General features: G+C 32.1%; 2 protein-coding genes, 1 long non-coding RNA gene and 1 pseudogene across 5 annotated transcripts in view; 1 reads left to right on the top strand and 3 right to left on the bottom strand.

Annotated features, from left to right (window-relative positions):
• Positions 1 to 15,460: 15,460 nt before the first annotated feature.
• Positions 15,461 to 33,920, bottom strand: LOC129317053 (G-type lectin S-receptor-like serine/threonine-protein kinase At2g19130; annotated as a pseudogene).
• A 133-nt stretch (positions 33,921 to 34,053) lies between these two features.
• LOC129313048 (polypyrimidine tract-binding protein homolog 3-like) lies at positions 34,054 to 41,516 on the bottom strand. 2 transcript variants are annotated; one of them, XM_054955877.1, is made up of 15 exons: positions 41,432 to 41,516; positions 40,889 to 40,956; positions 38,206 to 38,277; positions 38,029 to 38,105; positions 37,807 to 37,885; positions 37,362 to 37,485; positions 36,907 to 36,971; positions 36,766 to 36,815; positions 36,554 to 36,595; positions 36,402 to 36,453; positions 36,246 to 36,303; positions 36,143 to 36,156; positions 35,561 to 35,668; positions 35,338 to 35,481; positions 34,054 to 34,883 (listed from the first exon to the last, which is right to left on the bottom strand). In XM_054955877.1, exons 2-15 carry the CDS (start codon positions 40,943 to 40,945, stop codon positions 34,494 to 34,496), a joined length of 1,332 nt encoding a protein of 443 aa, XP_054811852.1. In that variant the 5' UTR covers positions 40,946 to 40,956; positions 41,432 to 41,516; the 3' UTR covers positions 34,054 to 34,493. The 2 variants fall into 2 exon arrangements, with proteins under 2 accessions (XP_054811852.1, XP_054811858.1); XM_054955883.1 differs by having other exon boundaries at positions 41,392 to 41,495.
• Positions 41,517 to 45,394: 3,878 nt separating this feature from the next.
• Positions 45,395 to 48,522, bottom strand: LOC129318184 (60S ribosomal protein L3-like). The gene is made up of 6 exons (XM_054962816.1): positions 48,460 to 48,522; positions 48,020 to 48,116; positions 47,728 to 47,838; positions 46,809 to 47,113; positions 45,998 to 46,407; positions 45,395 to 45,837 (listed from the first exon to the last, which is right to left on the bottom strand). Exons 2-6 carry the CDS (start codon positions 48,102 to 48,104, stop codon positions 45,579 to 45,581), a joined length of 1,170 nt encoding a protein of 389 aa, XP_054818791.1. The 5' UTR covers positions 48,105 to 48,116; positions 48,460 to 48,522; the 3' UTR covers positions 45,395 to 45,578.
• Positions 48,523 to 71,272: 22,750 nt separating this feature from the next.
• The window catches only part of LOC129318200 (uncharacterized), a 3,048-nt gene continuing 2,231 nt past the window's right edge, over positions 71,273 to 72,089 (top strand). Inside the window, exons 1-2 of one of the 2 annotated variants that reach the window (XR_008595194.1) lie at positions 71,273 to 71,412; positions 72,064 to 72,089. The exon at positions 72,064 to 72,089 is cut by the window's right edge and continues 207 nt beyond it. This is a non-coding gene — a long non-coding RNA (uncharacterized LOC129318200). Of the gene's footprint in view, positions 71,485 to 72,063 lie in introns of both variants that reach the window. The other variant, XR_008595193.1, reaches the window with a different exon arrangement.

Here is a 72,089-nt window from a genome sequence, read left to right on the forward strand (position 1 = left end):
ATACCTAACATATTTATTTTATTTTGTAGTCAGGATTTGAAATATACAAGAGCAAGAAGGATTTTGTCTTTCAAAAGACTAGGAAGGCACTACGGTCTTTTAGACATTTCATCACATTAAAATATTTAAAAGACCTTGATGCTGAATTTTAGGGCTGCACAAAGGACTGGATGGGACTGGACTTCAGCCTAATCCGGAGTTTGGTCCTTTTCATGAAAAGGACAAGGTTAGGCAACCCGTAGTCCAATCTAGTCCTGTGAAAACTCAAAGATTAACAGGACTAAACTTGGTCCATAGGATTAGGAGACTGGTCCTCTTAGTCCAATACTTACTTGGCCTTTTTTTTATTTTTTTCTCTATGATAAGCAATAATGCATTTCAACTTAATAAACTCAATTGAGATAATAAAAATATTTATAATCATAATAAATCCATAATGATTTTTAACATCAAAAAAATAATATTTCAATTACAGTCCAAACTCCAAATGATTTAAATATATAATTTTAACAAAAACACTCAACAAAGTTCAACAATACATTACATCTATCAGGTAATTATCTCCTTAGCTTCAATAGAAATAAACTCAACAAATCTTCAAATAATTATCTCTTTAACATCAATAACACTTGAAGCATCTGCAAAAAATCATATATACATATATAAAGTGATTAGTAAGTGTAAAAATGCAATATATAAATTAAATTAAGAGACATAAAATTGAATATATTACCTGTAACATTAACCACATCGTCAGTCTCTTAAAAATTGTCAACCTCATGAAACATAGAGACAAACTCTAAGAGAGATTGCCCTGCAAATAGCCAATTCTGGGCACAAATGAGTACTTCAGTCAACTTAAGAGATAAAGAACTCCTATAATTATCAACACACATCCTCCAGTGCTAAAAGCTGATTCAGAAGCAACTGTAGATACTGGTATAGCTAATACATCTTGTGCTATCAAGGAAAGCACTCTGTACTTGGTAGAATTAACCTTCCACCATGTCAAGATATCAAAATCATCATTATCTTCATCAATAGTAGTGTCCTCAGATGTATTAGCAGAAAAGTATCTATCCAACTCTGATTGGGTATCAACTGATGAGCTTTTTTGCTTTTGGGATGCTAACCATCTATGACCAGGGTCATTTTTACCTTTACTTGCATTTGAAGTATTGGTGTGAAGAGCACTTGAAGAGTTGACTCTACCAGAACTACTTGTATCAGGACCAACTGTCGCAGAGTATTCCTCAAACAAGCGATACAAAGTGTCTCTTGCCTTGTTCTTTATGGACATGCAAAGGTCAGGGGCAGGAAAAAGCTGATCAAATACATGATTGATATAGGCAAGCTTGTATCAAGGATTGAGAATCACAGCAATAATCAACAAAGGGTTCAAATTATCTGCTGCCCCCAATACTTATCATACTTACTCTTCATGCTTAAAGGCATCTCCCTAAGAAGAGGGTTATCACTTTCAATATTCTCATCTAACAACTCTTGAATTAAAGCAATTTGATGGAAGCATGTATGTGTAGTAACTTTCAATGTGCTAGAAAATTGCAAAGTGACATCATAAAACACCTTCAAGAACTTAAGGAAGAACCGTGCTTTATTCCAAGCTTGTTTATTTGGAGGGCCATTACGCTTAGGAGGAGCTTGCCTAGAGTAAGCGAAAACATTAATGTTGTCATCGGGTCTAACACTTTGCCTATAAATATAGGCATCTATGCTACCATTTAAACAAGAAATGTCACTTTGAGCATGATGCTTTGAACCTTTGTTGAAGTAGCTAATAAAATCTTCATCCTCATCCTCTAATCTTTCAAATGCCTTTTAAAATTTTAAAGCCACATCTAACATTAAATATGTAGAATTCCATCTAGTACTGACATCTAGGCAAACAATGCTTTTTGTGTCCAACATTTCTAATTCATAAACATCTTTAAATCTTTACAAACGAGTAGGAGATGAACAAACATATCTAATAGCATTTCAAATGGACTCAAAAGTATCTTTCAACTCCTTCAAATCATCATTAACAACTAGTTAAGAATATGTGCAGAGCATTATAGTTGAAGATAATCACCACCACAAACAAGACCCCTCCAATTCTTTAAATGCCTTTTTAAGTAGGACAATGCTATATCATTGGAAGTTGCATTATCCATGGTTATGGTAAACACATTTTGTATGCCCCAGTTTGATAAGCACCTTTCAATTGTCTTGCCTATTGTATCACCCTTATGATTCTCAACCATGCAAAAATTGAGAATCCTCTTATGCAAGTTCCAATCATTATCAATGAAATGGGCTGTCAAACATAAATAATTGAAGTTTTGAACTGATGTCCAGCAATCTGTAGTGAGACAAAGACAATTAGTACACTTCTTTAATAAATTTTTCAATATTCTAATTTCACTAAAATACAATTGCCAGGCATCTCTAGCCACTATTGTTCTTAAAGGGATTTGAAATCATGGTTCTAACTCCTTCATAAACTTTTTAAAGCCTTCCTTCTCAACAAGCCTAAATGGCATCTCATCATATATGATGAACTCAACTAAAGCCTTGCAACATCGTTTTTAATTGACCATGTGAGGTACTGAGCTTCCCTCTTGCCTACTTGGTGTCACATATTCAACATAGATTGCTTTGTCATTTGTGTAGCTTTATGCAGATTCTTGGGACACTGTGGTACATGCCTCTTCAAGGATGTTAAACTATACTTGCCTGGATCACAAGCATAATCTAAATTATAGTACTTGCATGCAGCTCTAACTTCTCCATTTGTCTCCTCTAATGATAACTTGGTAAAGTGTTCCCATACTTTTGATACCTTTCTTGTAGAATTTTTCCTCTTTCTACTACCTTATATAGCTTCATTTTCGGTTACAGTTGTAAGAGGAGGAGGACATTCCATAGTAGTTGGGGGTTGAGGAGGAGGAGTAGGTGTCAAGGATGGTCTAGAAGGAGTTGAACTCACATTTTCACCAGTAAAAGGAGATGATTGAGGTTGATCAATACTGGATGTTTGCTCAATATCCATCACTTCACAATGATAAAATATAATTGAGACCATATAATTAATGAGTTATAACAGCACAATGATAAAGAGGAAGCAAAATGGAAAAAAATCAGCAAGAACAGAGGTAATAAAAATCAGCCCACAGACATGTTAAAATTGTATATGTTCTAAATAATATATAATTTAGGGATTGAAAATAAAATTTAGTGCTTGCTTTTATCTGTTACAGATAAAATTGCCGTGAAATCACCATATATGCATTATTGCTCAGATCATTACTCAAATCATTGCAAAAGAAATTACTCAGATAAAAGCATCTGATATGCATTATTGCTTTATAGTGCGTGAAGCCGTGAAATCAATGAACATAAGGCAAATAAGTAACTAGCAACTTAGATCATTGCAAATGAAAATTAAAAGGAAGATATAAACTAAAAAAAAGAAATTGAATTTCTGATGGTTAAAACTGAAACTGCTGAAACGCACCAAATCTTAGGAGTAAGGATGACGAGGAGAACGACGAAGGCAGCACCAAATCGGAGGAGTGAGGACGACGAGGAGAACGATGAAGGAAATACTAGATCTGGTTAAGGCAAAGCTGAGAATGGAAATGGAAATCTAAGGCAAAGCTAGGCAAAGCAAGTATCTTCCTTCTTCCAGTCGCGTCGCGTCAAGGCATGAAGGTGGAGGATGAGATATAAGTTGAGTTGCAGTTGCAGTTGTGTTGAGGTGTGGAGGTAAAGGGCAGAGGCTGTCGACTGGTCTGAGCACTGAGATCTGTGTGGCTTACTAGAGGAGAGCAAGGAGGATCAAAGGTAGAAAGCAAGGGCGGGCGATGGTGCAACGTCACTAATGTGAATGACGGTGGTGGCCAGTGGGCTTCAATGCACTGGAGCAGGGTTGAGTCACATGTGAATGGCTGAGAGTTGAGAGTTAAGCAGGGTCTAAGTACTAAGATCTATGTAGCTGATGCTGTGACTGAGTGTGCTGTAGTGTTCAGGATTTTTTTTTTGTCAGAGTGTGTGGCGTGCAAGGCTGGACGGCTGGACTTGACTAAAGACTATTTTTTAAGACTTATTAATTAATAATTTATCAATTAACTTTAATTATATTAAAATAATTATATAGGACCAGACCGGACCACTTAGTCTAGATGCTTGGTCTCTAGTCTGGCCTTACCCGAGAATTCAGTCCTGTCTTTTTGGTCCTATAAGACTAACATTTTATAGGACTGGACAAGATCATGTTTTCACAGGTCGAACCAGACTATGAGACTTTTGCACAGCCTTACTGAATTTATAGCTCGAATTCCTCCCCTATTACGATATTTGGTAAAACAGGAAGATTGTGATGCTTTTGTTGCCTGTTAGCGTGATAAGGAATTCAAGGTATTTATGTTTCTAAAATTTAAATTTTGGTGCCTTTTATTGAATGTATATATATATACTAGTAGGATATCTTTGTTATTAATTAAAAGAATTGAATGCCCAGAATAAGGAGAGAATGGCTAAGAATAAATATCCTTACAAAGCAGGGAAGTTGGGGTATGCAGGTGTGGAGCAGAAACAAGTGGAGGCGAAGGATTAGATCTTACCATATCCTGCCAAAGATTATGGGCATTAACACGAACAAATAAAGATGGAGTTATTGACAACCCTTATATGAAGGAGGTTACTGAAAAAACTATAAGTATTATTATTATCTATTAATTAATAAATGATTATGAAAATGCATACTAATAATATCTACTTTGAATAAGATTTCTTCTTTAAAGAAGTCTCATATGGAAAGCTTCCTAAGCACAAGGATATCTTAGCCAGAGCACTGGTACCCCTAACTAAATTGGTCATGTCTGGGGTTTTAGCTTCGATGTCACGAAGAAGCAATACTTTGGCAAGATTAAGAAGTGAACATTGGACACTATATTTTTGAGCATTAGAAATGTGATCTTCAATATTACAAAGAATAGCTCAAGAGGATCGAACAGAGAAAAATAGCTAGAGGCATAAGAATATGATCCTATAAGTAGGCATTTATATTTTTAAGCATTTATGTGTATATGATGATTGAAATTGTCAACTAAGAATTATTCATTTTGTGTCTTATTTGCATTATGTGTTTTATGAGTTGTAAATGTATTTTTAGCCTTAGGGAGTGTGTTATGAAATGTGAAATCATTACAGAGCCAAAATACTAGTACAAGGAAGAATCAAGTATGCTATGTGAATATTATAGACTATTTGATGAAATGGGTGATTTTAGCTCTCCCTTCTATTTTTGAGAATTAAAGGGTTGAGTGTCAAAAATGTGATTTGTAAGTATTGCATGATGTGGTGCATTGCATAGGTTAGTTTTGGTCTATTATATGTGGTTTAAGTGGTGTCTATGGCTCTTGGCTTTTGGTGCATGATTTGGACACTTAGTTTTGTGGAAAATGTTGAAAAAGTACAAGTTTTGAAAATAGTGTCTAAATTTTGAATGTGTAATAATTTGGTTATGAAACCCAAGCCATTAGCTAGGACTTTGAAAGAGTTTCCCGTAGACACCTAGTTTGCATCAATTAGACATCGAATGGAGGGTTAGCGCTCATTGAAAATTTCCTCGAAAGCTGTCAATTTGACAACAAAAATCTGCTGTCATGGAACGTGTAATGCATTGCAGCGCATGGTGTCATGAGCAATGACACAAGTTCGACAGGCTGCAACGCACACCCCCAAAAATTATAGAATTGCATTGTTTTATGATTCCTAAGCAAATGCATTACTCATTGAGGTAATCCCATGCTTTTAAATAGTTATAAACTCTAATTTGGAAATTTCAAAATCTTTTAAAATAGATTATTGTTTTGAAAACTTGGGATACTACCTTTATAGCTTATTTGCAAACTTGGTATTATGTTATTTAGCTTAAACCTATTTCTTTAACTATTGAGATTTGCATTAATCATAGATTATAGAAGGAGGATATTACACCATGTACCATGGCGCATTGCACGATATTTGACAGCAAATTTTTGTTATCAAGTGATAACATAAGGATAAAATTTTGATTCGTTCTAAATCTTCATTTGATGTTTGATTGAGGTGATTTCAGTGTCCACAAAGAGCTTTCTTCTAACTCTAGCTAATGACATAAGTTTTACAACCAAATTCATTTTCTACAAAGAGTTGGACATCCAAACTCATTTTCACTCCTTTTTCATAAAAAGTCACAACATAGGTTTTAAACTCACACACAAGTGCCAAAATTCTATACTAACCATTTGACCATACTCAATAGACCCTATAGGATACATGCAACACACCACAATCATACATATGCATATATAACATATTTTTATCACTCAACCCTAAATTTTACCAAAACACAAAAAGGAGGAAAAATCAAACAGAATCATCAATATCTATTAAAAACGTCTCAAAATACATCATTCCCTATTTGTACACAATATTTTGGCCCTACATAAGGTTTATAATCACAACTCACTAATTCAAGGCATAAAATACACACGATTTTCTTAATATTAATGCAAATAGATCAAAACAATGATATATGACCTAGTTGGCAATTTAGTAACATTAAATACAAATAAACAAAATAAAGAGGCATATGGTAGGATTTGTACTATAATCCTACGCCTCAACTTGTCTTCCTTGATCTTGGTCCGATGAGTTAGGCCCTAAAAATATTGAAGAATGAGGGGTGAGTACAACCACTCAATAACCAAGGTCCATATAATCTATATAGTTGCATATCAATTAAAAACAATAAAATTAGCAATAAATTTATACATAATGCATGTATGGAAATTAAAGCCTTAGCCATAACAATAACAATCATGTGACTAGGCTTATAATATATATAATCATGTATGGTAATAATGCACATCATGGGGTGGCAATAATACCAATCATGTGCCCTTGAAACAAGCTAGATCATAATAATAACAACCACGTGGCCAAAGCTAAATATATGATCAATGCCAGCCTTATACCCTCCTGTTACCTTTGACATGAAACCAATGGCTATTAAGTAGCTACTTTTATAACATGGACTAACCCAGCTTTTTACTTATGAGGAGCTACTGGCCAGGGTTAACTCACTCATTTATGTAACATGGTTTTTTCCCAATACTAATAATCATAGAGTGTTATACCCTTAAGCTAGCCCCTTCATGAACTGGTAAAGACTTGATTAGGTATGAATCTCTCATAGAACAATTGGAACAATTCTAAATAAAGCATAGGACAATAACTACCTCCTAATTCCAATGGTTGATGTTAAGGCAAGTTTTTGATTCTAATGATAAGCCGTTAATATCATATGGGTTTACCAATCTACTCCTCTCCCTAAGCAAACTTTCGCCAATGATTGTGTTATGCACATATTAAACATATTATGTAGTTATGATAAAATTCATAATCCTATATCATATTTACATCAATTTCTCACTCCCAACAACTCCACATCTTATATATCACATATAGTACATTTTCACAATATCAAATTGTCAAATATCATCATTAAACACATATATGCCCCATGCATAAAGTTCTTTATTCAATGAAGTAATTTCACACATAACACATCACATTGTCAAAATTGCATTAATAACTTTCTAAATATCAAATAAGTTTCAAATTATAATTCTCAACAACTATCTAATTAACATACAACTATACAATTTATATTTTCCCTAATTACCTCAAACTTTTAAGAGGTCAAAGATTTTACCCCTCACAATAACCACTTTCAAAGGTCCTTCTTAAACTCAAATGGTGCCAAAAAAATGGTCCACAATCATAACACAAGGATAATATTATTATCCCATCTTTGGTAACTTTCCTTACTATAACTCCACATTCTTCATTCTTACCAAAATCATAAACTCATTTCTACCATACCCAATGGGTTTACTAAGTTTCTTTAACCCATATTATCATTTATGAGTCAAAAATATCATTAATGAGCATCAAACACTCTTAAGAACTCATTTATTACTAAATTTGAATATTAATGACTTCCCTCAACTAACTAGTCACAAAATCATTAATATAGGGTTTAAATACCTTAAACCACTCCTATCGTATCCATTTTAATCAATAGGTTTAGACCCATAGTTCATATGGACTGAAAATCACTCTTCTAACTTAAACCCTAACTTAACTCCTTACAAAAATGAAAGTAGAGGGAAGATATGGGATTAGTAATCTTACCTTAGGTATTAGGAAGCTTTAAAGTATCACTAATAGTCTCAAAGAATGTGCCGTAGTAGAGCAATATGCGTGGCTTTCATTTTCCAACTATCTTCTCTTATAAATTTTTGAATAGAGAAGCACTGATTTAGCTAGGATTTTGGCCATGCGCCGCGGCGCATACAACCTCCTGCTACGGCATATGATACAGAGAGGTCCAGTTCATGATGGTTGCCTCTATGCACTGCAGTGGACGTTCCTCACACTGTGGCATGTGGTATAAAAGACTTTTCTTCACTTTTTCCTCTACTTTTAATGCCTAAATGGTCTGACTTTACTTTAGACCCTCTTTTAAACTTAATTAATTAAACTTAGATTTTCTAGGATGTTATAGAAAGGCCTACTTGGAAAGGGGAGCTAAGATGTAGAGATTTAAAGACAGCTAACTTAGCTGTTACAAATAGTGGTGCCATCCTATCTCCTTTTTCTTCACTCGACACTCTCATCTCCAACTTTAAATCCCATGGCCTCTTTGCCAAGGACATGGTTGACTTATCTGGTATATTCCTACTTGTCCATTAATTCCATTTCTTTCAAATCAAGCTTTTAATTTATCATTTTTACTATTGGTTAGTCATAGTGTGTGCATAATTTTTTTATATGTATTGAGGTTTGTTCTCCATGTTATTGTTCCTCTTCTAAATGTAGAAGGAAGGTGGTTGATTCTTGAATCCCACACGTCCAAGGTATGATTTTCTCTTCTAGTAAAGCATTATTTTGGTTTAGGTTGGATGGCTTATTATGTTAGTGTAAACCTTTAGAATGCCCTTTTTTGTTGAAGTTATGATTAAGTGTATCCTTTGGTGCTTGTATGTATGATATTTATATTATGTAACCTGACATGTTTTAATATAAAGTTAACCTATTTACAATTGCAATTCCTTTTAATAGGCCTTAAAGTTTGGTGATGTTGATATAATGACCATTGTAAGAGGGACACCTTGTTTTTCTAGTATAAAGATTGCTAACTTGGTGAACACTGCTATTGTCAAGGTTGCAATGAATGGTGCTAAATCTTTGAGCATGATTGATTTTGAGCATGCGAAAGACAAAATTTTGATAGGAAGTGAGTGCAAGTCAACTATTATAGCTAAGAAAATCAAGAAAATTGATTGCTTTTCATGGGGGCGATCATGCTCTTGTGACTATTCATACTGATGAACAAGTTTATATTTTGAACTTTGTGTACTCCTTCATATTTTATTCAACTCTTTATGGGTGAACTAGTTTGAGCTTCATAGTATTGAATTTTTGTTATATAATTGTGATTATGGATTGTGATTAGAAATTTGAATGGCGATCAATTGTGTGGCTATACAAATCAAAATACCAAAAAAAATTATAAATTGGCAAGGGATTAATTGCATTTTATCCCTCACTGAATTCGTAGCTAAAAAATAGCTTACTAAATTCAATAAGAAACTAGATAGCGAGGGATTTAGTGAGGGAAATAGTTCATCACTATTTTTAATGAGGGATAAATCCCTTGCTATTTTCCTTACTACATGTAACCCTTTTTGGTACAATTTGCAAGGGATTAGCAAGGGATTCATCTCTTACTAAAAATAGTAAGGGACTATAGCCCTCACTAAATCCTTAACTAAATAGTAAGGGAATACTAGTCTCTTACTAAATCTGGTGAGCCATTTTTTAGCTGCAAATTTAGTAAGGAACATAATCCCTCACTAAACTGCAACTAGTTAAGGATCAGAATTCCTTGCTAAATGTGATTTTTCTAGTAGTGAAAATGCCCTCACTCTTACATCAGTCTTGTGTAAGGTAGAGGCAGGGGGACCAATAGGGGCCATGACCTCCCCTAACTTTTAAATTTTTTCTCAGTAAAATGTGAGAGTTATATATTTTCGACCCCTTAAGTTGGTACATTATAAAAACTTTGGGATATTAGATGAAATTCTCATTTCAATTCTATATATAACATTTTACATATATATTATGTATAGTCCAATTGTTTTAGTAGCTTAAAGATATAATTGTTATAGGATATATTTATTTTCAACAAGATAATGTTACACTTTCTCTTAAAGCATTGACGCTATTTATTTTTCTTTCATTTTATTGATGAAAGAAATTGTAAAAATTATTACTAACAAACTTTGCCAAGTATAACAACAAAAATTTTAAGATATATTGAATGATATATACTTGATATCTACCACAAAATCATTTATCCAAAAGTTAAGAGGGTATGATTAAGCTATGTTCTTCTAAAAAAAATCAATTTTTTTATGCTATAACCAAGCTATTGAAACTTAGTATATTAGTAGTTTTATCATAACATAATTAGATCTCATCAATATAAAGAAGAGAAAATATATCTGTAAGTGTTTATAGTATCACTCAATTTTGAATTAGGTCCTACAGTTTATTTTGTTTTAATTGAACCTTTATAGTTTAACCAATTAAAATTTTTAATCCCTAAAAATTAAAATCCTTACATTTTTCCTTTAAAAAAATTAAGAATTTTTATATTTCTATTAAATGATGATATGACTTTAGAATTAATTACATAATTTTTATAACTCAAAATTTATATAATTAGGTTGTCTTCTAAATATTTTTTATACATGTAGAATTTTCATTTAAAAATATAATAAAAAATATAAGTAGTGGATTAAATCAAACTTTCTTTCTTTGATTTTGGCTGAAGTATTAAATTAAATTGTCTAGAGTTTTGTTTCGTAAAATTTAATAATTCCTTAGTAATTTTAACATTCAGAAGTCAATATATATAATAAATAAAACTATATATAAGGGTTTAATTAAAATAAAATAAATTACATAAACCTAATTCAAAATTGAGTGAAACTATAAAGACCTGCAAGTATATTTTCTTTATAAAGAATTAGTGACAATTAAGTATCATTACTGTGTCAATATATTTATTTACTATAATTATCAATTAAATAAATTAAATAGTAAATTTAATAAATAAGTAATAGAATTTTATAGATTGAACACAATTTTAGATCTCAATAATATATTTAAATTATTCAATGCTCATGAGGAACATGAAATTTTCACCAATTTAATGATAGTGCTAATATTGAGAAGGAAATCAATGAAAGTTTCTCGTAGACATAATAATTAATTATTCTTATTTCATGAAAAATTAATGAGTAAAACTTAAAAATAAAAGTATATATTTATTTTTGTTATATATTTGTAAAATTGAATATAAAGATATACTTTGAAATGTTTATGTTATGTTAGTGATATATATGGATTTAACTTTTGTTCGATTAACATGTATGCTTTGTCATCTCGGCCTTCTTAATAAATTTTTTTGCCTCCACCCCTCGTCCTGTGGCATTTTAATCATTGATGAGATGCCATTTGATGCCTATTATAACATTGAATCTTATAACGTTTTATAAAAGTCACAAAACTAAAATTTTAAATGCCACCAAAGCCCATTTCTATAATTGTGATATGTTAAAGATTTATCTAGCTTGTTTTTCTCATCCTCTCTCTCGTTCCTATTATAAGACAAGTTCCTATGGAATAAGGAATTTAATTAAAATTAGTTGATTTTTTAAATTTTTCATAAACTTTAAAAATTTATCAAAATTACGTCAATGAAGATCACATTAAACGTGAAAAGTTGATGCTTTAGAAAATTAATTTAGGTAGTATATATCAAACTAAATTAAAGAGCATTTAGTAGAAAATAATTAATAATTTAGTCAATGTGTACAGGTATAATAAGGGTCAACAAAAAAAGCATTATATTAGTGAAGATTAGATGAAGTATTCTTTAATGTTATTATTTCGCTTAAGACATGCAGAGAATGATTATTCATGACCTGAATAAAAATTTAATGTTAATTAAAAGCTTTGCAGAATCATATTCTCGTTTGACAAATATTACCTAGCCAGATTCTGTAAATTGTCATTGTCCCTATCCATTATTCCATAATTTCTGTCCTCATCAGAGACTGCGGTCCCTTTGTATCAAGGGAGGTTGAAAAAGAGGTTTCAACATGAATTTAAGTTAGATTTTAAGTACGAAACTTTAAAAATTTATAAGTCCATCTCTCAATTTTACAATTATATTGTAATGAATTTACAACTTGTTTTCTCAATTTTAACATAGTTGAAAAATAAAAAAATTATCACAATGAAGTTGCAAAATTGAGAGATTAAGTTATAAATTTTTAAAATTTTGCAAGTGAAACCTAACTTAAATTAATTAGTCCTTTTAGAACTTCTCTATCATTTTTCCTTGTATTAATTATCTAGAACCCAAATTTGACACAAGAATTTAAAAATGGAGTTTCTATTCTATAGTGTCTTAAAAAAAGAAGGTATAATTAAGAAGCATAATATGTGATGATAGAGACCGCAAAAACATATCTTATTTTGTATGATTTTTTTTTTTTGCATGAATTATCTTGGAATGATTCTTACGCTATATCCACATCAAATTAGACAACCACAATCGGAGTTTGGAATCAAAAGAACATTATCGAAGCTAGTGTAATCACCACCAAACAATATGTCAAGTCTTTTAGTGTTTTCTACTCTTATTCCATTATTTGCAACCATGAAAAAATGAATTTGCAAGTGAGATTAGACTGCAAAAAGAAAACTTTGTCAACCTTGATTTGCAACTTTCAAAGTACGAATTCGCAAGTGAGATTCATTAACTTGGTTAAAAAAAAAAAAAGGACAACTTGTCAAACATATCTCTACTTCTAGTGATTTGCTGCTATCATATCATGATTTGCAACACTCAAAACATGAATTTTCATGCAAGTAATAGATTTTAAAATTTGTAAAGGAAAAGTGAGGATATAACTTGTCAAACATAACAATACTCCTGGTAGTTTGCCACTCTTGTTCCCTGATTTATAATTCGTTCACAAATAATTTACATTGTGTGAGGTGTATGTGTTTGAAAATGCAACCATGAGTCAACTAATTTTTGCAGAATCCACATCCTCAATACTACACTTTGAATAAATTATAATATAATTTTTCATCTATACTCTGTTTTAAGTAAATAGAATATTTTTAAAAATATAATGGAGTCAATCTTCAAGTAAAATAAGCCTTTTTTGCAAATGTTGATATATTATTTCAAAACATTTTCAAACCTTTGATATATTATACGGTTAGTGACAACTATAATTTCAGAAAACTATATATATCTCATTGTTTCTTTTAAAGCTGAATCTTTGCAAATACTCTATAGATAATAAACGTATATCTAAATCAAAGTGCTAGACATAAAGATTTCTAACATAATATTACACCTAAGAAGTACTCCAAGACTTTGATGTAACCTAGCTTGTAAATATTTTTTTAAAGCTCTTATTGAATCATTCTTTCTTTATTTTTATGCCGTTTTTCATTCTTAAGTGATGCATGATAATTATGTCTTCAGTTCTTCCATTTGATGTTAACTTTTATTTTTAATTTGGACAACTTCTAATGATACGTTATACAATATGTAAATTAAGCAATAAGTAGATAGCCTAAGTATTCTTAAGAATATGCATTGCAAATTAATATGTAATACTATCTAAGACAATAGAACATGCTTATGAAGACTTTAAGAGAAAATATGATTTAGTAATGTATAAAATAAATTTTACTTATACAAATCATTTCTTTAAAAATATGGAATAATATATGAGCCCATTTTAAAAGCAATTGTTTCGTAGCTTTAGTTAACTATGAGTGTGTGAGAAAATATTGAAGTTTAATTATAGTTAACATCTCTAAAATTTGTTACCATCAAGACTTAGATTAAACACTGTCATAGATTATTATGTATAACAAGAACAGACTTTTTTTTTTGTTTTATGATATAAAGTTTAGGTGAGTTGGATTCCAAGGACTTACCAGCGTCAAAACATATTTTCAAATTCAAAGAGCATTTATAGATGTACTTACATATTACTTGCTAATAAAGTCCTTATATCAATAGTGAGATTTGAACCCATGACTTTATGGATTATGAGTGAGTCAAATTTTTATTAGCTGAATCAACACACGCATATATATCATTCAATGAATCCTCCCCCATTCCATCACTTAGCTAAGGGAATCATCATTCACGCATCACAAGGAAGAGCCTTTCACCCAATCCCACTTGAATGAATGGCCATATTCAGATTTCAACCAAATCTATCAAAGAATAGAATCACGATCCCCATTCCTTTTCTATTGTACATTTTCCAACCAACCAAAGCATCACAGAATAAGGGGAGCTAGAAGCTCCAATCCATGGAAATAAATATACTTGTTAATATTTTTATATGATCGATCGCAATTTTTTATTTTGATTTTAAGCTATATAACTTTATAAGTATAATATATATATATATATATATATTTCCTACTATTTTAAATAGTTTAAGGCAAGTTAATCAAAGAGATATAATAATTGGATGTTATATCAACTAAATACATAGGAGAGTTTACTGTAGTGAATTTAAAATAAGCATCTCAATATTCTACCAAATAAGAAAAGGATCATTAAATTATAGTGATGAAGTGAACTTATAAGCTGGGGGAATCAATGATTTTTATAGTATACTCTGGTCTGAATTATATTATAAGGTAAAGTTATAACCAACTTTACTGTTTTTAAGAAATGATAGTTAATATCCTTAAACTTATAAAAAATATTCAACTTTCTAATTTTACCCTTCACTAAAATTAATGACCATAATAAAGTATGTCTATGAATTATAACTTGGTGCAGTTAAGAAAGGACAATATTAAAAAGAAAAAAATAACTATCAAATTTTGCCATGTATTTATAGGATCAAATAGGACTTTAAAAATTTACTCCATAATAGGACAGAAGGAACTACATATGTAATATAACATGGTGTTATATGTTTCAATTTCCTCAAACCAAAATGTGGTATTAAAACTCACATAATAACTTAGGTTTGCTTGAGAGGAGGCTGTTGACACATTCAATGACAAATCTAAGGGGGCCTACAGGGGCAGTGGCCCCCCATATTTCAAAATTTTCTTTAAAAATTAAGTTTTTCTTAATGACAAATGCTGTAATCACTTTTAGCCCCCACTTTTAAATAAATTTCAAACATGACCGCAGATAAGGATTCTCGGATTCGTACCCAGACACATTGCTCATTAGATGGGAGCTTAAATTTGAGTCGGTACGCTCTTCTATCTAGTCTTCAACAAACACTTCAAGGGACCTTGGAATTGGAGGTAAATCCACATCCAATATCCAATCAAGCATTTGAACAACTTGACCCATGGATGGCCTGTGAGTTCCTTCATCTTGAACACACCATGCTGCTACTTCCCTATTCTAGCCATTTCGTCTGTGTCTGCATTTCCTCCAGCCTTGGGTCTAAGAGCTAAGCACATCACCTCCTTGGATTACTACATTTGTGGCCCAAGTGGGAAAGAACTTAACCTGTCCATCTTCAAACTGCTTAGTGTTTCTCCCACCTGATACCAATTCAAAAAACATCGCCCCATAACTGTAGACATCAGCTTTAGATGTGATAGTCACCCCCAAAAATTCACTCTAGAGCAATGTAACCTCTCGTTACTCTCATGGTTGCTAGAACCCTACTAAAATCTCACCCAACTAGCTTCATGAGGCCAAATCTGTAACTTTTGGGCAAAAATCATTCGGGTGGTTTGGTTTATTGATTAAACCAGTCACCTTGTGACCCAATTTTAATCCTAGTTGAACCGATCCCAACCCAAGATGTAACATTCCAAAATCTTAAACTAATACATCAAAATAAATTAGGAATTAATCAACATTAATGCAGGGTTAGATTTTGAGGACTTTATTCTAAGTTGTATTTTTTTTAAAAAAAAAGGGAGAAATAAATGAGATTAGGAAGAATTAAATTAAATTATTTAAGATATTGTTTCAACTTATCTTATTATAAATATTTTAATATTATAAAAATTTTATTTGAACAAGAATGTACAAATTTGGTTTAACCCTTTGAATTTGAGGGAGAAATAATAAAAATACAAATCAATAAGAAAACATATTAAAAAATAAGAAATAAAGGAATAATAAAATAAATAATATTACATATATACACACGCACATCCCCACAGGCTGCATGGTATAGAGTTATTTAGAAAAAAGAAACGAATGGTGGGGAGTGATGTGGGACACACACCACTTCTTTTAAAATTCACAAAAGCAAGATTTCACTTTTGCCTTTTATTCCTTTGTCTTTTCTGGTGTGCGTTGCAGCAGAGCGAGAGGCTACCACCTGTAAGTGATCTTTTTGAAGTTGGACTTTATTATCAGATATTTTTAATATGATTTGATATTTTTTTTAAAATTAGATAAATTTTTTAAATATTTTTTGAGTTTATTTCTCAACTTTATTTTTAAATTTTTAACAGTGAAAGATTTGAGATTTTCTATATATTTGAATTTTTGGTTGTTTTGACTAAAAGGAAAGTTTTGACTGTCATAGATAGATGAAATGAAGTTATTTATGGTACATTATTGTTGCTAGAACAGTGGATATGATTTATTTGGATATTTTATCCAAATTTTTATTTATTTAAGAAAGCCCTAGGTTGGAAATGGGTACTGTGAGGGTTACATTAGTGGCTGATGGGTTTAGTTAGACTCATTAGGATCTAATAAAGCTAATAGAACTATTAGATAACAAGATTACCAGATAAATTGAATCTTGAGATCTTGAATAAAAATGTGTAGTTAGGATGTTTTTGGCTATAAATTGAAAATTTTAAGTTGTCTAATTATAGACTATTTTCTCTTGGACCTTAGGAACATCTTGGAGTTTGAAATTGGATTTAATTCATGGGTGACTCTTTTAAGTGACTCAAGAGGTAAAAGTAACCAGAAGCCTAAAATTTCTCATATGCATGTTGTAAGTATTTTTGATATTATAAAAATTATGAAATGTATGTTATATGTGTTGATGCAATTTTGATTTTTTTTTTAAATGTGTAAAGTGGGTATAAGTTAATTTGTTGAATAATGTTGGTGAAACAAGTAAGATATACTTTAGTATACATTATGAGAATGGTTGAGAACTCTTTGAGTATAAATTGTGAAATATGTATATGTGGAAGAAATTGAGCATGTGGATTAAAATTGTGATTTCTTGGTATGTGGAATTGCACTATGATGGACGGTTAAAATTGTGATACATTATGGCATAATTGAGAATTAAAATGGGTGAGAGTTCATCTTAGTTAGGAGATTATTACATTATAAGTTCACATGGCATGAACAACACTTGGTTAGCTCCTAGTGATGGATAGCTGGGGCACCAACTTTGATAGGAGCTTGGCGTGGTTTGTCGATGTGCTACTGGTAAAATTTATGACACCTTGTGGGAATTCCAGTAGCGAGGAAGTCCATGGTCCAAGTTAGGGAGTGGTGACCTTTTGCTAGGTTACCCCTCTAATATTAGAGACCTTAGGTCAGTCCAATCATATGGATTAGTCCTGTTATGAATTGTAGCCTATGGACTTAGTCAGAAAAAATAAAGAGGAGATAAGGAGGAAACTTAATTGATTATATGCATATTTAAATGTTTTATTTTGATATAATATTATTAGTTGTTGCTTTACATGCCCTTAATGCTTATGCCTATATATGTTAAAAGTTAGGATTCCTTGCTTACTTATATGTTTATCTCACCTCATGTGTCACGCCCTAAAAATTTAAGACATGACCAGCACGGAAGATGTTTATCTCCCTTAAGCCTTAAACAAATATACTTTCATCCATAAAAAACTATAGGCATACATTTTTTTTATATTTTGTTTCTTATAAAATTTTTTAATGGAACTTTTATGCAAATAAGACTTCCTGAAATGTATGACAAAGAACAATAATAATCAAATAAAAGGATCTCACTCCCTACTAACATATATACAATCTTTAAAGTAAGACGAGAATCCTACCTACATTATACGTGGAGCAATTAGGACCAGGCCATGAAATTTATACAAGGTTCAAATTTTCATCAAGCAAAACTTGTTTGAAATAATTCTTCCACTCCACTTTAGCGATAAAATGCCTCAAGTAACACCATGATATACAAGTTCAACTTATACTACCTGAGGCCAAAAATATAGTTTCCAGTGAACAATGACCAAACAATAAATAATAGAACATAAATAAAATGAAAAGTTCAAAATAGATATGTAAGTTGAAGAAACAAAAATTTTCATAAAAATTCAATAAGCTTCATAATAAAATGTCTTTATAAAAATTCAAAGAAAATCTCAAATTATTGAACTGTCATAGAAAATGATAATATCACTTGATTTCAAGAAAGCACATAAATGAAATAAATATTTATAAATGAATTACTGAATAAAAATCAATGGAATATAAAATCATCAAATAATTAGATTCATAATTACAGGAACTTATCAGAACAACTAACAAACGTGGACACACAATCCACTAGGGTAACTAACCAAATGCGGCTTATGCCACAAAAACAAACATGGACACACAATCCACAAGGGTAAGTAACCAAATGCAGTTAAAGCCACAAAACAAACGTGGATATATAGTCCACGAGGTTAATGCTAATTAAATGCGGCTTGAAGCCACAAAACAAATGTGAGTACAATGCTCATGAATAACCATCCCTCTGTTCTACATGCATTGGCCATCGCACGGGGCTAACACCTCCTATAAACACCCTGCTAGTGAGGTGTACCATGGCGCATTAAGAGCTAATGGAACTGCCATTAGCAACCAGTGTTATGTATAAAGTTCCTTTTTAAAACAATTTTCAAACATGAGAGAAAATCCTCACTTTCAAGATACAGTTCTCATTCTCAAAATCAAACTCACATGAATACTTTTAAGCATTAAAACTTACCAGAATCACATTTCATATCCAATGCTCATACTTGCATTTATTGAATAATCAAAAATTGCCAATGTTAATGAAAAGGAATTTTATTAATCCTGAAAGGATATCTCATTAAGGGTAAAACATTCATATGCTATGATGAATCATTTTTCACCACCATCTTAAAACTTAAAAATAAAAAAATTTAATTAACAAAGTATCCACTAATCAACATAATTATTATTAAAATAATCAATGTAACAAAATAAATTTTAATAAGAAAAGTTAATTGATAAACTAGTTGAGACGCTATCCACTCACCTGTGATATTCTCAAATGTTAGAAGTCACCCTTTATAGCTTTAAACGAATCTTCTTTGCCACTTCAACAATGATTTTCCTTCATCAAATCTCCTATTTAACATATAATAAGGTCTTACTGGACTCTCGACAAACCTAATAAAATTTTCTTTCATATTAACAAAAGAAAAATATAACTATAATAAATTTGAAACTCTTAAATCAAGATCTATACATAAGAATTTCTCTATAGTCATTAAATTCTTAAACCAATCTAATTTATACTTTAAATCCTTCGATCCTTATAGTACTTTATATATATATATATACACACACACACACACTTTCCCATCTGAGACTTTATTTATATTATACTTATCCATCTAATTCGCCTCAGGCACAAATAGCTAAATTTTAATCACGGTATATACATGCATGCACACCCAAATTTTTATCATCCTAATATTTTGAAAATACTACAATCCCCCATTTAATCAAACCTCTTATGGCATCCCAAAATGAGTCATAAAAGCAACATCATGATTTATAAATCATCAACAATACAACTCCATGAATTTCATTTGTCCCACAATAATTTCTTAATAAATCTTTACTTGCAAATTTTCAAGTTAAATTCAACCAAACAGCACCCCAAAACAATTGTACTTCTCACTATTTTTAATAAAAAAATAAAAGAAATACATAATGAAGCAAACCCTCATAACGAGCATTTTATCAAACATTTTGCAAGCATGAATATTTTTCTTTCTTTCTCTTCTCTTCTATGCAAATATCATCCCAACAATTCCTTTCTAATAATTCTAGGATGCTAGTATATACTTGAATAAATTCAACTTGCTTAGATTTCTACCACACATAACTTCATATAGTTCATGAAATTAAAGAGGAAAACTCAAAATTCAAAATCATCATAGTTCACCCACACTCATAAATCCAATAAAGAGGGACACTTTTTATAACTACAACTACTAAAATGCGCACACATGGAATTAGCAAGAAGCAAAGTTTGAAACATCAAACCTGAGCTGGAAAAGGAAAAAGAAGCTCACACACCCCTGGTAGCACCTACAGCAACCCACCAAAAGAGAAGGAATAAGAAGGAAGTTTTTCTTTTTCCCAATCACTCACAGCCTCAGACAACTCAATACCTCAAACACACCAATAGCAAAGAGATGACGCGGGAGACAGAGCAATGACAAGGAGGATGATGGTGATGCGTGGGAATAGAAGAACCATGTCAGCAAGGAATAACGGAGGAGGTGAGAATTTCTTTTTTGGTGTATCCACATCACCGGCCATGATAGTAAATGGCAGAAGAAACAGAGAAAAGTCGAGTACGGGAAGATCTAAGCTCGCTCGCTCTCTCTCTCTCTCTCTCTCTCTCGGCTAGTCTTAGAATTACTGACAACAGAAATGGGAAAGATCAATAGGAATTGGGGAAAAGAAAATCACAAACCATGACAGTACACACATAACAACACACAAACAGAGGGGGATCAAGGAGGAAGTTTCTTGCCACTCACGGTTTCTGATGGCAACAAGCAAAATGGAAGAAGCTATGAGTTTAACAAAACCCCCCCATGGTAGCGATCGGCAAGGAAAAATTATAGGGAAGAAAGAAAATGGAATTAAATCAATGATAGAGAAGGATTTGGAGGCTGATAGGGTGATCGACCAAGGATTAGATACTGAACCACAGTACTCGCTCGTATGACAGGCAATTTGAACAGCGGCAAACAATGGATGGAGGAAGCAAGTAAAGGATAATCTCTTTCTCACTTAGTCTAGAAATTTCCAAAAACAGAGGTAAAGAGGAAACCTGATTTATATATGCCATTTTCATCTTTTTTTAAGGGGCAAAAATGGTAATTTCAAGCAACAGAGGAAAAATAAAAATAAAAATAAAAATCTCAAATGAAAAACTTTAATGATAAGAACCAATAAAAATTCCACTACACTACACCACCAATGCATGTTGTTATTATATTTTTTTCCAACAATTTATAAAAATACAATAAAATTATCTTATTATTTAATCTAGCTTTATTATTATAATATGGGTTATTGCACCATGATTAATAGTTATAGGTAATGCTTTGAGCAATAGCAAAAGGAAGGATCATGAGGCTTAGAGCTAGATTGCATCTTGTGTAGTAAGATATATACATATACACTGCCAACTTAGAGACATGTTATGCATCTATGATTGTAATTGATTTGTTGACTATGGTTGATATCTGCCTAACCTTTTTGTGAAACAAACTCATCAGAGTTTGTATTTGGGCTGGTAAAATTATTGTAGATTGATTATTGTATTGCAATATTGTTGAATGTGGTTGTCTAGCCATTTTTGTTAATTCAAGTCTTATTGACTTGTGATATGGCTAGTAAAATTGTAATTTACTTTTATGTATGATTTTGATGGTGATGTTCATGATTAAACTGTGGTTTGAAATATGCCATTTGACTCCCAGGAATTGCTTAGTTGAATTGTTGAGTTGGAAAGTCAATTGTAGTATGAATGCTTGGTTTTATGAAAGAACCAATTTGTCTCTATATTATGGCGTAATCCCTAGTAATAGGTTATATCTTGCTTCGATTTGCTGAGAACTCTGATATGTGCATTTAACAATAGTTATCATTCTACCATCTATATGGCTTCATATGAAGCATTGTATGATTGAAAGTGTGTAGACCCCTACTTTGTTGAATTGAACTCAATGAGAGGAGTATTTTGGGTCCAGATTTAGTGGACTAAATTACTCAAAAAATTGAGATAATTAAGTAGAAGCTACTAATGGCTCAGAGTAGATAAAAGAGTTATGTGGATAGATGGAGGAGACCATTAGAATTCATGGTAGGAAACCATGTCTTTTTTAAGGTAACACTGATCATGGGGATTGGAAGGTCAATTGGAGCTAAAAAATTGACTCCCAGATTCATTAGCCTATTCGAAGTTTTAAGGAAAATTGGGCTGATTACCTATAGGATTGCCCTACTACTACACTTGGCTTGTGTGCACAATGTGTTCCATATATCTCAATTGAAGAAATACCAATCAGATTCGACTCACATCATTAAAGTTGAGGATGTTGAGCTAAGAGAAACTTTAACTTATCAAATTAAACAGGAGTGAATTATGGATATTAAGGATAAATAACTAAGGAACATGACCATCTGACAAATTAAGTTAGTTTGGAAGGTTACGACCCCTGAGGATGCCACGTAGGAGACCAAGGACAAAATGAAGCAACAATGTCTACACCTATTTCAATAGGTAGGTTTTATTAGTTTTCTTTATGGGATAATTGAATTTTAAGGGCAAAATTTCTATTATGAAGGAAGAGTTGATCCCCTACCCATCCCTCTAGCCAAACATAACCTTAGTCTTCTCCAGTGTGCGTCGTAGCAAAGCGAGAGGCTAATACCAATAAGTGATTTTTTCTAAGGTTGGACTTCATTATTAGATATTTTTAGTATGATTTAAAATTTTTTAAGACTAAATAAATTTTTTAAATATTTTTTGAGTTTATTTCTCCACTTTATTTTCAAATTTTTAATAGTAGAAGATTTGAGGTTTTCTATAGATTCAAATTTCTAGTTGTTTTGACTATGAGAAAAGTTTTAGCTATCATAAAGAGATGAAATGGAGATATTTGGGGTATATTATTGTTGCTAGTATAGTAGGTATAATTTATTTGGGTATTTTATCTAAATTTTATTGATTTAAGAAAATCCTAGGTTAGAAATGGGTAATGTGAGGATTATGTGTTAGTGGCTAATGGGTTTAGTTAGACTCATTAGGGTCTAATAAAGCTAACAGAACAATTAGATAACAATATCATCTAATAAATTGAATTTTGAGATCTTGAATAAAAATGGGTAATTAGGAAAATTGTGTTTTTTGCTATAAATGTAACCAGGAACCTAAATTCCCTCATATGTATGTTTTTAAGTATTTTTAGTATTATAAAAATTATGAAATGTATGTTATATGTGTAGATGCAATTTTAATTTTTTTTTTAAGAAAACGTGTAAAGTGGGTATAAGTTAATTTGTTGAATAATATGAGTAAAACAAGCAAGATATGTTTTATTATAAATTATGAGAATGGTTGAGAACTCTTTGAATATAAATTGTGAAGCATGCATATGTGGATAAAATTGAGCTTGCTCATTAGAAATTGGAATTTCTTGGCATGTGGAATTGTATTATGGTGCATGATTGAAATTATGATACATTATAGCATAATTGAGAATTGAAATGTGTAGGAGTTCACTTTAGTTGGGAGATTATTATATTATAAGTCCACAAAGCATGGACAATACTTGGGTAACTCCTAGCATTGGATAGTTATCGCACCAGCTCCGACGGGATCTTAATGTGATTCTAGCTTAGCTAATGATACTCACTTTAAGAATGGGTATGTGCTACCAGTAATAATTATGACACCCTACGGGAATTTAATTAGTGAGGAAGTTCATGGACCAAGTTAGGGAGTGGTGATCTTTGGTCGGGTTACCCTTCTAACATTGAAGAGCTTGGGCTAATCTAATCACACAGATTGGTCCTCTTATGAATTATAGCCTATGGACTCAATTAAAAGAAGTAAGGAGGAGATAAGGAGGAAAATTAATTAATCATGCATATTTAAATGTTTTATTTTGATCTAACATTATTTGTTACTATTTTACATCCCTTTAATGCTTATGCTTGTGTATGTTAAAAGTTAGGATTCCTTAGTTACTAAGATATTTTTCTCACCCTGTGATTATTGTTTAGGGTAACGCTTCACGTAGTGGCAAAAGGAAGGATTCAGAGGCTTAAACCTAGATTGCATCTTGTATAACCTCTTTTATCTTTATGTAGTAGGATATATATATATATATATATTGCCAACTTAGGGATATGTTATACATCTATTATTGTAATTGATTTTATGAATATTGTTGTTATTTCCCTAGCCTTTTTGTGAAGTAAACTCATGAGAGTTTGTATTTAGGCTAGTGAAATTATTGTAGATTGATTATTATACTATGATATTTTTAAATGTGTGTTGTCTAGCCATTTTTGTTAATCCAAGTCTTATGGACTTGTGATATGGCTAGTAAATTTGTGATTAACTTTTATGTATGATTTTGATAATGATATTCATGATTAAATTGTGGTTTGAAATGTGCTATTTGACTTCGAGGAATTGCTTGATTGAATTGTTAAGTTGGGAAATCAATTGTAGTATGAATGCTTGGTTCTATGAAAGAACCAATTTGTCCCTATACTGTGGCACAATCCCCAATAGTGGATTATATGTTGCTTTTGTTTGTTGATAACTCTGATAAAGTGCATTTTTTGAGCTCAGTAATTTTCAAAATTATCTTTTATTGGCATCTTGTTTTCAATTAGTTTTCTTTTGTCCTTATTTTTAACAACCTTGTGATGTGCACTAGTCACTTAATCACCCAACTTAAACTAAGAAATATCCTAATGTGTATAGGAAGCAATCTAGGTTGAATCTCTCATGGAGTTGATTAAAAATTAAAACCTTAGTTATTTAAATCTACCAAGAACAACAACAATTTGATTGGGTTTGATTAGAAATTCAAGAAGGAAAGATTAAATGAAAATTATTTTTTAAAAAACTTTCAAGATTTTGGACAAATTTGAAAAATAGTTGAAATGTGTGATTAAAATGTAAATTGATCATCTTCCTAGGCACATAAATATCATCTTTTATCTTTTCTCTATCAATTAATTTTATCATAACCCTAATTAGTTTTAAAGTCATCTTAATAACCATTAGGAATTTAGCACTCTTAAGTTCTTCAGATTAATTAGGACCTTAAATTAACCCTTGAAACTAATTATACTTAAAAATAATCAATTGATTATAAAGTTAATTACCAATTCCAGCCCTTGCCTTAACCAAATGAGACCTCAAATTGATTATGAAAAGGATTAGCCAACCCCAAGTGTGCTTAATGCACAACCATGACTCACAAGCTCACAAAAGGCAACTAAAAATTAAATGAAATAAGAGATTGAATAAAATAAGGATTTGGATAGAACCAAAATCACTATGACAGCACCTCAATTGGAAAATAAACAACATGATAACCTCATATAATACTCAACTAGTATCACAAAATTTAATTCTAACAACCATTGTCATTACAATATCATAAGTATCAAAATTCAAGGAATTAAACAAGAGGTAAGAGATCAGAAAAACTCCTAAAATCCAAGAGCTCAAAGAGAGTCATCCATGCATCCTAGAAAGAGAAGATAAGCATAGCCATGCCATATTACCATCCCCATAGTTTCTCTTTATTGACTAACTTTAAAAACCACCATGGATGAAGACCTTGAGATTTGACCAAGATAGAAATGGAGTAAACGATGGATTTTTTTAATAGGTTTTAGTGAGGACTATTAGGGGAGTTAAATGTGGGTTTGGATGGTGAAATGGATAGTTTTAAGGTGAAGTAGTGGGATGGAGGCTAGGGTTCATAGGTGTTCTTGAGAGAAAAGATTAAGATGAATGAAGGTACAAGATGAGTGAAAAATGTGAATGAGGGGGCTGTTGATGTTGAGCCTAAAATTTTGATGTTTTAAGGGTGTTTGAGGCTCTAAATGATTGAGCCAGGGGCTAGGATTCATGCCCACCAAGTGCCTTAAAGTGATATGAGCCTTGTGTGTATCTAAGGGTCCTTTCACATGGCATTTCATGTATGGCCATGAATTTTGGGAATAAGTTTTTTAAATAATAATAAATAGAAATGAAAGGCATCTAATAATCAGAAAATGGATGGAGAACTTCAAAAATAACATGATATAGATGAAGGAAAAATACATAGCAAAAATAAGGAAAAAGGGAATTAATTTTGGAAGATGAAATTGTCGTGACTATCTTTGTGCTTTCTTAAGATTTTATCAATTGAAATAACCTTCACTACTAAACATTATTAACTAATCAAATCATGGGAATCAAAAGTTTAACTTACCAAGAATTACCAAGATTCAAATTTTGAAATCAAGGGATCTCAAGTTTTCACAATCAAAATGAGTTTAAACCATTTATAAAATCTTATATTAGAGTAAAAATAAGTTATGGAAGCATGGAATATTTCAGAGGAGTGAAAGAAATTGAAAATAGTTAAAAAATAGCTTATTTGCTATAGAATAGGGTAATGTGCTGCAGTTTGTGCACATTTTCTTAACAACAGGTTCTGCTATCATTTGATAACAGAATCGGGAAACTTTCGATGCATCCCGATTCTCCGTCCGACGTCTGAATAAAATGATCTAAGTATTTACAAAAAAAACTCTTCTCATAAACTAGCTAATGGCATAAGTTTCACTTCCAAAATAAGTCACACCAGGAAGTTGGACACCCAAACCTATTTTTACCACTTTTCACAACTTTTCACAAGAAAAAGGTGTCCAACAACTAAAACAAGTGCCAAAAGCCTTTCCTAATACCCGAACCATATTCATTAAACCTAGAACTATCAATATAGCACGTCATACTCACTCAATTACCAATATAACATAAAATCCCTTCTCAACCCCTTTTTCACCAAAATAAAAAGGGGGAGGTAATTTGTCTTGCATCAAAACCAATCATAACATGTTTGAGATATCATTTCTACACTTGTACTAGTATTTTGACCCTATTAACATATACATATCTCTTATCATACATAGTTACTCAGGACTCAAAATACAATTCAGAGATTTGCAACAACAAAATAGTGCAAGTGCAAGAATATGCAACCTATAATTGACAATAATATTCTATTATACAAAATAAACATAATCTAGAGGCATATAATAGGAATGAACTAATTCCTAGCCTCTTAAGCCTTCTTCCTCTCTACACCAGAGCTAGAGCTTGTAAAGTGTTAAATAAAATGGGTGAGTTAGTCAATCAATAACTAAGGTAAAACCTACCATATGCAGTCATATATTAATTGAAATCAAACACATGCATATGAAATCAAGTTCTTAAAACATGTTTGAGCACATATCATAACTTATTAATCCAATTAACATGTTTTCATCTCACACATGCTAAGTACATAGTCACAAGACACTCAAACATGTGACCATGACTCGATATATCACACAGCTTGCCATAACTCAAAACGTGTGACACCTCATACACTTACGTAGGCAATGATCAACCAATCTTATACCCTTCTTGTTTTCTCGGACTAAAACCGTGGGCTCTAACATTGAATAAGGCTTCATCCATGTGATTAGACTACTTAAACTCACCAATCGTGAGATGTGACCTAGCCAAAAATCATATGACTTACTCTCGAACCACGGCTTCCCCCACTTTCAAATCTTTGTGGTGTCATATTCCCTAAGCTATTCTTCTTGATAAACTGATAGAGAAAACTAGGTTCTAATCCCTTAACAAACTATAGGACAATATTGATAAACTATGGGATAAGGCTATACCCCTGTGCATCGAAAGACAACCTAAATACCATATGGATTTTAACTACTCACAATCCCTAGGTGAACTCTCACCAACTAATTATACCATATACGATGTTTACTTATTTTCACAAATCTCATTTTCTCAACATTATTTTCACTTTCAAGCGTAACATTTCACTATACCCTCCAGGGTCTTTTGCCCCACTTAGGCTCACCACTGCCTTACGAGTCTATTGATGCTACAGCTTGACACAACATTATATTATCCATTTTCATATACAGTCACTAATTTATTCACATTTATCACAACATTTCATTTCTTCATTAACCCACATTTACCTCAACACAATATCACATTCATCTTTCTAAAAATATATGTATGCTCATAGTTTGAAAACTATCTTGATTTCACATTTGCAAAGCAAGCCAAATATAACATCATGCACATTCATATTTTCAAAATATAGATCAAAATTATTAACATGCTTTCACATTGAAAATCAACTCATGCATATGACAATCCACATTATCCACAATTTACAAGCAATTGACATATAACTACCTAGAATAGGGTTCTCCGATTACTTTAAACCTTTAAGAGATCAAAGGTTTATCCCTGAAAATTGTAGCTTTCAAGCTTAAATTTCCAATCTAAATTGGTGATCAAGAGCTCAATCTACAATTATCAATTCTTTAACTCATCAACATTGCCAAAACACACATTTCAACTCTCATCTTCTACTTCTAGATTTCCCAATGCCTACTTTGTATAAGTTTGGGCCTACCATTGGATTTATTAACTCTCTTTAGTCTCCAATAACATTAATGAACCATTAAACTCTCATTAATGGCATCACACTTTTCCAACAACCCACATTAATGTTATTTTCACATAATAATGAGACCCAACTACCAAATGTGACAAAACCTAATATATCTAGATTTAGATACTCTAATTTACTCCCATTAACTCCATTTGAGTCAATAGATTTGAACCCATAGCTATATAGATCAAAAATCATCTCCCACTATCAAACCTTAACCATAAAGTCATAAACATGGAAGAAGATGGGAGATTAATGAGTATAATACTTATTTTTGGTGTTTGTAGCTTCCAAAACATTCCTAATGTCCTCCAAAAACAAACCCTAGTAGAGCTCAGGTTGCTAGTTCTTAGTTTATCCTTCTTTCTTTCTAATTTTTGCCTCAGTTCATGACTGATAAGTTGCAAAAATAGGCTATACACCATGACGTATGACACACAGAGGTCCCCTTCTTGCATCAATTGTGTCTATGTGCCGTAGTGAATATGATTCACACCGTGGCGTATGGCATAGCAATACTAAATCTTTATTTTCTTCTCCTTTCGATGCCCAGGTCGCCCGACTTTATACCGAACTCACAACTAGGGCTAAAACACGATCAAAACTAGTCATCAAACCTCCCTAGCCATACGCCACTACAATTTACTTAATTACTATAATTAAGCTTGGTAAATTAGGGGATTGAAAATTTGGGATGTTACGTCAACCTTTTGTGACCTTTTGATCATCAAAATAGCTCATCCAAGGTCTCCAATTTCATGCAAGGGGCTTTCATCATCATCATATAGCTTCCCATGGCTTAAAACAGAAAATGAACTTATTAAATAATAAGTTGTGCACAAATAATTCTACGTGACTTATGAATTTATCCAACTTAGTTATGAAAATGTGAAGTGAATTAAAGTGATTAAATAGAAGATTAGGAGATGAATTTAGTTATGAGAATTTTTCTAGGAGTTATAAAAACTAAACCTAGTATACTTCCAAAGTTAATGCAGAGTACAATTAAAGTACAAAAAATGTGTACTTTAAAAGATATTTTAGTAAATAACTCACAATCTAAGTTGAATTAAGTCAAATTAAACTCATGGAATTAATGAAGAACTAAAAATTAGCAAATAATGATTTTTTTCTTTTTTCAGAAATTATTTTTAAAAATTACAGATGCCCCTAAACTTTTAAAAATTTGCACTTTTTTCCCAAAAGTTGTGGAAATTACAAAAGTAGTCTAAATTATCTTAAATGCAAATAATATGCACAAAATACCCCTAAAAAGTGTCAAAATCTAGGAAAAATAATATAAAAATGATATGAACAAATGATAGTTATCACATTGGTTAAACATACTCTACTAAGGTAATAGTAACGTAGGGACATTAGCCTTATTTACCATGGTAGTAAGGTTTATTTAGTGGGTTAATTGTTGTAGGTATTATAAAAGAAAACCTAGTCAATCCAATGGGTGAATGGGTTGACCTAAGTTAGATTTTAGTTTTTTCTTTTTCTTTTTTCTTTTTTCCCTAAATCAAATTTAAACTCATAATTAATATATATTTGTACAAGATATGTATAAGATTTTGTGGGTGAATATTCTATTTCACTTGAGAAATAATGACTTTTAATTTAAACATTTTTATATGGTGAATATGGATTTTTTAATATTTTAATTAAATTATATTATTTTACTCATACCTCTAGCTTCAAGTTGGCTCCAAGTAAGTCACTAACTCTTGAGTCACTATCTCAACCTATTCAATAACAAATTCAGTTTTCAGTAACTTGGAAATTAACATTTAGAAAAATGTTTTCTGGCTTGATGTTATCGTATGATACACTCTTCGTGGAGATAACTTAATCGCTTAGCGATTTCTAAAGCAATTTGGTACCCCATTTTCTATTCCAAAATCTCACGGTTCTTTTCCTTGAATATATGAGAGTCCAAAGAGCCGTTTGGCATGTAATCATATTGTTTTCTGGCTCCTTTAGAACAGAACCCTCTAAGCCAAATAAGATTAACATGCATGTTGGATGTTCCCAATTGTTCTAACTTCTGTTAGGAATTGCTTCTCACCTCGGCTAATGCTTTCAAGCTTCTTCACTGCAATGGCACTAGAATCTGGTAAAGTTCCTTTGAACACAGAACCAAAACCTCCTCCACCTAATTTCTCCGAGAAATTCTTTGTTGCATTTTCTAAATCTTTGTACCCAAATGCAATCAATGAACCCTCCACATTGTTTCCTATTTGAATAAATTCCTTTCTTCTTCTCGTTATCACAAAGAAAAATGGCTAGGAGAACCCCAATAACAACAATTCCAGGAATCATTCTCTTAATGTTGGGTTAAAGGCATTTTTATCTTTCAATTATTTGTATAGGAACATTTGTTATCTTAAACTTGCCTGTGGATTGATATAATGAGTATCATATCATTAAAAAAGTTAACTTTAATGATTATTTAACTTAAAAATTGAAGCAAAAGAACGTAAAAAATTTTATAAAATGACTCATAAAATTACACATATGTACCCTATAAAAAAATGAAGGAAAAGCATAATATCGGTCCCTATAATTTTATCAAATTTTACTTTTAATTTTTATATTTTTTCAATATTTTTAGTCCTTATAGTTTTAGCAAGATTTGGTGACGTTTGTTCCTCAAATCCCTGTAGTGTCAATGTTTTCAATCTCTATAAGGACTAAAAACACTAAAAAAAAATTACAGGGACTAAAAGTAAAATACGATAAAACTATAAGAATCAATGATTATGTTTTTTCAAAAATTAATATCAACAAAGTCCTATAAATTTGCATGTAAATAACAAAATACGAATGTTATTTTTTACCTATTTAAACGGCAAAAAAAGAAAAATATTTTGATCAATCATTATTTTAGGGGCTTAATTGATGTCAATTTTCTTATAAGGTATTTATATATAATTTTATGGGTCCTTTTTTATAATGTTTTAGGTCTTTTTTTGTAACATTTTAATCAACTGACGATCAATATTAACTTTATTGACGACAAGGTATTCAATGCACCATTTTTAAATGTTGAAAAGAAATATTGCATCACAAATAAGTTTAAGATATCATATGTTTCTAGGCAAATAGTTGAAGGGCAGAAATGATCTTCAATCCATGTTTATAAAATCAGAAAACTCAAGATGCAAGGTCCTTTCATTGCTATCAACTTGGGAATATTGTTGTAGACTTAAACGATCATCATGCCAAATTAAAAACTCCTTATTATCATGTACATAAGCTACACGAGCAAATGCTCAAGCAGGTTGATTTGCATTCCCCTTCATCTCTTGATTTGACAGATCGAGCAACCTTAGGTAATGCCATATAGGACATTGCTAAGAACTTGTCCTTCTTCCCTTTGGAAGAATTAGAGTCCTCCCATTGTAAGTTTGTCTTCCTCGCACACCCACCTGAGTAATCGTTTAGATTCCAAGCACTCTGAAACTTGGACTTGAAGCCAGGCAAACAACTACACAATGTCATCGAATTCGCAGAGCATTTTGCAAACGCACCACAAAATGCATAAACTGCACTTCGTTGTCTTGCCTCTGACCAAAACAAGTTCCTTTGCTGGCTGGGTTCCAACCATGAGTATTGTAGAATTTGACTTGAGATATCCACCAAAATTGGAGAGATATTAGTGCTATTAAACAAAGTATAAGTCAAACAGCTCTCATCCTCATTTGGCACAAAAGTCAGAGTGTAGTCATGATTTAACCTCATTTCAAAAAGGAAGCTGAAAATATCTCTAGGGTCCAGACCAAGGACCACAAGTCCAATACTTTACAGACTTGTTCCAAAGAATCCGACGAGAAGTGGATCCATTGGGATCTAGCTCTGGAGAGAAAAGGCCTTCTCTAAGGTCCTCACTCTTCTTCCATGAAGTGAGATATTGGGGCTGTTTTGTTTTTTCGGGTTAAATGAAAATTTCATCCCTAACCTATAGATCCAATATTAATCTTAAATTCACTTTTGGACTTTTGATACAAGGTTTCCCTTCAATTCTTAAAAATGGTGTAATGTAATTAATTTTGACCATTAATTGATGAAAAAATTACAAAACATGACATCAAAAATCATAAAAAATGACTCATAATTAAAGACAATGACCTAAAAAATCACAAAAAATGATTGAGAAACTTTTCTGCACCTTATGCGGTCCTTTTATGTAATTTTTCAGTCATTTAATGGTTAAAATTAACATTTATTAATGTAACAAAAATATTGCACCATTTTTAAAAATTTAAAAAAAAATCACACTGAAAAAAAGTTGAGTCTCTCAAACGACATTTAGGGGCAAATTTTCCATTTAATTCCTTTTTTTTTTTTGTGTCTAATCTATTTTTTCCTCCTCAAAGCCATGTACCAGTTGGATAATCAAAGCTCTGCCATAGGAGCTCTATTTCATTAAACCCGTTTCTCACAACAAGATTCCCACTATCCTCAAGAATAGCTTCTTCGAAACTTGATGTAAGAGAAATCAAGCTTGTTGACCAAACCATCGTTTGAGATTGGTCAAAAGAACTAAATTAGCACCTGATGTTGCTAACTTGGCTGAATATTTCTCAGAGACGGCTTATCTCTTCTACCCACCAAAACATAGGTCTTTTGAGAGATCCTTTTGTATCAGATGCCTCCGCAGCATTTAGAGTTATTACCTGGACTGAAGAATCCCAATTCAAAGACCCCATCTCAAGAGATAAGAGTTTGATCGCCAGTGAGAGATTGGTTTGCAGAGATGGCTTCTCTTTAACCTTCTTGTTCATGGCGGCTTGTTGCCAAACGTTCGGTTGCTGTAATTAATGTATAATCTATAATTAAATAGAAAATCCTGCACGGACCTGAATAATTATATTTTACTTACCAGCATAAGATACTAGGAAACTTTTAAATAAAGTTGTCCATTTATACAAGGAAAACCACTTGAATTTCCTGCAAAAACCATGAAAAAATGTTTTCTAAAAAAAAATGAGAAATATACCTGGAAAGAAAATAAGGTTGAAAATTGGTACATTTCTCATTTCCTTTCTAAAAATAAAATAAAAACATTTTTCTACCTACCAAATACCAAAGAGAGGCCAAAATCCTTCCAATTCCAATAAGCTCAAAAAAGGACGCTGCTGTGTGGGGAAATTCTGCCAAAAGACCAAATTGCCCCGATACAGAAATTGCCACATGAAACAACGAATTGTTAGGGTCAAAGCTACACTAATAACAAGAGAGAGAGAGAGTGGTGTCGCTCGAGCAGGAGAGATGAGAAACCAGAAGATAGAGCGAGAGGGTAAACGCCAGAGCTTTGCTCAGTTGGACTTAAAAATTAAAATAAATGTTATGGATTGAGAATACAAACAGAATGGCCCGATTATCCAGAATTATAGGAACATATACAGCACAGATTTCAACCGAGAAAAAAAAAAACAAAACAAAATTGAAAATCCAATCCTTCAACTTGAAGGACGTAATGATTTCCCATTTCTACTTGCAACCACAAATCTAACCCCTACACTATGATGTTAGCAAGCAACCTATAAGAACTAGTAGAGGCATTAATGAAGAGAAGGCAAATAAATAGGAGAAAAAAGGAGAAAAAATCGAAGTGCAGGTCTTACAAGTTGAAAAGAAAGCAAAGCGACCATACAGGAAAAAGATGACCATCATCTGCATATAAATTATCTTCCCCAAATTCCAAGTCTTTGTTTTCTCCCTACACTATGGCAAACAACACTTGCCCTTGATTTGCATGAAATTGGTCATATGTTCTGTAGCTGTGAAAAGGAAATCCGAATTATCGAGCCAGAAAGTGAGGTTGCATGCTTGCAGACAAGTGCTTCAGTAGCCTGTTCTTCAGTCTCAAACTGAACCAGAGCCTGCTTTTTCCCATTCATCTCAAAGACTTTGCTGTTCACAATAGTCCCATGCTCCTCCACCAAGTTCACAATCTCCTCTTCTGTGACGTCTTGAGGGAGAGTGGACAAGTGGATCATCCTTGTTGGGGAGCAGCAATACCGGTAGTTTTTTGCAGCATTACGATTGAAACGATTGAGATTTGAATTTACGTACTCGTGTGTGTCAGGACCTTGGGTTATGATTGGATGCTTTGAAAAGTTGACCTCTAATTGCTTCCCGAATAGCATGGCACCCTACAATATCAATGTTCAAAAATGCATTAGTGACCAGCTCAACCTGCAGCATTCTTCTGTAGATTAAATACAAGATAAATTTGCAGGCCGCATTAACAGGTGATAAGGAATAGCTGTATCAAAGGTAATAAAAATCCAGTTAAGATGGATCCTTACATCATTTCGACAGGAATTTTATAACAAGCAAGTATATAATACATCTTCAACAATTGCAAAGCAGCATAAATTAAGCATTCATCAACAGCAAACATCCCAAGAATCGACAGAAAATTAAAGCTTAAGTAATACTTTCTCAAAGTTTTTCTTCTCTACTTCCTTCAATAATACTTCATTTTCAGTATGAAGAAAAAATACTTGCGCAGCTACAAGGAACCTAACAATAACATCTCCGTTTGGTATATAAAACAGAAATGCATGAAGATATATAAATCTGTCATTTGCAAATGATACAGACCTTCAGGAAGTGTACTGCCAATTCAGCCTGGAATCCATCCCCCATCTGGATAAGTGCATGATCTGGTTTATTTCGCAAAAGTTTAATTCTCACAATGTTGCCATAAAGGGAGAACAAGTTGAAGAGTTTATCCTCATCTATTCTCTGAAATAAGCATCTTTCAAGTTAAATTTAATTTAAAAAAAAAACACAAACAAGAGCACAAAAATCAAGTAGCTCTTACATCAGGATTAAGATTTGAGACCAGAATTGTACACCTCTCATTTGTCCCAGTAATTCCAGGAGGCAAACCGTTCCCAAAGGCAGCTGCAATGGCTGCAGCATTAGCCATCTAGATATTGAAACAAATGAATAAAAACGTTAATGAAAAGAATTGCCTAAACAAGAGATCAAGGAACAAACAGAGATCATTTGTATACGTTTCTGAAGCCAATATTCCCCATTTTTTCATTACATCAAATCATTCATCACAGAATGGAAGAAAATCTAGTGATACTCAAGAAGCAAGAAGTTTGAACAGTATCCTCCCTCACCAATCAACCACAATAAATATTAAATTGAAAAGAAAGTCCTTTCTAAAGGTCATCTCTGGAGATCAGTTGTGCTCAATTACACTGGTTAGCCACAAGCAATGAAATGCGGTGTCAAAAGCATTCATGCTCTAAAAGGATGAGCTATAGAAGAACAACAGTAGTTAGGAAATTCCCGTGCTTCATCATAAGATGCAATGCTATGATAACTTCCTCACAGCTAGAAATATGATCAGTCTGAATCAAGACTTCAATTAAGCTTGAATGATACACACCTGGGAAAACCCAACTGTGAAAGAAACAAATAAAACATTAGCAAAGAATAAAAACAGCATAGAATGACAAACAAACAAAATCATCAATTTCAAGATTTAGCACCTGCCCTTGCTCCAGAACCTTGAACAGCATACATGCCTCCTGCATCACCATACCCAGGCTGTTTCACCAAAGAACAAGAAAATGATAAAAAATGTTAGAACTGGTAAGAGCAGAATTTATTTGTAACAATGTATAAAGAGAGACACAAGAACATACTTGTGAAGATCTTCCTTTCTGCTCAGAAGGAAGGTTTGGGTTTGTGAAGTCCCTGTAAAGTTTTAGGAATAAACTCATCAACAGTAGGATAAGATGTCTAAATAGTAGTATAATATTTGAACAAACATCAAGTCAGTAAATGACTAAATCACCTTGAACGATCATTGTTGTAGTTCACTTGTAATTCATCAAGGCTGTAGTTGAAAAGAATTAAAAGTTCACAGCAGAAAATGACAGCAAATAAAACAGCAGAGAATGAAAACAAAGGGGGATAAAATCCCATAGACTAGCATACAAAAATAAAATAAGTCTTTCAACAAACAAGCCAGTATAAGATGAAATTGTATCGATAGATGTAACATACTTTGAGAACTGAATGTCCAGCTGACAGCAACCATCATAAATATTACGCCCCTAGTTATTCCCAAAAGTAAAACCATCATTTCAGAAGCAATTTCAGGACCAGCATGCTTAGAGCTACAAGCACAAATTTAATGTAAGCAACCTGAAGTGTGCTTCTAGCTACCACAGCACTCTGACGTGTTTGATACTGAACCAGAGCCTGAAAGCCTGCAAAGTTTGCAAGTACAGGATAAAACAATTGGAACAACAAGCACAGTGCACAGGGCACTCATGTGTGACCCAAATGCAAAGCCAAAGTGTATAATGCTTTCCCCATTAAAAAAAGGAAAGAAAAATAAGACATGCATCCCCATTTAAAATCACAATGTATGTATGGTTAGTATAAAGTGTATAATTCCCTACAAGTTTAAACATGAAAGATAACAATTTCATTAAAGGCTAAGAATCTCGTCATATAACTTGGCCCATTTTCTTTCAAATATCAAAGACTTGCATATATTTAAATGAATTAATCAATGACCAAAATATATTGATACAAGTAGAAAAGGTTAAAAATGAAAAGAAAGAAGGATAGCGAGAAATTAGAGAGAATCTAACCAGCTGATTTCTGAAATGTCACAACTTTTTCAACATATCCATGCGGAGAAAACACTTGATTCAGAACATCCACCGTTATAGGATAGAGCATGTGATGAATTGTGACCAAGAGAATTCGATTTGGCTGAGCATCCAGAGAATTCCCACCAGTAGAGCGAGATTCAGAAAAAAGAACAAATATAGAGAAAAGGGTATAAATAATGAAGCAAGTGATAAAGAGAAAAAGAAACTTCAGAAGATAATATTATAACACACTGAACCCTGAGTCAAATCAAACAATCTAAGATAAAAATATAAAAGATAGATATAAGGGGATATACCAAATAAAAAGGGCTTTAAAAAATCACAAAAAGTTGTATGATTATTGTTTTCTCATGCAAACACCAAGAAGCATTAAATGGATTCCTTTCAATAATTGTTTAAACTGTAAACACAAGATGCCAACCTCATCTCCTCGTCCTTGACTTTGATCAACAGTAGTTAGTTCTTGATGTGAGGAAAATTGGATATAAACATTCCTCCCCCTGGAATGAAACAGAAAGCTAGGCTAAGAAGGTAATCTTGGCATCAAGAGAAGTAGAATTTTCAAAATTAAAAACCAAGAACAGATATTTTTTCCAAATCAAATGCACATGAAGCTGTCATTGGATTAACAATATAACTATACCTTACGCTTGGCTGAACATTAGAATAAAACTGTAAAGCATTAACTGCAGAAGCAATATCTTGCATTTGGAGAAGAGCCTGCAAGAATGGCAAGTACTTAGAGGAGAATATCAACTGCAACAGCAAAGAATTCTAAGACAAAAAGGCAAACACAAAATGTCATTAAGGCAAGAAAAACCTGATTTTTTGCACGCAGCATCACCAGTTTTGTTATCACTCCAAAAGGCTGAAATAGTGTAAGCAAATCATTCTGCAACCCAAAAAAGTGAAATTTATCAATTCTTCAAGAACTAGTAAAAGTCAACAGTAGAAATGTTATGGAAATAATTCATCTTGCTAGACTTGCTGGCACTGGTACGTGGCTTCTCTAGGTGAAAATTCATATTTTGTCCGTTTTCATTGCCGTGAAATTCTCATTTAAGGCTTGGTACAGAGAAATGGAAAGGAAAGATCCCAGGTTTCATGTGATGGAAAGGAGAAAGGTCAGGAGTCAATGATGGAGTCCTCAATGGCTAAGCATTCTTTAGACACAAAGGAAACAAACTGTATTCTCTTGGAATCAATGTTGAAATGTAAAAAAAGCCCATGACTCATAATTTAATCAACAAACTCCCTCCTTCTATCAGATAAGCAATATATCGAAAAGAAATAAGAGAGAAACCATTGGACCCCTAAGATCTCATCTTCAGCTTCAGTATTTAGCAGAGAAATCACAAAGAAATCGCTAGATTGAGTAAGGAAATCAGAATGAAATCCCTGGATTTAGCATAGAAGTATGAAAGAAATGCATCAAAACATTGTTGCCATTTAGATCTAACCAAAAAACACGTTACCCATATGATATGAAGTTATTTTGATCTGTTGTTGAGGAGGGTGTCACTGGGAAAGAATTGTAGGAGAGTTGAACACAAAAATGAAAAGAAGAGTCAATCCACCTAGAGGCAAAGAGTTGGTCCTATTGATGAGAGGGGCAGTTTTGTCTATTCAAATAAAATGATTTCCTACCATTCTCATTTTCTATTCTGCCAAACATTATTCAGTAAAATATTTTGTTTCATCCAATGCATACAAAAGATATATTCTTTTCATTCCCATCTCCACTCCATTAAAAGTTTTTTCTTCTGACCAAACGATACGAAAGTTTTCTCTTTATATGGAAAAAGGCAATCTTTCTCGTTTACTCTTTCCATGATTAACTTTCCTTTTCTCATGATAAAGACTAAAGAGAGGATAAAAGGACAGAAAGCAGAATAATTAAGACATCAGTAATTGCAAAATGCATTCCCCAATGATTTGGTTTCCCTACAGCTTGCACACATCTAAAATCTCAAGTGTTTCTTACAGCCACAATCGTTGTTCTTTCTCGGTTCTTGTGCTTTATAAGTTTAGCTCATTATCCTTTCCAATATTCAGGAATTCAATAGGTATCATAAATAATCAGACACTTGCCCTAAAAATATAAACTACAATAAAATCAGAAAATAATAATTAAAGCTTCAGTAACATACATCTGATGGGTACCTAAGTAAGATGGAAAACTCTACCCCAAAAGCTAGCTATTGAGGTGGCAAAACCAACTTACTTAAATACTCCATTAAGCATCCTATACTACTCAATGTGGGACTTAATATCCCATGTTACCAAGTCTCCATCAACATCACACAACTTTTTCTACAGTAAGATTTTCCATTTTCATCCACGTACATTATGAAGGCATAAAAAGACAACCATAGGTTACTTTCAAACTAAATATAAGGTTTAGTACAGATACTACATATGAAGTTACGTATATTTTGAGATGATCATATCTTTAAGGAAGAGTTGATGTCTTACTTCACTAATATTTAGTATCTACCTATAGGCATCATTAGAGGCTTCCTTGCTAGTCGCTAGACATGTTGTAAAGTGTTTGGAAAGCCCATTGAATTCACAGATTCATTGGTTTTCATTGTGTTTGATTCTTTCATAGTTTATCAAGGAGTATAGTTATCTTCTATCAATGTAGCCTTTCTTTCTTTTTTCCCTCCTGAATAACAAATTGTCTTTATTCAAATAAACTACCCTATGATTGAACAGAAGTGGGTTTTCTAAGCAACAAATTGTCTTTTTGTCTTTATTCAAACAAACTTCATTAAAATTGAACAGAAGTGGCGAAATTAAAGAGGCAAATCATGCTTTGATGCCATACTTTAAAGACATCACCCATACAACAGTATGACATATAGATCATACAAAATATATGTATTAAAAAAACTAGATTCATAAAAGAAAACATAATTCACGCTCTAATAAGGTAAGAAAGTATCATATCAAACAAACTAAGTTCCAACGCTCATTTCAATTCCAGTGTTACTCACCCAAAGATCTTGACAGGAAGCCAAAGCCACAATAAGTCAAACAGATATGTTTACATAGTTTGGTTAAAATACTGAAACACACACACACACACACACAGAGAACAGAACAAAAATGACCTGGCGACAGAAAGAACTACACCCTGGGAAACACCCACACAAAGAAATTGATAACCGGGATAAAGAAACAAACTTTTTCAAGTTAACATCATCTATTACCCACAGTAAGCCAGTGCGTCAGATGACATGACCAGTGGACAAGCAACGGTCTATCATATAAATACCATACATCGTACATGGATGAGTAACCCATCTTAATTTAGGTAACATAAAGAAGAGCAAACGAAAGTATTCCAATCAATGGATAAAATAAGCAATTTAGAACTATTTACAAGAACTGTCCCATTGCTCAATGTCTAGTTGGGGTCACTTTCTATAAGCTAAAGCAACTGGACATAGGAGCCATGACATGATCGAAGTCAAGAGAGGGAGGGAAGAAGAGAGTACTTCGGATACTTCATGCCCCACGTTTCGGACGTGAATGACCTTGGAAGGTTCTGTCATTGTAAATCAGCCTGAAAATGAAGAAGCGGAAGAGAGAGAAGTCACGCTAAAAAGATCCTAAATCCCTAAATCATGTTTTCGAATTCACAGATAACACCAACTCCAACATGTCTTCACTTAAATCAAGAAGAATGAAAACAATTAGAGTAATTTCACAGTTGGAATACAAGAAAGAACTAGAATTTGAAAACTCAACGGCACCCCATGAAAGCCAGCCGTATTCATCAATTTCAATATCTTTAAACGCCCAACCACACTAAATCACAACACAACGAGCTAAACTGCCTCCGGCTAAATCAATCCAAGGAAAAAACGAATTCGAAACCCAAATATACAAATTAGCAGAACAAAGAGCGCGTAACAACCGGCGAAACACTAGAAAGATTAAGGGTATCTCCAAAATACAGATGAAAGCCCTAGAAGACGATCAAAGTAAAAAAGCGCACACAAAACATCCGTCCAGTATTGAAGAGGGAGAGAGCTTGCCTGAAAGAAGAGGGAAGGGGGAGGAGAGAGAGAAGAAAGGTGGGGGGGGGGGAGCGGGGGAAGCTAAGTAAGATTGAGTTAGCCCTATGAGGCGATTGATATTTGACGACTTGCTGTTGTTTTGGACTTTAAAACTGCTATCTCACAAATCAAAAGTCATCAACTTAACAGCACAACAGAGAATGAATCCTCTGATCCTGATCCAAATATTTTGTACTTGCTATTATTATTATTTTGGATATTTTATACTTTTTCTTTTCTTTTTTTTTCTTTTTTTTAAGCTATGAAAACTACCTTTCGTTTCAAGGAAAAAAAATAGCAAACTTTAGGCTGGTCAAAAAAGACAAAAAGCAAACTTTAGAAAAATTATATAAAAAATTAATATTTTAGTCCTTCAACTTTTAACTCACTTATAACTCAGTTTCTCAACTATGACTCAATGTGACTCAATTTCTCAACTATAACTCATTTATGATTCTGTCCCTGAACTTTTGAATCACTTACAAATTAGTCTCTTAATTTTTGTTAATTTTTTTTCATGTTAGCTTATATCTCACATTAATGAATAAGAAGAGGGTATTTTAAAATAATATATGTGTATTTTTTATCCCTCTTATTTGATAAAAATTTTAAAAAAAATTAAAAAATAAGGATCGAGTTATAGGTAAATCAAAAGTTGAAGGATTGAGTTGTAGTTGAAAAATTGAGTCGCAGCGAGTCATAATTGAGGAATTAAGTTACAAGTAAGTTAAAAGTTAAAAAATTAAAAGATTAATTTTTCCAAAATTATAATATTAACTTAAACTATATTTGAGACGTCCTAAAAACATGCGCTATATTATTATCCAATTAAAACCACTTATATACAATTACTTTGAGAGTCATCCTTATCACTATCATCACAAAAATTAAAGATCTCATATGAATAATTAGGTAATCACATTTGATCACGTTTATAAAAAAGTAAATAGATGTGTTGATTATTTAACTCACCAGATATTTTATGACAATTTGAATACTATGATCTTTATGATCTTTAATGTTCTCTCGCATGGTTGTAAAAGTCTATTGACTTTAAATATAACTAAATTTTAATTTTTTTTTACACAATTTGTTATGGCCATGTATTTAAAAAAAAAAACTACTGATAGGAAGGCCAAAAAATACACTCATCTTTTATTGTTGTCATTTTGGCTCTTATGTCTATTAATAATTTTATCAAATTGATGTTTTTTAACCCAATTTATACACCCTATTATCATTTGCATCATATCTTATCCTTATTTTCTGAATTAATCCCATGTGGCCTATTAAATTAAATTAATCCAAACGTCGAACATATGATTATAGACCGAAGGACAATATGTATGAGAGAGAGAATGGTTATAGGCTTCCTTCCATGGGAAAATGAGAACAAATAAAGAAAACATATAACTGAAATATGTAAATAATAATTAAATATTATGAAATATGATGAATATTATTTAGTGTCTAAGAACATTTTATTTTTAATGAAATGACATCTACTCTCGATTACTATTATGCATTAAAAAAAAACTACTTTGATTAAACCATTGATTAAAAAGGAATAGAAAATGATTATTTTTTTCAAATTTTATTTATTAATTAAACACAAGTACTAAAAATCAATAGCTATTATATACTGAAAAATAACCATTTTGTTTGGGTTATTAATTAAAATAAAATGGGAATTGACTACTTCATTTCTATAAATTTGTAATTTATAAATGGATTACAAATGACTACTTCCTTTTTTTTCAATGACTACTTTACTTGCACTTAATTGATAAATAAATTTATAAAAATAAAGTAGTTATTTGATATTCTGTTTTAGTCAATAATTCAATCAAAATAATTTTTTTTTCACATATAATAGTGACTAAGGGCAAATATATCATTTCATCAAAAATCAAAATGCCAGACAAATCCTTAAAAACTAATAATAATTATCATATTTTAAAGTACTTAATTGTTATTTTCATATTTGAGATTTTTTTCCTATCATTTTCCCTTCTTTCTATTCATTTTTTTATATGTTTAAAAAAATTGAATTTTGAATTTTATATTATTAGTGTTCTATTTATAATTTTTAGATAATTTATGTCTCATTTTATTTTTAAGATTTTATCATTTTTAGAAAATTAAAATAAAAAACTTTATTATCAATTTTTTTAATAAAAAACTTTATTATCAATTAAAACTAAAGAATCAAACCAAAATTATTTGAATAAAACATAAATAATCTTAGGATTGAATATAATGAACTCCCTTAGAAGTTAATAATAAATTTAAAGATTTAAAATATATTCAAAACATTAACTTATTTTAATCACATGATAAAATCTTACCCCCTCCATTTAAAAATATAAAACATTTTTTGAGAAGTAGGATGTTAAAAAATGTAAGACATTTTTAGTCTTTCGAGGTGTAGTCATTGCTTTTTTTCAAAGGTGCCTGTATTGATAATGACTTTATATTTATTGTAGGATATTTAATATAAATGAAAATAAAAAAATAGAGTTAGTTGAAAAGTATATAACTATATTATTGAAAAATAAGATTCGGTTAAAAATATTTTATATTTTTTAACGGAGGGAGTAGGTAAAATAGAATTAACTATTTTAAAGTATAATATAAAGACACAGACAATTTATGCTGCGCTAGCTTGTATGTTTCCTAGGCCAATTGTTCTATCTAGCCTCCAAATAGTTAGATGAATTATTAAGGGAAGCATTGTTGTCAAACACAGCATTTTAAATTTAATGTATTGAGCCACCTCGTTGGCAAGAGTTACGAAATTGGGCCCATGATAGGTGTAGGTTCAAAAGCCCACTCAAAGGGTTGGGATTTTCCCAACAGTACCGGCCCATAGCTTGCTAAAATTTTCAACCCGTTTTTCTACTTGTTTTTTTTTAAAAAAAAAACATTGCACTTGTTTAGATGAGATTGCTATTGGGTTTCAAAAATGTCCTGGGTCCAATAGATGGTTACTTTGAGATCTCTTTTGTTTAAGTTGAGCTGGGTTTTTAAAAAAAAAAAAAATCTTGTTCAACTCCTTTTCGGAAATGATGTTCTAATTTTGGGGTTGTTTCAATTTTGGTCAACTATTTGATTTAAGAGTCTCTGATATGCCTTTTCTTTAATGCATTTTGTAATATCTCAATGTTCCAATTTCTTTTTTGAATCATTAGCTTTTTAAATAAAATAAGAGACATTTTGGTATCTTAATTAGAAACAATGAAGTTTTGAATTTTTTTTATTTTTTTCTAAAAAAAATCACAATTACATCCTTTTATTTTTGAAAAATCATAAAAAAAAAAAACATATACAAACTTCACCATTTCAAGATTTTAAGATATCAAAGTATTTCTTATTTTATATAAACATCAATGATCCAAAGAAAAGAGGAAAACAAAATTAAAAAGTTGGAACATTGTAAAGAACACTAGAGAAAGATATGTTAGATGATAATCGCCCATGTCTGTTGAGAGTCGCGTGCAGCACCATTGCCCTGAAACTACGAAGTTATTGAAGAGTCTGATTAAATCGAAGCGCTAAGGGTGGACGCAGGAAGCGGCAGCAGCAACTAACTGGAATGGCCATCTCGCTATATGTTGTCCATCAGCATTGTAAGCTTCATCTAGGGACTTTAATGCTGTGATACTTGATACATTGGCACTCAGTTACGGGCTATTGCATTGGCACTCTGTTGCTTGGGATACTGAAATCGTAATTCCACCTTTGGTCTAATTCGAAGGAAGGAGCGATACTTAATACAGAGGAACGGGAATAATGCTGAGTTGAATCCTGACAAAGCTTTAGCTTTGATCACGGAAAAGAGGCTGCAAGTTCTGCAAGGAACCGTGTTCCTAATCAATTAACCCAGTGTGCCGCTTCAGTGATCAGAATTTGTGCCGGAATAAAAATTACGCTCCCAAAAAATAGAAAATCTAAGCAACTTCCATTTAAAACGAGATAAATTTGAAGTGCTTGAGCAAAATTTATAATCAAACAGTGCGTAAACTAAATTGAACCAAATAAAAGAAATTCCCAATTTAACAACACTAGAGTTCAACTTCATGTAATTTTAATATAGAGCTGCAGCAAAATCTTGCAATTTGCATAATTATGCCTTGAGACGTCCAAAGAACTTCTGCTTCTCCTGTGTTGTCTGGAAGCGGCCATGGCCAAACTTGGAAGATGTGTCGATGAACTTGAGCTTGATCTCCTCCAGAGCAAGGCGAGAAGTCTGCTTCAGGAGGGATTGACGCAACGTGATAACCCTCTTCTTGGGACCAACACAGCATCCCTTGATCATCACATAGTCATCCTTCACAATGCCGTAGTGAGGGAAGCCACCCATTGGAGTTATGTCCTTCTCAGTCCTGAAAGTCAAACCAAGTCACATCAGTTTGCTTCACATCCCATTTATTGTGATTAAACATAAGCTTTTAGTTAATGTTGACATTCACTTCTCAATACACCATAAAAGCACAAGTATGTCCATAGCATCCTGGTCATATCAAGGTTAATCAAGCAAATCACCTGTCAAAATCAGTAACAGCTGTGTGTGACTCGTCTCCAGCTTTTCCGAGCTTGTAAACCTTCTTGTTCATCTCAGTACGGTGGTGGTATCCATTCTGACCAGCTCTGGCAACTGTGAAGGAAACTCTGGCAGGATGCCAGGCACCAATACATGCAACTTTCCTCAGACCCCTGTGAGTCTTGCGGGGAAGACGGGTAACACCCCACCTAGTGACAACACCTTCATACCCTTTACCCTTTGTTACACCAATGAGATCGATCATCTCATCCTTCTGGAATACAGCATCAACAGGAACCTGCTTCTCGAAGAAATTGTATGCATAATCCACCTTCTGTGCAATAGTACCACCATTGACCTGAATCTCCATGAGGTGAGCTTTCTTCTGCTTCAACCCTTTCATTTTCCTAATCTGTGAGAAAGCAAGCCAGCAAGGTGATATATTAGATTTGAACCCTTAAATGGCAACATGAGAGAATTAGCAGTAGTTTATACAATCAAGAAATTGTAACTAAATAATATATTTAATGATTGAAACTTTCAGCTCGGACCATTCTCTTCAGCAGAGACGTATATACTAATCCTTGGCTTCAGGAAGAATTGCTTCCAGTTTTCTACTTCAGTGTTCTTGACAGACATTATACAGGAGGACATTAATCATTTACTTTCTTTAAGCACTAGTCTTTTTTTACTACTACATGTAATTATCCTCTATTTTATGACTCCCCAGGTCTGAGGCCAAGGAATTAGTATATAAATCTGTTCAAAAATATAATCGTATCTTTTTCTTAAAAAGAGAAAGGCAAGTTATACCTGGGTGTGAGCTAAAACGCGAACAACTGATGCATACTTCTTAATTTTCTCAAGCTGACCCTGAATGCTTTTCTTCCCTTCTTCAGATTCGTACTGCTTTGAGTACTTTGTGAAAGCCTTCTTCTTGGACTTGCACCAGTTCTTATAGAACCTTCGCTTCACATCCTCACTCAAATGCTGAGCCCATACAGTGCCCAATGTTCGAAGACCACGAGGTGTTTTCACATAACCCACAACTCCAACGATAACCATTGGAGGTGTCTCGATAATTGTAACTGGTTCACAGGTTTCCTTCTTGTGAAGTTCTGATACAACAAAAAAATATCATATTAAAAAAGATATCAACATAATTACAGAAAATAAACAAATGCAGAAACTCCTCATGTATACCAAAACTAAAGTTGCTTCAAAACGAATACTGCACTTAAGTCCACCTAAACAATATGCAAACTTATGGGCGTCAATTCAATTGAGCTCACAGAATTAAAAAATAAATAAATAAATAGGTGCTATATGTACAAATGTATTTCCAAACATTGGTATCCTCAAGAATCAATCTCCACTCAGATGATACAAAGAACAAATCTTTTTTATCTCTGAACATTGAAAACATGATTAAATCTTTGTCAACTAACAGATTACAATTGATGGATAAAATCATGTTGGATAAACAATTCTGGCCAACAGCAACAACGAGCCCCAGAAGTCCAGAACTACCTGAATACTAGAAAATTCAGAGTACTGGAACAAAGACATGGAAACATATGAACATGATTCAGATAATCAAGGAAACACCAAAGTGCTAAACAAGATCATTGCCAAAAACTCAAGGTTCAAAGCCTCAAATCAAAACTCCTAATGAAGAAGAGGCGTATCATCTATTGAAAAAATAAATAAAATATCAAAAACAGTGACTTACTTGACCCTGGCTTCTCGACCTCTCTTACAATGTGAGTCATGCCCGCCTTGTAACCCAAGAAGGCAGTAAGCTTGGGTGGCTTGCTTGGGTCATCCTTGGGGAATGCCTTCACTGCAGCAGTAAAATAAACAAATCAACATCAAAAGGTCGATAAAGAGAACGCCTACTTAACTGACCGGAAGCTCAGAACAGTGAACCCAATTCCATGATAGTACCATTAACATCAACTAAAAGCGAACAACATTATAAATCTATTAAAAGATAAAACAACAGTTGCACAATAAAACGATACCTTTTCCCCTGTGACGAGCAGCCCGCTTCCTGGGGAGAAATCCCAGAGAACCATGCCTGGGGTGTTCGAACTTCCTGTGCGACATCCTTCTCCTCTCCTATATTGAAGATTATCATATAAATTCATACAATCGAGAAAACAATCATGAAGAGATAGATGCTGAATGTAGAGCATCACAAATCTAGGTCTCGCAAACACATTAAAAACGAGATAATGCAACATTAAAGACAAAGATATATAAAAAGCACCAGACAATAAAGAAATTTAAGAATGAGATCCTCGTTGAAATGGATAATGTACCAGGTTCAATGCATGATCAGGAAATTAATGATGAAAAGAGTTAATTCAAAGCACAACGAAACACTCATAAACAAGAATGTAGGAACAAATTAGAAGCAATTGCGAAGGAGGGCGAGAGCAAAGGAGGAACGAAGAAGGACCTGAAGTTGCTTCCGCGGCGAAGCAGTGAGTGCTGCTGACCCAGAGCAAAGAAGCAATGCAAAACCCTAGTAAGCGCTTATATAATAATATTATGAAAAGAATAAATGAAAAATCAATTTACAATCATACCCCTATTTCTTCATCAATTTATTTGGTTTGAAAATTTCTAGCCCGAAGACGACCAAACAGCCTCGGGCTGCACCAATGATTTGAAAGATAGGATTTATTAGAGTGGGTAATATGTGCCAACTCGTGAGTTGCAACTTAGCCTGCGTCATGAGCCTAGCAGAACGGACTGGCATAACCCGTATTTTGGTAAGTTATATTTCTTTCTGTCAACCTGCATAACTCCTGGCCAACTTGTCAATAAAACAAATTTTTTTAATTTCAAAAATTATAAATTCATCTCTTTTTGTTATTTTTTAAGGTAAAAACATTATATTTTTCCTAAAAACTAATTATTCAAGTAACAATCAAAGTTTGCAATTGCAGCTATCAGGGGTCATCAAAACAATATGCAACAAATTTTTTTGGGACACTTTAAACTTTATACAAATCACATATCCTGCAATTTAGTTAGAGTAATTTACCACGTCAATATTTATTTATTTTATAATCAAAACATGCATAATAATTTAATCTAATTTTGTTAAAAAAATAATTTTTTTTATTACTAACCAAAAAATACCAGACAAACATATGCATATTAGTTAGCTAAAATCAAGTCATCTAAGTCATCTAACCTAAGAGAGAAATCACACATATCTCAGTTCTTCCAAACAGACAAAAAACTCCTAAGCAATATTTCAATGTCTAAATATATCTTGCGAGATGGTTTTGGTCCTTGCATTCTTTTCCGCACCATACGCAACGAAGTTGGCATGCTTTGGATGAACAAAAACCACAGCAATATATCTTTCGAATGAAGAATTATCTCTTTTCTAGAATAATTTTCTGTGACTTTCAAATGGTAGATAAGAGACTCTGTCAAGAAAGGAAGAATGAGTCTTTGATGTGTCTCCTTTGTTGAAAATGTTAGGAGCACACAAAGGTGGATCACAGCACTCGATGAGTTCCCCCCCCCCCAAAAAAAAAATTTGCCATGCCTTGTGTAAGCATGAACTGGGTTTTAATTTGCCTCCACTGATATGTTAGTTTTGAACCCACTAAATGAGAGAAGAACAAGGAAAATGGAAGAAAGAGGAAGAGAGAAATGACAGCCATCTAGATCTAAATGAGGGGTTGGGATGCAAAATTTGTTAGAGGAAAAGAAAATATAATTGGTTCAAACTTTAGATTTGAAATATTAGGAGGAGTGAAGTTGATGGTGAGATTGTGAAAATTTAAAACAGTGGGTAGTGAGTAGAGATAATTGAGATTTTAAAATAATTGAAGTAGTATAAATGATTTTTTTTTATGGAGACTTTTATTTGAAACTATTTAATTCTTATATTTTCAGTGGAATCATTTATTTTATTTTATTTTCTAAATTTTTACTAAAATCATTTGTATAGAAATAATTTTGATCTTTATATATTCAATTTGCTGCTTATTTTCTTAGCAAATTAAGTTGTTATATGTGGGAGGAGTTTCATTAATTATTAATAGTCAGAATTCAGATACCAACTCTTGCACATATAATAAAATCTAGTTTATACTGGCAAATTAAATTTTATTATCGGTGAAGTATCTATCATTTGTGTTTTACCAAAAACAATTCTAGATATACACTGTCATGTAATGGTCCTTATGTCGACAAAGATAAACCATCCAAAGCGCAGTTTTGCTGATGAAAACACAATTTTTTTAGTGATGCTTGATTCTTCCTTTGAAGCGTCCTAAACAAAGAAGGCTTGTGAACATGTTGCCAGAATCCACTTGACTTTTGGAATTGCTTCAATTGGAGAGCATAATGTTTGTTGATGCTTAAGGTTATTTCTACTATCTCATATGAGTTGCCAAGTCACCAAAATGGTTTTGACAACGTAAATCTAGGCGCTATCTGTCAACGCTTTTCGACACCAATGAATGGCAAAATCAGCAATGTCATTAACCTCATCCATTCTAAGAGAAACGTTAAGACCGAACCACATAGCTCTTGCATATAGGCAATGCAAAAAAGAATGGACCAAAGAGGCAAGGTTCAGAAATAGCAATGTGGTGTTTACTTAGAATATCCACCGTTGGAATAACTTGATTAATAACCCTCCAGCCAAAAAGAATGATTTTGTGCAGCAGTTGTAGTTTCCAAAGGAAGGTCCATACATGTCTATTAGCATTGCTAGAAATAAGGCTTTGAGTGATAATATGATATCCATTCTTAACTGAATCCTCACCAGAAGATGCATGTTTCCAAACAAGCTTATCTTCCTCATGGACTAAAGAAAAATGTGTCATGACGATACCCTCCACGTGTTGAGTAGGATATAAGGAGGCACTGAGATCTTTGCCCCATTTGGCACAATCAGCAAGGATTAAATCAGAGACACATATTCAAGTTTATGTGTTCTTCTCTAACGGGAAACCGCTTGAAGTGGTTAAAAGGAATCGATTTTCCAAACCCAACCTGCCATTTCAGGCTGTCTACCACGAGAGGGGAAGCCTTAATAACACCCTTCATCATCCATGAATATCCTGATTTAAGCTTTAGATTACCTTCAATCAAAGGCTTAAAATATTTTCTTTTAAGTGCCCTACTAACTAGAGAGTTATCATTAGCCACAATTGTAACATTCAAGAAAATTTAACTCCAAATTAACCGATTAGATAAAAGTAATTAAGTAACTTAAGGTAGTGTATGATTACAAAGAGCAAACAGATGTTTTAGTTTGTGATTTTAGCCCTAGGATTAAATTTGAAATGAAGTTGGGCCAAGAGAGCTCTACTAGGGCTTGGATTGTGGAAGCATTAGAGATATTTTAAAACTTCTAAACACTAGAGGTAAATTCTCTAAGTCTAAATCTTCCTTCCTCTTGCATTTGCTTAATGATTAGAAGTTATAGGGTTTGTTAGAAAAGATTATTTTTGGTTCATAGTAGAGGCTATGAGTTCGAACCCAATGACTTAAATAGAGTTAATAGGAGTTGTTTAAACTATTTAAATATATCATTTATGATATTATGAGTTTTGGAAGTTGTGGGGTAACAAATAACTGAAATTCCACCATAAATGAGTGGTTGAGCAATTTGATTTCTTAAAAGTTTGAAGTAACTAAAGAGAAATCCTTTTTGTACTTTTGTGTATTAGTTGATTTATTGATTTAAATGTTATAATTGAAGTATGTGCAATTATTTGATATGCAAGTGTGGCATAAAATATCTTAAAATCAAACATTATGTTGGAGTTCAATGACATGCTTTATATAGAGTCTTATGAAAGAACATTTGAGGTGTTCAATGATATGATGCTTGTAGAGTTCAATGATATGTTGCTTTGTGGAATTCAATAAGTGTGCATAGTGAGTAGTTTCATTATATAAAGTAAAGTGGAGTTCATGATTTGGTTATGTGTGTTAATGTGATGTTCATTTATGACCAAAGTACAATGATAATATTATGCATGCCTGTACATTGAATATTTGCATGCCATAAAATATTGCATTGTTGTGCATAAGGAAAATACAAGAGAGAAGTGGTCATACATACTGTGATGAAAAGAGCACATGATTGTCAATGTTATAACTCTAGTAATAAAAATAATGTGACTTGCTTTATATCAATGTGAATTTGAGTTATCATGCCATTATCTCATGAACATATGCTATTATGAATGTGAAATGTGAATATGTGTTTTGAATTATGCTAAAATGGTGCGAGCTTTCTAATTGATTGTCACTTTCACTTAAATTGAATAACATACATTTATATGAGTTAGATAGACCTTAACTATTGAGTGATTGTATACCCCTCTCTCTTTAATATTACAAGAGCTAACTGATCGAAACAAGGCTGAGGGAAACAGACTAAGACTTAGGATTGTGATCCTAAAATTGTAGGTCTCTTTTATTTTGAGTAATATATGTGTATAATTATTGATGATATTGCCAACTAGGAGTTTCCATGTACACTTACTTGCACTATGTATTTATTATTGTGATAATTGACACTACTGTTGAATAACACCAAAATTAATAAAAAATAAATTATGTAATAAAGTGTAACCTATGTCATCTTCTTAAGAATTAATGGATTAACTAATGGAGAGTTTTTTATGATGAAATTACTTTAAAAAACTAAATTAAACTTAAATAAAGGAAATTCAATTGAGAAAATTACCAAACACAAGTAGTGCAATCAATCACAATTCAATCACCTAAATTTAATATTCCTTATTCACAAAATAAATTAATTTCATTTAACTTTTCTCAAATTGTCATTTAAGAATTAAATAATAAATTAAATTATAGATTAATTAAAATTTCCTTTAGTCCATAACCTTAAGTTAACCATACCAAAAATAAAGCATGGATAATCACTCAAGCTAAACCAAATTATTTTTATGTTGCTATATTGATCGATTATAGCAAGTAAAACTTCAGATAAAATTTATAACCCAAAAGTTAGGCAATAAAGCTATTCTAATCAGTAATAATAATTAAAGTATAAAATTTAAAGGTAGAAAGAAGAAAAATAAACTAGAATAAAGTTAAAATAAAATCTTTTATGAATATTAAAGATTTTGATTAAAATTTAAGATCATATTTTGTGATTGATTACATTAATAATTTAGCCTTTCATAAAACTAAAAATCAAATAATATAAAATGAGAAATTGAAAAATCATGGCCTCAGCAGCTGAAGAACAAAACAAAAGGCGTGATCACCTCTGCTTCTTCGTAGAAGTCGTGTGTCCCCTGTGTGCATGGTATTTCCTTGCTTTAAATAAAAAAAAAAAAAAAGATGCGTCTGTGCTGTTGCGTCATTTGTACGGCTAAAGACAAAAAATTTAATAATTTAACAAAATAACAAAACTACCTTAAATAGCTTTAATTGAAAACCGCACTAAAAATTTAAAGATAAAGTTAAACAAAATTTTAAAGATTTTATTTTTGACTCGATCTTTAAATATGTTCATATTTTTTTATTTAAAATAATCTTTATTAATATCTTTTAAATTAAATTTAAATCATTTGTATAAATAAAATAAAATTAAATAATAACTGTGTAAAAATATTAAAAATATCATTTAAATTTTAAAATCAAAGAATTCTGTAAGAGCATTTAACATGATCCACTAGATTCGTCCCCATCCTAGTAACAAGAAACAAAATAGTGTGAAGGAAATTGAGATTTTGAAAGTGAAACAAACATAAAGCAAGGACACATTAAATAAATGTTCTGAACTTAGATGGTTTAAGGTGGCTTCTCTTAACTTCTTTGACCCACAAAAAAAAAGCAGCAGCACTGAAATTCACCATACATAGGGTAAGGACACCAAAAATAAGTAATATAAGTAACTTAAAAAATGAAAAGACAAACAATTTCAACAATGAACAAAGCCACTTACTTTAAACCGATAAAAATGTTGACCTATAGTATCTTTGCAATTTCAAGTGCCAGGTTCTAATAAAGAATGACAATGAGGACAACTAACAACATTCTGAAGGTGTTGTAAAAAGATGAAGGGGTAAAAATCAAAATCCACTTGATTGGCCCGAAATTGAGGTAAAAGTATCATAACGACGACGCACAAGGCTTAATGCTTACCATTTTACACCATAAACCTTCTTCCATGAAACGATCATAAGCTTCTAATGCCTCATTTTTAGAATCAAATGAAAACAATGCACAGTACTAGGATACTTATGAACTTGGGCCTCACACTCTTTCAATGTCAAGTACAGACCCGAAACACAACCACCAAACACAATATGTTTTTCCCATCTATCAATTGCTAGTAGATGTTGAAAAGTTTTAAGTCGTATCAAACTTTTTTAAGAAACTAAAATACAGTTGAGTATATCCAAGGTTATTAAATCTTAAGAAAGCAAACTTAAGTAACCAAAGACAATTCATAAATTATTTTTACAAGTTAAAAACAATGTTGGTTATGAAAAGAAAATTCAAAGTGTAAATTGTTTTTGATTTCTAATTTTTTTTATAAGAAAGATGTGAAATAAAGTGAAATTGTTTTAAATAAGCAAACAAATGAGTTTTTTAAGGTTTGAATGCACCTTCATTATCATAGAATCCTAAGTTCAATTCTTTTGGTTCTTGCAACTCATTTGACATTGAGTAAAATGCCTAATTATCATTAGGACTAGGTGATTATGACTTAGATCAAGACACAATCTTTATGAAAATTATGCCAAACAATGACTTGTGTAAAGTCCGCGGGTCCGAACTATAAAGTCTCATCTTAACCCGAGTTTTACCATTCTATATCACATAATCAACAAATCAAAATCAAAGTAATAACCCTTTATTTATTTTCAAATTGTGAGATCTTGACTTCTCAAAACATATATTGAAATAAGAGGGCTAATGGAAGCGTGATACAATCAAACGACTTAAAAAGCCACAACTTTATAACCCTGAAAATGGACCATGTGCCACGGCGTACAACACTTGTGCCGCGGCATGTGACACAGAACTACATGCTCTATTTTTGACTGTGCCATGCACTGTGATGGGCACATCATGCGCCACGATGTGTCTGTCTGAATTTCTGCTGTCATTTTGACAACAAAAATGGCAAACTTCCGGTGTGTGCCGTTTTCACTCTCGATGTCCAATTGGAGTGATTCAAGTGCTTACACAACGCTTACGATGTATACTAGCTAATGGAATAAGTTTAGACTCGATCTGATAGTTTGATCTAAAATTGAACACTTGGGGTGTAAAAGGTTACTTTTTTTTTTTTGAAAAACTTACACTCTAAATGCTCAATTCTCATTTCTAATCTTATTAGACCACTTCAAGTCTTGAACTAAGTCCAAAAGGACCACATACACCTAATTAACATCATAATAGACATATATCACATCAATAGGCCATTTTGGCCTCTCAAAGTCACATTACACACTTGTGGTCGTTTATAAGGAAAACACATATATAACACATAATCACATATATAATTAGACTTGTTCCACTTTCAACCCTCCGACTCTTACATATGGGGCTCTGCCTTACCATATAGTTGAGAATCACAAATGTACTTGACTCTTTCAAATGGGGCTCGGCCTTACCATTTGTGTCAAATTTGTACCATTTGTATTAAGTTCTCATCTCACAATATAATACACATTCAATTCACGTAATCAATCACAATCAACACATATATACAATAGTGGAATAAGTTACAATATTATACACTTGCTTGTCTCGCATTTAGACCTATCCCTGTACCCTTCACTGGGGCACCCTTGGCACAATGTAGTATCATATACATATATATATATATATACAAGCGAGATTCACATCATAATTTACTTTCTCAAGTTCACATACATTTATGTATCCTAATTAGCAACTCAAACTTTATCAATACATTATACATTCATTTTTACTCAAAGATAGTCATACCACTACCAATCAAGGCTACTTTTTTCTCACTTCCTTTCCCTATCTTCTCAAACTCTCTTCAGTTATGTTCAAAAGTAACGGAGTGAGACATATATCCCAGTAACTTGAAGATAACCCCAATTACCTGTTAGTAAGCAAAATTATAAACAAGTGATAAAATAATATGAGTAATGATAGAAGCAATAACATATACATATACATAAATTCATTCTCATCAATCTCATTATACTCATACAATGCATTCTTGGTTCCCCCTGGCAGAGTAAACTCTACACCTGGATTAAGTCATCCAGTCATAAGGAACAAGGCCTACCATACTACAACTTAAACCAAGTCATTTTTGTATGGGTGATCTCCTGGGTCCATCATATAGGAGTCACTCTACGCTATGGATCATCAGGACTTCCTAGCCTTATATAGAGTAGGACTATAGTCCCTTACTTTAGTCTAGAGTAACCTCGTAGATCATTCAATATCCTAGATTTGTTGTGGTAGAGTTAAGCTCTACGCTCCGGATCATCAAGATTCTTCTCTTAAGTCTATCCTAGCGGAGTTAAGCTCTATGCTCTGAATCATCAAGACTTCCTGGACCTCCTCATGGTAGGGTCGCATTTTCTCCTACTATAATCTAGGGTATATCTTGCGGATGCGATACATGTTAGTGCATGTGTCATCTCTCAAATTCATTTCAATTAATACTTACACACTCACATGCATATACTTTCACAATGTTGTTACTCTATTAGTTCACAATACAATGCACATAGTTATATCAAAATACTTACAAACAATTTCACAAACAAACAAGTAAAAGGGTTATTTCAGTTACCTTTAACCCGTGTTACTAAGGGTTACCAATCATACTAAGCTTCTAGGGGCACATATTCTCACGAGCAACTTCATAGGCACTCAATCTACATAACACAGTACCCCTCAATCAATTTTCAACACATTTTATAGGCATTGATTTGGCTAAACTAAATCTCTTAACACATAAAAATAATTCAATTGAACCCTTTTAAATTCACTTATCTATTATTCATGGCCACTAGCCCTATAGGCTACTTAATCCTCCATAATAACATCCTAATCTATTCAATCAACCAGGTTTGTCCTATTGGCCTAACTTTTAGGCCATTTTGAGCCTAAATGCTCAAAGCTCAACCATTCAACTCCATACTAGTTATAAAATCATAGCTCTATATTCAAAATCCTGTTTTAACCCTTTCTTTTAGATTATAATACCTTAGAATCTCATGATTTGATTTCTCAACTGATGAAATTTAATTAAAAAGGGGTAGAATTGAAGTTTGAGATTGCGCGATACTTACCTAACAAGTTATCAATTAAAGCAGACTCCCAAGCTCCAACTATGACTTGCCCTAGTAGAGATGGCTTCCTCTTACCCTCCAGACATGTCTCTAGCTCTCTCTTTTTTGATTTCACGAGCTATTCACATTAGCTTTAAGTGATTCCTGAATAGTGCACCATGGCATGTGGCATAGTGAGAAAATTCTCACTTGTGCTCATGTGTTTTGTCCCAAATTATCTTTCTATCCTTTAATCCTATCAATGCAATACCCAATTAGCACAAATTATTAACTCAACATCTAAATTACAATCAATGCCCTAATTACTAATTTACCTTTAATTAGCAACTAGTTTCTGAGATTAAAATTTAGGATGTTACAACTTGACTCAAGAATTAGATCTTACCTTGCCTTGACCATGTTCTAACACTTAGAACCAATCAAGAATTAAAAAATTAACTTCAATTTAAGACCTAAACAGAAGCTAAATTGTTCAAATATCACCACAAGGATTGGATAGATTATCATTTACATAAAAATAACCATTGAAGCATAAATTCAAACATATATTGTGCATGATCCAATTAAAGAGTCAAACATAGCATCTATTTCTCTTAAAGGAATGAAATCAACTAAAGAACTCAACCTAATCAGAATTGAATCAACTAGTTGAAAACAACAAACAAATTAGAGAATTTAGATGTGAATTACAACAGAACCGTAATGTATTGAACTAAGAATACTCAAGTTTAAGTCTCATCTCCCTTGAAGAACTCTAAAAAGAATCAGCTAATCATTTTGGTCTTCTCAATAACTGATTGAAGGTAGAAGCCTGTGATAGCTGCCATGGCTAAATGCTTGAAGGAGCTGTGGCTGAAAGAGCGTGCTGCTGAACTGAACACCGAGAGGAAGATGAGTGTTCTTGTGTGTGTGAGGTGCTGCGACTAGAGGAGAGTTAGCGATCGTGCGAATTGGAGGAAGATATTCTGATGATTATGCGACTTAGAACTCATGAGCGTCAACTTATGATGGTCTGAAACTTCAGAGGAAAGTGAGCAATGAACCTGTACGATGACTGGGAAGCTAAAGGAGATGAATCCGTGAATAGCCGAACTGAAAAGATGGTCATGTGTGTGTTGGCGACGAGCTCTGAACCCAGAGGAGAATGAGAGGAGATGAGTGATCTATGTGTGGTCGACGACTCAGACTGAGAGATGATGATGGGTGTTTAGCCATGGCTGTGCGTCTCGCATGACTCCAGGAAGAAGATGATGATGCTTTTTTTTTTTTTTTCGAAAAACCCGAAGTTCCTCACGTGTACATGCCTCTATTTCTACGTTTTTCTTCTTCGCTGAAAAGTCAAAAAACTGATTTGAAATAAAAAAAGAAAAAATTACCAAATTAGTCCCTAAATGCTCAAAAATACAAAATAAACAAACCTAAATCAATCTAATAAAATTGAACCAAATAAAATCTTAAAAAATGAGAATAAAAATTTTTCAAATAATAAAATTTGCCAAGGAACTAAAATTTTAGATTAAAAATAATTAATTTCAATAAAATATGTAAAATGACCAAAATGCCTCTAACGTCAAAATTTAATAAAAAGTGAGCTAATGATTAAATTTAGTGCCAAAACTATGCATATAAGGGTCTAAACTAATAAAAATATGATCACAAATGTAAAAGAAAAGTGTGAAAAATATGTGATTCATCAAATGCATTATAAGACAATCATAATATACTAATTAAACTGACTACATAAATATTGGTAGTCACTACAATAATGTCAAAGCAGCAAGCTGATGCAAAGACAGCAGTTGGGAATGCTAAAACGGAATTGAAACAGCTTAAAACTGAAACTAGCCACAATGAAACAGAATTGGAAGAGAAAGCACATCAATTAAGGTCAAAGAGGGAAGAAGCTACTGCCGTAGAAAATGAGCTAAATGCTAGAAAGAAAGATATGGGTGAAGGTACAGTTACATGCTCTTAGACATAATGATTGTGAGATGAAATATTTGCAAAAGGCTAGACAGCCATCTCTTCTAGTTTCTTTGCCATTCAATTAAAATATTTTCAAATTTTCATTCAAAATAAAAATTTCTGTAAAACAACTTAAGGAGCATGCATTTGAGTTGGAACAAAACCTCGATTGAGCAAGCAAAACCCCACTTACAAAAGATGCAAGCAGATCAAATTCATCAGAAAAGAAAAGCAACAAAAATCCACTTAAACAAATGAAACCACCAATTTAGAGATTGAGTGAGAAGAGGGAGAAGAAGTCTTACCTGATTGAGTAAACTTCTCTCTTCTACCTAAGGCGAGGGAACCAGAGACCAACGAGGCCGCGAGAGCGCAAGAGTCAGAGTGATGAGAGAGGGGAGAGTTAGAGAGAGGTGCCAAGGATTGAGTGAAGAATGAAACAAGAAATAAGAGTAAAAACTAAAAACCCTAGACAGTTTTTTGAACTTTGAGCAAGAAAAGCCTACTTAAATAAGATGCAAACAAATTGAATTCATCAAAAAAATAGAGCAACCAAACCCCTACTTAAACAAATGAAACCATCAATTTAGAGATTGAGTGAGAAATGGCAGAAGAAAACTTACTCGATTGAGTGAGCTTCTCCCTTCCACCTAATGTAACATCCTTAATTTCTTAATCCCATAATTAGCTATTAACTGAGGGTAAAGTAGTAATTAGTATGGGATTAGAGATTTGGATGATCAATTGATAATTTAACTTATTAGGATGTTGAATGGATAGGTATGGGTGGAAGGATTTCATTTTAGGTCAAAGCAAGTGCACATGGTGAGAATTAATCTCATTGTGCCATGCACCACAGCTTGTGTTGCATGCGCCGTGGCGCATGAACCAAAAAATAACTTCTTAAGTTGTGAAATTTCAAAAATTTTAGAAGGAAAAAATTGAAAACACATAGAAGGGAGAAGAGAAGAAGGGCAAGTTAGCTAGGGCAACCCATTTTAGGTCATTGAAAAGAGCTTTTGATCGATTACTTAGCGGGTAAGCTGTGTATAACTCTTACCTTCCATTCTACCCAAGTTTTTTTGAAAATAAGTTATAGAGAAATCGAATTGGTAAATTTTTAAGGGTTTGATTCTTGCCCAATACTAATGAAAAGGTTTTCAAGAGTTAAATTTGAGCTTTGTGATTGGTATAAAGTTGAACGATAAAGCTTTGAACCCGTAAGCTCAATTTTGCCCTAAGAGAGAGAGATTTTAGGGTAAAAATCTAATTTGAGTGAAATAAGACTGGTTAAGGTAATGTAAAGTAGTAATTAAGTAGCAATGGACTTAAGATGGATAAATAAAAAAGAATTTACAAATGAATGTGGCCATAAGTAATAAATATGTGTTTTTAGTCAAATTAGACCAAATGATTGAATTGTGTCAATTGTGTCCAAATTGATATATTGAACGTGTGAGTTGAGAAAGGAAGCTTGTGATAAGCTATTATGGTAGTTAAAATCCACAGGTAACCTTTCTAGTGATAGAAGGGTTGAGTAATAGAATAACTTTCTTTGTTTGACTATTTATTGTAACTGTGTATGAGTATGCTATATAAATAAAAGTGTTTTAAGCTAAACATGTTTTATAACATTGTATGAATATTGCATGAAAATGGCTTTTGAGTAAACAAATGAATAAAGAAAATGTGATATATATATATATATATATATGTTATGAGTGGGAAAGTATATGAAGAAGTGATTTGGAATCTATGTGGTTCGGAAAGCATGATCATAGGGGTGGGAGTTCATTCGAGTGGAGAAGTGATCATAAGACTATATGACATATTTTCTTTAGTGTCCAACGGGGTGCGGTGTTGGAGAATTATGCCTCCTAAGTACTTTTCAAGGTGTAGTGTTGGAGATGATCTTCTTAGTGCCTATTAAGGTGCGGTGTTGGAGATATAGGACTTTTTAGTGTCTATGTGATGCTATATTTGAGTCAATGACACCCTATTATGTGTATTGGGGAAAAATTATAGTTCAAAAGTGAGATAGAACACCTTTAATTGGGTGATTCTACCACTAAAGGTGAGCTTAGGGCTAATAAGAGTGTACCTTTGTATAAAGCAAGCCTAAGGTTTTGTGTCAGGGTAATATGAAGGTTCGGTCGGTAGTGATCATACTATGTGATGCAATATGTTGCTACATGTGGTAAAAGTGGAGAAAAGTGGTGAAATAAGTGTAAAAGTGATGAAATGTCTGATATGAGTGTTAATTGAAATGAAATATGTGATTTGTTATATAAAATGGTATATTATGCTTTACTTTCATATAGTTAAAAGTGATAGTCAATAGGAATGAGTTATTCTGTTACTGAGATTTTTATCTTATCCTTGTGGTTACATTTTTATAAGAGAGAGTAGTTATTAGGGCAAGGGAAGAGAGTTTGGATTGGCATAGTGGTGCTGTGGTTGTGAGACCCTTTTGAGTTTGTGTAATGAACTAAACACTTGTATATTTTGTAAATATAAGTTGCCATAAGATTGCATATATAATTCGAGTATTGATTTTGTGAAATCTTAACCCGTTGGTGTATATATATGATGAAATGAATTAGGGGCTAAAGATTTGAATGTGTATGAGTTGAGAGTGTTGTGTTTTTGGTGAATCTTAGCCTATGTATAAAATTATGATGAAATGAGTAATTTAAAGCTAAGATTGAATTATGACTATGATATAGATGTGGTTTTATGTGAATTTGTAGAGAAAAAGGCCAAGTAGGCCAAGTTGTGCCAAGTAATGGCAAAATTGTTAAAAGTTGTGAAAAGTTAGAAATTAGCCGTTAAGGGGTCAAATTTCGATATATATATGTGTATGTAATATATTGTGGTTAATCAGGTGTATTAACTCCTTTTAAACTTGATTCAAGGCTTTATGTGGTCTAATGAGAGAAAAAGATCGATTTGAGTGCTTGGGTGTGTAAATTTTTTTTAAAAAGTGATTTTTTGCACCTAGGTATTTAAATTTTGATCGGACTGTTAGATTGTGTCCAAATCTATCTGATTAGCTAGATTATGAGATAAGCTTTATGTAGGCACTTGAATCACTTCAATTGAATGTCATATATGAAAACGGTGCACGCCAAAAGTTCATCATTTTACTATCAAAATAGCAACAAAAATTTCGGATAGGCATGTCGTGGTGCATGATGTCGCGTGCTATGGCGCATGGCACAAAAAAGTTGGGTGTGTGGCTCTGTCTCACATGTCGCGACGCACGTACTGCACGCCGCGGCGCATGGCCTTAATTTTCAACTTTATTTTATGGTTTTTATGATATGCAATTGATGATGTGAATGCATATAAATTGCTTCCCTTATGTGTTAATCAAATGTGTTATGGTTTTTGATGATTTTCCAAAATAAGTTTTCGGCCAAAACTTTTCAAATAAATTCTATGATTATTGAATTGATGTGATTAAATGGTGATTTTATTAATCTTCTCTTATATCGAGTGGATATTGGAGGAGGTTACACCTAGGGTGAGAGAACTAGAGACCAACGAAAGTGTTACACGGACAACTGAAAGAGCCAACAATGATGGAGGAGGAGAGAGCGCGAGAGTCCGAGCGGCAAGAGGCGAGAGTAAGAGAGGGAGCAGCGAGAGTAAAACCTAACATCCCTAATCATATTTTGTGTCGAAAGTACAAGTCCAGAACCTGGAAAAAAAGTTCAAAATATACTTAAAATAAAATATTAATTTTAATATATTTTAATTAAATTGTTTAAAAATATAATATTTTTATTAAAAATATTATTTTTTTCATTTTTTTGAATACTTGTTTAAAAAAATTTAAAAACAATTAAAAATACATAGTTTTTATAATTTTAAAAATTTGCATAATTATAAATATTTAATAATTTACTTAAAATATAAAATTATTTAATCAATGTTTCTTATTTTAAGTATTATTTTTCAGAATAAAAAATACTATGTATAAAGTGCCTCAGTTTCACTCATAATCAAAACACCAATTTTGCTAATTTACAGCTAAAAGATTTTTAAAAATGTCAAACCCCCTGACTTTTTGTTGCTTTTAAATCAATCTGCTTGCCTACATTTACATATTTTCCTTTAGCCTTAAGGATATTTGTTGCTTTTAAATCAATCTTCCTATAAGCATTTCCTTGTTTTGCTTCTTGCAACCATTTTCTACAAAAACCTTGGAACAAGCGCATTGTGTCTCTTACAGTATGTTGTGTCACAATTGAGTCACTGTTATGACCGCTGAAATTACCATGAGACATAAGTGGAACATTTACATTACAATGAGTCACATATGAAAGCTAGAGAGAAATTCAGAAGGAAATGATGAAAATTCTTTGTATATTACTGATGAGGAGGGTCCAATATGTACATAAAAAAAAATATAAACTAATGATGACTAATAAATAAAAAATAATATTAAATATTTTGTATTTCTAATAAAATAATGTCTTGAGTTCTTGAACTCACATATCATCATTACTTATGATAATTATGTCATCAACATACAATGCAATAAGACAATACCACAAGCAGTATATTGAACAAATAGAGTTGAGCTACGAGGACTACAAACTAAAACTAAGTTAGTTTTTGACTTCCGAGTGATGGACGACCGTGTTGGTGAAAAAAAAAAAAAGAAAAGCGGACGGCCGGATATTGACATACTTTTTTAGTTGACACTTTCACAAGATTGGGCTTTTAGTTCATGCAATATTATGTATATGCGTATCTTAATAGTTTTATAATGTATTACCCTTATATGCTTGGTCGAATGACATTAAAAATTAATTAATATGTATGAAAAATGAATTGTCGCAAATCATTTGTCATTTTCAAAATTTTATATTTATACAGAATTAATTTGAGGTTCCCTATTTATCATATCACGTGGATTACACTTTTAGGGAGTCACGATAGGTGTATACAGGGTATATAGCATGAATGTTGGTGTGTAGAGAACTATGCCATGATTTCAAAGGTTTTAAAGGTATTAAAATTGGTTTGATATTGAATTTCCTGTTTTTCTTTTTCTTTTTTTTTTTGTTATATAAGATACACACCCACAGAATTCCAATGAAAATGCAAAGGGCAAAAGGATCCATGATGATGATTCACATGACTTCAGCCCAGAACTTGAAGGACTTGCTATACAGTCACCAAAGCTCACAAAATCAGAAAGAAATAGAATTGGAAATAAATACATGTTTTGATTTTCGTACTGTTTTTCACTTATCATGTTGAACATCAAAGTAATGCTTTGCAGACTTGATATTACTATTTATAATTTGAATTAGGAAGACTTTGCAAACTGAATAAATTTGAATTATATTTCACTCATCAATTAATATAAATGAGATTCTATGTATGTAGTAGCATGATCTTTTTATGATGTTATTTTTAGGCTGCACTTTAAAATTGAACAAAAAGATAAGTTTAACGTTTTAAAAGAATAACAATAAATAGATTTATAGATCCCCTTTAAGTTATAATCAAATCAATTTATTCAGATTTATTGAGGCACATATCTGATAACGACCATTTCATTGAGAAAGTCATTCTAACTCCGACATTTGACTCATTAATATAAAAATAATTCTGATATATCAAGTATTTTATAAAAATTCAAACCTGTGTGTAGCATTGGTATAACGATAGTTAGATTTAATTTGTAGAGAATAAGTACTTAATAAAATATTAAAATATAATAAATTTTTAAACTTTAGAATAAAATAATTAATATATTTTTATGAAATATCTTATCCAATCTTAAAAAATATTAAATTTTTAATTAACAAATAATTTTATAGTTTGAGATTTTTTTTGGTCAATTAGGTATGGTTTGCTTGAATATGTATTTAGAGTATTCATTTAATTATACTGCAAAGTGTATTTGGGGAAGCACCGAAGCATTTAAAATCTAAAGTGAGGTGAAGATGTTTTTTGTAGTTATTAGGTGTGATTTTCTTAAATTTCCTTTTCTTCTACTTTTCTCCTTGTGTTGATTATTTATGTTTGATAATTTTTTTTAAAAAAATAAACAAATTGTTGAAACTCCTCGAAAATTTGCTGCTTAACTAGCTCAGCTCTTTTTTTAAAAAAAAAAAAATGAAACAATGAAGGATAAAAAAGAAAAAATTACAACAAAAAGGAAACTAATTAACAATACTTGTAATGTCACAGCAGATTTTTTGATTTTGAAATTAGAATATCAATTTTTAATAATGATCAAAAATTGAAATAAATGAAAATTATTGTTTTTATATTTATATAAACTAATAATAAAACGATACGATAGATAACTAATTAATGCCTAACATGGCTTGTTATCCTATTGTGTGTTTAATGCTATAAAATCTATATTAAATTTTGTAAAATACTAGTTGGGTGAGAGCCTTGAGAGGATTTTTTTTTTTTTGAGAAGCATCAGAAAGGAAGAAAAATTTAAGAGAACGGACAAAAAAGGCACAGATCGGTAGAGGCGATTAAGTTGCCGGAGATCAAATTGGCACACCTTTTCAAATTATTACTTACTACCAATTCTTAATCGAAAATTGGTAATATTCATTTTACTTTCTTGCTTCCTCCCCTTTTTTACTCAATTAAAATATTATCGTTCTGTTTGGTTGATGAGAAAATAGACTTTCATTATAAATCACTTTAAGAAGCAAATCGGGTTTTAGAGAGTTTTTTTATTTGCGTAATAGAGTTAGAAAAAGCTTAATCCTCTAACCAACAATGAATTTTGGCTCTATTTGGTTACAGAGAAAGCAAATTTGCATTACTACATTTTAATGTATTAAGGGAGAAATTTAAGGATCGTAAAAAGAAAATATCTTTAAGTGGCTCTTAAAAAATTGTAAAATTTCAGTTCAATCCCTAGGACTAAATTAAAAATAAGTTTGATGAGAAAAAGATGAAGCTGCCTTCGGTGTAAATAAGTTTGATGGGCAATGAAGTTTGCAAGGGGTATTAGAGAATTAACGAGTGGCATTGGGTGACTAACAAGTGGTGTTCTGCCATCTCCCAAGAACGAGATTTGAAAGATTAGGCCAAGTCGTAAACATGCTTGGTCATTATCCTCAAATTGACAACTGTCATTAATAAATTTATCATTAGAGTCATGTAATTAACAACTGGTGATAACATATAAACATGAATACGATTCAGATGAGGTTTGCAAGGGGCATTGGAGAATTAACGAGTGGCATTGGATGACTAACAAGTGATGTTCCGTCATCTCCCACGAACGAAATCTAAAACATTAAGCCAAGTCGTGAACATGCTTGATTATTGTCTTCAAACTGATAACTGTCATTAATAAATTTACAATTGGAGTCGCGCAATTAACAACTGGTGATAATCTGTAAACACCGGTATGATTCAGACGAGGTTTGCAAGGGGTATTGGAGAATTAATGAGTGGAAAAAGTGGTGTTCCGTCATCTCCCACGAACGAGATCTAAAAGATTAAGCCAAGTCGTGAACATGCTTTGTCGTTGTCCTCAAATTGACATCTGTCATTAATAAATTTACAATTGGAGTCTCACAATTAACAACTGGTGATAACATGTAAACATGGGTACAATTCAGAGGAGGTTTGCAAGAGGTATTAGAGAATTAACAAGTGATATTAGACAACTAACACATGTACTTATTTTCTTTAGTATTTGTACTGAGGGTAGCTTCATCTTTTTCTTATCAAACTTATTTTTAGTTTAGTCTTGAGTGACTGAACTAAAATTTTGCAATTTTTAAGGAGCCATCTGAAGATATTTTCCTTCTACGATCCTTAAATAAAATTGTCTCATGTATTAACATTTCTCGTGGAGTTCTCAAAACCTTTTATGCACTCCTCCTATTTTAAAAACTGTGTCCCTTGAGTTTATTTTTTTTTTTTAAAAATCACTTTTAAGATTTTATTTATTTAAAAGTGAATCATTTCATATTTATTTTAAAAAAAACTAATTTGTATATTTTATTTTAATTTTTTAAATATATTTTTAAATTTATTAAAGTATGAGTAAAATAATTTAAAAATGTGATTTAGCTTAAATATGGATAAATAAAAAAAATTTAGAAATACATGATAAATAGTTTTTCTTATATTTATGAAAAAAAGAGATTAATCTTTTTTTTCCGTTTAAGGTTGAACTGGTAAGCTAAGGGTGGAATGACCAAATTTTCTCAAGAAACTATTATTCATAGTTTTATTTTTCCCCCTAAATACACTTATTATATTTTTTTATTTTAAAGTATTAATAATATTAATAACAATACTTTATTATAGAATAATTAAAATAAAACAAATTTATTTGTCTCGATTTAATTGAAAATAAACTTCTTATCTATATAAGGCTAAGTACATAACTTTTTTTTTTCTTAACTTATTTCAATAATTTTCAAACATTGAATTAAATTTTTAGAATCACTATTTAAATGTGTATTTTTATTTAATTTTTCACCACCAAGTTATATTTTAGCTCCATTCATGTATAAATCCACCATTTTGCACATTGCCCTGTGCACCTATATAGGTTTCATTTACATCCACAGGCACCAAGCCTGACGAAACAGACTGCCCATCAATTTAAACGAATAAGCATTTGTTAAGAATCCAAATAAAGACTAATAGAGACAATAAACCATAAATGATTGGAAAACATGTTATGCAAACAAGAAAGGTAATTTCTTCCCTGTTTTTTCCTTTCTTTATTGGTTACAGAAGTAAAGAGCAACGAAATTTTGCTCTGCTAAAAGACCAGCGCCAGTAAATGTAAGGCCACTACATCAAATTCTATCAGGTAATTGCTACTGAGTGAAATAAAGGAATAAATGAGGTGTTTGGGTATATTAACTATTAGTAGAGAAAATTTTAAGAAAGAAAAGAACAAATATGGCAGTGTATAAAAATATGTATATGTCGCAGTGATAATAGATGATAAATGAAAACTAACATATTGTAACTTTAACAGTTAGCCGCCATATTACATTTATGTAGCATATTGTGCCAACTTGTTTTGATGCTGTCAATGACAATGTGACCAAAAATCTTTTATGCCTATCAGATGAGATCATTTTGATGCGATCCAAAACACGTGAAATCAATAATTCACCCAAAAATTTATCAAAAAGGCTCTCTCTCGTATAGCAAATCGCAGAGCATAACAATATTGGTGGAAATGCTAATCATAGTCTAATATATAACTATTTCCTCATTTTGTTTTGGTAAGCGTGGAATAGAATCCAAATTGAGCAATGAAAACCATTTAGAATGGGCATTGTCGAACAGAATTCTTCCAAAAATAATTCAAAGGACCTAACATGTTTTCGCGTCACTGTGAGATGTATGCAAAGAAGCAAAAACAATTAAAAATCTCATGTATCATAAACTAAATTGATCAAAAACTAAATTGAGAAAAGAAACATGACCAAACCCAAAGCTTTGAACTCTAAAAGTCTAAAGTGAGAAGTCCTCCGAATCCTAATTCTTTTCTTCTTCAGTTCTTTACTTCTTCTTCTTCAATGTTCATCTAGTCTTTCGTCTGTTTCTGTGCTTCACTACCCCACTGCCATCATCTGCTTCACTCTGCCACAGCCATATTCAGCTTCACTTCATAGTCAGATTCACCCCGTATCTCCACGCATAATGATTAATCTTGAATTTTGTTATATTCATAATAGATGATGAATATATGAATATTTCATCTCCTCCACCTTTGTTTGATGATGTTAGATTTGTAGTTCAATGATAAATATGGCTTTAGTATTAATATTATGGATGAATATTTGTAGTTCTTTTAATTTTAAACGTCATTTTTAATTTTTATGTTTACGTTTGTGCTTATGTTTATGTTTAAAGAACTGCTCTAAATAGCCATCTCCTAAGTTGCTTATATACAAAAATGTCACCGATCATATTTTTTTAAAAGGGTTCCTATATAACTGCTTTTGAAAAGGGTGCTTTAAATAATAATTTTTCTCATAGTAATTATTACCGGTCTAATTTAGGTGACTCCTGATTAACCCATTAACTCTTGATTTACTGTCTAGACCAGTTCAATGATCGATTCAATTTTCAATAGCTTGAGAAAATGTACTGTCGATGAGTGGTGACTTTATGATTCATTAATTTTAAAAAACTATGCTTCATTTTGCACATCCTTCTATTCAAAACCATAAAAAGGAAACATGAGTAACAAGTACTTTGTACTAAAGTTGTCCTCAATGCAAAACCTTCATAATAAACTTAAAAATTGTGATTACCTCAACATCCAACTGTGGAGTGAATGTTCGGGTTTGATCTGAATTTTCATGCACATGTTTTGTTCTTAAATTGTACCCTCTTGAGGGTGACATGGATATTTTTTTTTAATATGGCTAGTAACAAGATTCAATTTAGTTTCTATTTAATTTTATAGCATTTTTTTTAATTTTATAACAAGATTCGATCAAGGATATTTTTTATAGCCATGAAAAGGATTAGGATTCGGAGGACTACTCACTTTAGACTTTCAGAGTTCAAAGCTTTGGGTTTGGGCATGTTTCTTTTCTCAATTTAGTTTATGATACATTGGATTTTTAATTGTTTTTTGCTTCTTTAGGTACATCTCACAGTGACGTGAAAACATGTGTTAGGTCCTTTGAATTATTTTTGGAAGAATTCTGTTCGACAGTGCCCATTCTAAATGGTCTTTCATTGCTCAGTTTGGATTTTATTCCTCACATACCATAACAAAATGAGGAAATAGTTATATATTAGATTGTGATTAACATTTCCACCAATATTGTTATGCTCTGCGATTTGTTGTGCGAGAGAGAACCTTTTTGATAAATTCTTGAGTGAATTATTGATTTGACTTGTTTTGGATCGCTTCAAAATGATCTCATCTGATAGGCGTAAAAAATTTTTAGTCACGTTGTCACTAACAGCATCAAAACGCACTACTATAGAATTAACTAAATATGGCACTTCATATTTGTCATTTACTTTAAAAAAGTGTCAAATAAGCAAACGTGAAAAATATTTGACAGTTATTTAAAATAATTATAAATATATAAATAAATATGTGATGAACAAAATAAGGAAATAGTTATATATTAGATTGTGATTAACATTTCCACCAATATTGTTATGCTCTGCGATTTGTTGTACGAGAGAGAGCCTTTTTGATAAATTTTTGGGTGAATTATTGATTTCACTTGTTTTGAATCGCTTCAAAATGATCTCATCTGATAGGCGTAAAAGATTTTTGGTCACATTGTCACTAACAACATCAAAATGCACTACTATAAAATTAATTAAATATGACACTTCTTATTTGTCATTTATTTTAAAAAAGTGTCAAATAAACAAATGCAAAAAATATTTAATAATTATTTAAAATAACCATTAAGTATATAAATAAATATGCGACGGTGATTATAAAAAACTATTATATAAATTAAAGTGAGATAAAAAAAGTATTTATTTAACGATTATTTATAAAAAGGTCAAGTATTAAATAAATAAATTTGATATTTAAATATAGTAACCGTCAAATATTTGCTAAAAAATTTTAAAACAAAACCCTCAATCTCATAACATAACCAACGAGCATGAGCCCCCTTATTTTCTTCCAGCAACCCTTCACTGTAGTCGCCCTTGTAGCACCCTGCCTCCTCCTCCGAAGCCCACCTCGGTGTCGTCCAACTCGTGCTCAACCTCAGTGCCACCACCGATTTGAATGAAGAAGCTGACTGTTGTGCCTCTTCCACTACTGCCCAACCTAGATCTACTGTCGTGCCTCTCCGGCTACCGCTGAGCCTTGATCCACCGTCGCACCTCTTTCGCTACTGCTGAAGCCAAATCGTTTGTCCGATACCCACCTTGATGCTGCTATTCCACTCACAAAGCTCTTGCTTCACTGCTACTGTTTGTTTAGAGTTACCTTCTAGATTATGAAATGGAAAAAAAAAAAAAACGGGTGCAGATTCAATCTTTAAACTACCATTAATTTATGCAATAACGGGAAGTTTGAGGGATTTGGCAGCTGGAATAGTGGTTGGGTCACTTTTGCTGAGATTTATGCTATCCAGATTGGTTAATCCCAACATTGACCCCAGGTTCTTTCTTCACCATGCTTTCTCTACTACATTCTTCGTTGGGGTTTTGCAGGCTTCAATGAGTTTGTTTAAGTAAGTACTAGCTACGATCATATATCATGTATATTCTTTAATTGCTTCCCTAGTATCACCAAGAGCCAACTTGAATCAAAAGAAGACGCCTTGCTAGATCAGTTTTCTTCACTACATGTTGGAGATTTACTTTCGTCAGCTGAATCATTAGATTCCATAGATATTCTTCTCCTCTTTCGCGAAAAAAAAAAAGCAATGTTAATATTGCAACAATAATTATTCAAAAAATTAATTGTCCGCTAAATGAAATGAAATGGATATAAGATAAACCCCTCCCACACACACACACACGTTAGTCATGTACCTAAGAATATTTTGTATAATTGCTGACATTTATTATTTTATACACGTGCACAATGATCCAACTCTTTTTTTTTTTTTTTCCAGTTGCTAAGTACACTTTTCAAGCCTTAAGAACGTGTACATATTGAGAAATTATAGGTAGTAATACCATGAAAAGAATATGTAAGATGATCTTGTTTCATTGACGGTATGGATGATTTGACAATTTTACAATATCAAGATAGGCTGGTTAAAATTTAGAGCTAATCTTGGCTTACATTGTGTTTGTTGAATTAGAGAATGTTTTGAAGGAGTGGACCAAG

The sequence above is a fragment of the Prosopis cineraria genome, unplaced genomic scaffold, assembly GCF_029017545.1.
Source record: "Prosopis cineraria cultivar Desert tree isolate PC_DT_omini unplaced genomic scaffold, ASM2901754v1 PC1, whole genome shotgun sequence".
Taxonomy (NCBI): Eukaryota; Viridiplantae; Streptophyta; class Magnoliopsida; order Fabales; family Fabaceae; genus Prosopis; species Prosopis cineraria.

What these genes read in the sequence shown, in the direction of transcription:
- LOC129313048 (XM_054955877.1), bottom strand. Translation starts at nt 40,945, where the DNA reads ATGACAGAACCTTCCAAGGTCATTCACGTCCGAAACGTGGGGCATGAA. An exon ending in TGGGGCATGAAGTATCCGAA is followed by an intron (nt 38,278 to 40,888) that starts GTACTCTCTTCT and finishes TTTGGGTTGCAG; the next exon opens with AATGATTTGCTTACACTATT. An exon ending in GACATTTCAGAAATCAGCTG is followed by an intron (nt 36,972 to 37,361) that starts GTTAGATTCTCT and finishes CAAACTTTGCAG; the next exon opens with GCTTTCAGGCTCTGGTTCAG.
- LOC129318184 (XM_054962816.1), bottom strand. Translation starts at nt 48,104, where the DNA reads ATGTCGCACAGGAAGTTCGAACACCCCAGGCATGGTTCTCTGGGATTT. An exon ending in TGCTCGTCACAGGGGAAAAG is followed by an intron (nt 47,839 to 48,019) that starts GTATCGTTTTAT and finishes TTACTGCTGCAG; the next exon opens with TGAAGGCATTCCCCAAGGAT. An exon ending in GCGTTTTAGCTCACACCCAG is followed by an intron (nt 46,408 to 46,808) that starts GTATAACTTGCC and finishes GCTTTCTCACAG; the next exon opens with ATTAGGAAAATGAAAGGGTT.